The 64,343-nt window shown below is 51.5% G+C and overlaps 1 protein-coding gene across 1 annotated transcript; it reads right to left on the bottom strand.

Moving 5' to 3' along the window:
• Positions 1–4,827: 4,827 nt before the first annotated feature.
• LOC309411635 (N-alpha-acetyltransferase 20-like) lies at positions 4,828–36,167 on the bottom strand (the record flags this gene model as incomplete). The annotated part of the gene is given in 12 exon segments (XM_082008305.1): positions 4,828–4,878; positions 6,787–6,832; positions 7,047–7,105; positions 21,452–21,603; positions 31,696–31,711; positions 31,715–31,779; positions 33,192–33,337; positions 34,308–34,443; positions 35,739–35,805; positions 35,811–35,828; positions 35,948–35,972; positions 36,115–36,167. Coding segments are annotated over 12 exon segments (834 nt in total), but the record flags the coding sequence as incomplete, so codon positions are not given.
• Positions 36,168–64,343: the final 28,176 nt, after the last annotated feature.

The following is a 64,343-nucleotide window of genomic DNA, read 5'->3' as shown; positions in this document are numbered from 1 at the left end:
ACAGACGCTCGCTTAGCTTTGTACTGTTGTTTCCTTTTTCCGTTACCACACTGATTTTGATTGGGATACTTTACTGCCTAGAGTTGTTCTGTTAATATTTTTTTAATGTTTCCAATGACCCATGACTAACTCCAAGTAAGCCTTTAACAGCATTATTTACACCTCACCTCAAAAATTTACTTGGACTACCAAGATTAAAAATACTTTCTTCCTCACCATAAGGGGAGCAATTACTTGAACATTTACTCAGTTTCCACTCGTGCTTCTTATACACGCACACGCACCCCCCCTCTAAAAACTCATCCTTACATTAATAGCAGTTGCAACGCTTTAGTGCCTGTGATTCTTCATGTGGCGGCTTGCGTGATTCTCATTCCCATTAGGTACTCTGTCTGTCGCTTCACAGACATCTGTTTTCATCTGAGGCGACGTCACCGCGATCGGTATTCCCAGGCAGAGCGCGAGACCGTTCCGCTCGTCCCGATGGGCCCTGCTAAAACAATTGACAAACAACATTACATCACAAACCACAACACCCGTCAAAAGAATTTACAATGCTACTAATACAAGATACAGTTAGGCCTCCCTGCTTCACAATCCAGTCCTTTTCAATAACGGCTGATGACCCCCCCGCACCCTGCGACCGCAACCGGCAGTTTAACAACATACTGTCCTGCAATGATGGGCACCAACCACGTTCCAGAGGAACGTTCCCCAGGAACGGCATTCCCAGAGGGCCTTGAAAAAAGTCACCCTGCCTGCAAAAACCTCAGCCTGAACCCCCCAAGAATTACCTCAGCTGGGATTCTAGTTTGCTTATTCTCTACATGTCTAAAAATATCTCTCTTCCACTTACAAGCTGCAAGGACAAATTAAAAAACATATACAAACAGAAATCATACACTGTTAAAACACATGCAAAACACCGCCCATTTGGCTACCACACAAACCACCCCTGACTCTCGGCTCGTCTGTTCCACCACCTGCCTGCCACAATGAGCCGTGGCCCACGTCTACGGGGCTCCTCGGGAACGCCGCTCCCGGGAGCCTCAAAAACCCCGGCCCGAGCACGACCTGCATCCAAACATTGGCGATGAACGTCGCCTCGCAGAGCGGCCGGGACCGAGGAAAAAAAAACCCAGCCGGGGGAAAAAAAAAAAATCCCCCGGCTGGGGTTTTTTTTTTTTTAAATAAAAAATTGATCTCCTGTCTGTATTACATATAACCTAAAACAAAAAAGCCACGCATACCAGGTTAGACCCACCACCCACCCCCCCACCTCCAACGTATCCATTTCACCACCCACCAGCCACAATGGCAGATCACCCCATATCTAGGGGGTCCACCCCAATCGTGCCGGGAACTGCCTCACCACATGCCTCTAGACATCACCGCTCCATATGTTTCTATAGCATCAGCCTTTGTAACCGGAAGCCGAGAAAGACGCTTCCCTAGGTGGGCCCCTGCTGCTCTTCTTCCCTTTTAATTGTCCGCTCCGGCACAATCGGCTCGAGAATACGCTCCGGGGACTCGCGTCACCCCGTGCCTCCTGCAAAATGCTACGTGAAGGACTCTACGGCCCGCTTGCCGATAGCTTCCGGCTGCCCCCAGAGGCGGGCCATACAGCCTCCACCCAAACGGGCCATGCTAATTGACACATTAACCTCCTGTGCTTTGACTATTCCATCCTGACAAGAGTTACTACACAGAGGCAATGCAGCTCCACCTCAAATACACATATACATGCTCCACAAACGTTACCTAAAGATGCTAGAATACCACACGGGGGAGACTTAATGCCAAGCCGACAGACAGAGCCTGACGGTAAGCGCAACGGCGCCGAGGATGCTCGGCACAAACTCTGCCGTGGCTCTGCCGTGCGAGAATGCCGTACTCTGGAGACCCGAGACGACCCCACCGCTAGGAATAAACCCCTGGAAAACCTCTCAAAGTCAGACGTGAGAGCTGATGGCAAAGCCCGAGCAACAGCCACAAGACACTGACCAAAAGCACCTACTATGCTAAACTACACCGACACCATCATGATTCTACATCACACCACAAAAAGATGCGCTCAATTGGTGCTATACCGATGACTCGAGCCCGTGTAGGAGTGACTGATGGCTACCGCAATCGCATTAGGATGCGAGTATGCCTGAGGCACGTTGGATGCAAGTGCCAAAACAAACACCGAGATGTTTGATAAGGTACACTTATGAACACACGCTAGACATTTCACACAACCCTTCCCACTCATCCCAGAGCTGTTTTGCCAGCACATGCATCGTGATGCGTATTGCTGCCTCCGCCCACACGAGACCGATCGCCCGCAAGCTACCCTCCCGTTACGCCGACGTTTAGACGCGCTCGGTCTCCGCGACCTGCGGATTTTTGCTGCGCCGCGTTGCTTTCGCGGTGCCTCTGGTCACGGTCCATTGTCAATGGCCATCCTCGGTAGCGGACGTGTCACTAAATGCAAGATACCGTTAATCGCTTCGTGCCGCTCTGCCATTCGCAAACACAAAATACAAAGCTGTTGAACGCACGCTTTGTCTGTGAGAGAACGAAGCTCCGCAGCTCTGCTCATCTGCTCCTCTCCGATTCCAAAGATAACGCTTCACAGTCAGAGACCTCTGTGGCACCTGAAAATCCAGAGCTGCGCAATGCTAGATCTGCCCTAAAGCGACCGACCGCTCTGATGCCTGTCACACGCTGCTCCTCGGACCTCGATTCCTCAACCGTTTCCACAGGCTTGCTACAAGGCGCCTGCAAAACAACATCAGGAAAACCATTGCCAATTTAGAGACTTTGCCCATGCTACCTCACGAACTGACTGTTCTGCTCAACTCCCACGCACATGCACAGAGACCTCAACATCACTTAAACCCTCTATGCTGGCTCTGCAATGCCATACGATACCAACATAAAGTCAGCCGTACGATGCGCGTGCAAATACAATGCTGTACGATGCAACATGCTCATAGATCGCAGTCAAGGCAAAATACAATACAGAGCACTGCAATGGAAGACCAAACACAACACAGGGCCAAGAGTCTCTCAAAGGACAGTCAATATACATGTGGAACGATATAATACAAGTGCGACACGGAGCCGTATGACACGAGACGGTCTTGAGCGGCGCTCGATATGAGTGCGGAGGGATATGGTAAAACACCCGTACGGAGCCGAACGATGCCTTACAAAATTCAACTACATAGCAAGTTATGACGCGAGGCCATACAAGTTCAAGTGTGGCACGATACGATGCAGAACGTGATGCAGGGCCGTACGATGCGAGAGAGACTCGAGCGGTCGGTCGAAATTAGTGCGAAGCCATAGCGTACGAGCCAAACGATGCGTTACAAAATTCAAACGGGGAGCGACAGAATACAAATGGCGATGCGAGGCCATACGAATTCAAATACAGAGCGCGCAATACAAAAAAGTTACGCCGGGCCGGGCGACGCAACGGTGTCTCAAACGGCGGTTGATACGAGCACGGAGGGTTACGACACGATACCAAACACGCAGCGATATGACACAAAAAAAAGCACAAAGCGAGGCGGTCTCAGACGGTAGCCAAAACCTATGCAGAGTGCGGGAACACAACACAAAACTGGAATATTTGATGTATGCAATGCCAGGCTTTAAGTCCTACACCCGTAAGGGTGCAGGGATGAAATGCTGCAGGGGCTCTCTATGGAAACAGAACTCAGAGCAGAGCTGTCATCGCAACCCAGATCGCCTCCACAAAGGCAACCCTCCAGAAACTTCTGTGATGCAAAATGCGCTTTAAGCTCTGATCACAAGACGAGAAGTGCTCAATGGGCTCTATGCCAAAGCAGCGAGGCATTAGAGAACCCGCAGACACCTACTGAGGCGGGTGCCAAATGCCGAGAGCCCGTGGGGCGGTAGAGACCCCAGGAAAGCACCATACAGGAGACTGAACACAGACAACACAAGTGATGCTAGGACACAGACATAGGCCAGAAAGTTCATATCCTGCAGGTTGGAACCCAGGCCCTCTATCCAACCCCAGACATAACAGAGCCTAAATAGCCTTCTCCACAACAGTCGTTAAACCACCCTCCCGGCCCCACACCATCCACTGCTTTTGCCACTTACCCTTCAGAGGGCAGGGTCCAGAATCCATGCTCTGCAGCAGCGCTTCCTGTAACTAGTTCCTCTTAATCACCTGCAAGACAGAGCACCGCTAGTCACTGACAGGCCGGCTAGCATTGACTGCCACGATGACACACTCCTCAGGAGTGCCACACTGTTCTCCCCACCCCCAAAAATCAGATGTTGCAGCTGGCATATCCTACAGAAGCGAGAGAACCCAGGAGATAAAGCACTCATCCTGCTCTGGAGCCATAACCTGCTCTGCAGTTCCTGCCCTGATGCTCCTCTCTCCTCTGCTGACTCAACTTAAATCCTCGGCTGTTTGAGGAAAGCCCTCACGGTGCCCGTAAAGACCAAAGACAAACACTCAACCGAGTAGTCACGTGATCCCCAGCGATTCGAGCCCAACCAGACCGCATAATGAGCCACTTACCTTTTCTCAGACTACTGATTGCTGTGTGTCTTCACCGCTCCAAAACACAGAGAAAAAAGCACAATGCCAAGATACTACCCAAGTCCTCAGCCCGCTCGTGGCACTTCCTCTCTCCCGCTCCTTCACCTAGGCTGCTCAGAGCCAGACTCTTCAGTCTGCCGTGCTGAGGCCTGGCCGCCGCCTGCAAAACACCAACAGGGTAATGATTCTAGCTATGTGTGTATTATGACACATCAGTAAATTGCTGATTTAGCACACTGGTCATGTCTCACCTTGCCAAAGACCGCTCCGGTGCGGATATCCCACCTCACACTGATTCTGACCTACGAGACACCAAATAAGCTAGTCAAGATCCACTAACAGTCACGCCAGTTCTCAAACATCGGATGCCAGCCTGCCTTTATCTGGCACTCTGCTCACCTCTTCCATCGCCCTTTGGCACGTGGCTCATTGCTCCGCATCTAAAAAACCCAAACAAACCGCATAAAGCAATTCGCCTGGATGCTGACCGACAGCTTGACGAGACAAAAGGTCTGTCTTCTTTCTGTATATGCCTTCTAGATACATGTAAAAAACAAAACCAAAGCCCAGGTATTGAGCCCCACATATACAAGCTAAGGCACGTGCAAGCTTTGACCCGCTTGACCGCCACAGAAACTGCTGCTCCCAGAAGGCCAGAGTCCAAGCTCTGGCACCTGGAAAACATGATGAAAATAACTCTGTGCCAGCTATCTACAGCTACTTGTCCAGAGATGGACCATACGGTGCTTTCCAGAACTATCACGGCAGGTCAACATAATACCACACCGCTGTAAAGCCATGCTACCCACATCTTTAGCGTTTCTACACCCCTGGGCAGGGCAGCTCCAACCACACAGCAATGCCGTGCATGGACACCACAAACATGACGGAGACACAAGAAGATGGCAAGCGACAAGGATGACTCCCATACAGACGATGATGCCGGCAGAGAAACCCTGTGACCCCGCCAAGGTGCGGATGCTTTAGAGCAGCCCCAGGAAAGAGGGGCGATGGCTGTGGCCCGAGAGAGAAAGCTCACATCAAAACCAGAACAAAGGATGCATGAGAAGCTGGGCTTTAAGACCCAAGACTGTTAAGGACATGGGGATGAAAGCCCAAAAGACAACTCCGTACAGACAGAGCTCTCAACAGTGGAGCTGCAGGCACCACCTAGCCCAACGCTGCAAGAGATGACCATTCAAACATCTACGATGTGGTGCGTGCCAGACAAATGCAAGCTCTAAGCTATACTTGCAAGACAAGAGGGGATTGATGGGGGCTCTGCTCAAACCTTTCAAGAAGGATACCAACATGCCTGCTGATGACAAGAAGCTCTCGGCAAGAATCACAATTCCGGGACCAGAAGCAGTGTCGGGCAAGATGACCTACAGGCCTGCAGCAGCGATGCGAGGAGGCTCTACGGCAACCCCGGAAGGAGTGGAATGTAATGGCCTGTCACAAGAAGTTTCTGTCAGAACAGAGATGACCGATGCCCAAGAAGCCTGCCTTCAAGACCTAAGAGCATCAGGATGCGGGGAAGAAGTCCCAGTCTGTGCAAAGGGATGCCTAGAGAGCAGAGCTGCTCACCCGGCCCGGAAGGCTGCCGCAAAGGAGGACCCAGCGGAAACTTTGGAGATGAATGACCGACGCATGGTTTAAGCTTGTTATGCAAGAAAAGCGGCACCCGGTTGGCACGATGCTGATGAATATGGGCGTTCAAGATGCTAGCGACAGTGCCCGAGATGCATGCTGTGCCCCTTGAGCGCACACAAGTATGAGGACATCAAGACCTGAGGGTGGTCTAAGACACACAAGACAGACTACACAACACCACACTCAGGCTGGAACTGCCCTGCCTGGCACACGCTACTGGACTGCTGAAGAGTAACTCTGCTCCCTTTGCCTGTCCAAAAAGGGGACTGACTCTTCCTGGACAGCCCTCTCCACTACACTAGCTTTAAAACCCCTCCCTGCAGTTCCCAACCTTGTCCCCTCAACTTAGCTTTCAGAGGGCTGAATCCATCCTCAGTGGAAAAAAAAAAAATGCATCGGCTAACTACAGTGTTGCTACAGTCACCAGGTTCCTCTTCATTATCTGCAATTAAAAAAACAAACCCACCCCAAGTAGTGGAGGCAGTAAGCATCACATCAGCATATGGCGAGCTCTTCCACAAAACCCCTCTCGAGATGTGCCGTAATGTTCTGCGTACCTGCTTATTCCAGAGCCAGACGCTACGGCCATCATCGCTGTGGTACCTAAGATAACAATAAACAGTCACTGTTAATGATTGTGAGAAATCACCGGCCCCATGTTCCTCCTTGCTACTACTCCAGCTGACCTCAAATGCTCATCCAATACCAAAAGGCAGCCCGCATGGCGCCTGCAAAACCAAAAAAAGGTTAATGCTTAACCAGGTTGCCCATGTAATGTTGTGCTATAAGGCACCAAGCCCAACAACAACTGGCTCACGTTCTCAGACCACTGTCAGCTTCGCCCCTCACCGCCGCCGCCAAGGCTGCGTCCAGCACCTGCACAAAAACAAAGCGGAAAGCACATGCTGAAATACTGCCCCAAAGCCACAGCCCGCCTACAGCGGTTCCTGTCTCCTGCTGCTTTACCTTGACTGACCTGCCTCTGCCATTCACAGGTTACCACAGTGAGACTTCAGTACCACCTGTGGAACACAAAAAAAAAGGGGATGCTTATACCTTGACTAACACCACACCTGAAAAACAACTCCTACTTCAGCGCAACCGGTCACTGCTCACCTTGCCCAAGTCACCTCTGGTGCCAATATTCTGCTTTGCTCATTATATCATACCTTCAAAATGAAATAAAGACAAACCGTTATGCAGTCACATAGCCACCAGTCACATCTTCCCTCTGATACCACATGCTGACCCACCTTCACACGGCACTCCCCTCATCACCTCCGCTGCTCTCTGGTGCACATCTTGTCCCTCTGCCTCTGAAAACAAATTAAACAAGTCACTGGGATGCAGAGCTATAGCTTAACAATTCCAGACATCTTGCTTCCATTTAGGAATGCCATCTGGAGTTCAACTACAGTTGGCCATTTAAGAAAATTAGACCAAATATTAAGGCTTGTATGTGTGGGGTTTAACACTTTTGACATTCAGTTTGCTTCACCGCTATTGAACAGCCCCTCCCAGATGCCCGTGACCATCTTTGTAAAACACTATTGAAACAACTGTCCACTCAGCCTGCCAACGGCTACTCAATCCAGGATGACTGGACAACCTTTGCCTAAACAGTCGAGGCATAGTGACATACTAGCCATAGGCTCTTACTGCTATTGCACCTAGCCCTGACTCTACACCCCAGGCAGAGCAGCTCCTTGCCAAACACACACACACACACCACAGAACACCACACAGGGCGCAACTCAAAGACGAGACAACTCTCAGCAAGAATCACAATTCCTGGACCAGAGGCAGTGTCAGGCAAGACGACCTACAGGCCTGCAGCGGTGATGTGAGGAGGCTCTACGGCAACCCCAGAAAGAGTGGAATGTAATGGCCTGTCACAAGAAGTTTGTCAGAACTGAGATGACCTACAGGCCTGCAGCAGCGATGCGAGGAGGCTCTACGGCAACCCCGGAAGGAGTGGAATGTAATGGCCTGTCACAAGAAGTTTCTGTCAGAACCGAGATGACCGATGCCCAAGAAGCCTGCCTTCAAGACCTAAGAGCATCAGGATGCGGGGAAGAAGTCCCAGTCTGTGCAAAGGGATGCCTAGAGAGCAGAGCTGCTCACCCGGCCCAGAAGGCTGCCGCAAAGGAGGACCCAGCAGAAACTTTGGAGATGAAGGACCGACGCATGGTTTAAGCTTGTTATGCAAGAAAAGCGGCACCCGGTTGGCACGATGCTGATGAATATGGGCGTTCAAGACGCTAGCAACAGTGGCTAAGATGCATGCCAAGTACCTTGAGCGCAGAGAGATATGAGGACATCAAGACCTGAGGGTGGTCTAAGAAACACAAGACAGACTACACAACACCACACTCAGGCTGGAACTGCCCTGCCTGGCACACACTACTGAACTGCTGAAGAGTAACCAACTTGCTTTGCCTGCCCAAAGGGGACTGACTCTCCCTGGACAGCCCTCTTCCCTACACTAAACTTTAAAACCCCTCCCTGCAGTTCCCAACCTTGTCCCCTCCACCTAGCCACTCCCCAGCCCTGGCCCCTCAACTTAGCTTTCAGAGGGCTGAATCCATCCTCAGTGGAAAAAAACCCACACACATCACGTAACTGATGTTGCTGCAGTTACCTAGTTCCTCTTCATCATCTGCAATTAAAAAAAAAACCAAACACACCCCAAGTAGCGGAGGCAGTAAGCATCACATAAGCAAATGTGAAGCTCTTCCGCAAAACCCCTTTCTTGAGAAGTGTTGTAACGTCCTGCATACCTGCTTATTCCAGCTCCATCATCACTGTGGTACCTAAGAGAACAATAAACAAAGTCACTGTTACGGTTGTGAGAAGTTGCCAGCCACATGGATCCTCCTTGCTACTACCCCAGCTCACCTCAAATACTCATCCAATACTAAAGGTGGATCACACAGCACCTGCAAAACCAAAAGGTAAATCCTTAACCAGGTTACTATATAATACTGTGCTATTAGACACCAACCCCAACAACTGGCTCACCTTCTCAGACCACTGTCAGTAGGTGGCTTTGCCCCCGTGCTGAAGCTGCATGCAGCACATGCATAAAAACAAAGCAGAAGGCACATGCTGAAATACTGCCCCAAAACCACAGTCCGCCTGCAGTAGTTCCTTCCCCCGCTGCTTTACCTTGACCTACCTGCCACTGTGGTTTACGTGTTGCCACACTGAGGCTTCCGTACCACCCGTAAAACACAAAAAAAGGATGTTTACATCTGCACCAACAATAAGATACCTGAAAAATAACTGCTACTTCAGCCCATCTAGACATTACTTACCTTGCCCAAGTCACCTCCAGTGCAGATATCCCGCTTTGCTCATTGGTTTACACCTTCAAAATGAGAAAGCCGCAAACCATTGTGCATTCACGTAGCCGCTGGTCACATCTTCCCTCTGACATGTGCTGTCCCACTTTCACACGGTGCTCCGCTCACCTCCTCCGTTGCTCTTTGGTGTGCATCTTGTCCCTCTGCCTCTGAAAACAAATTATTAAACAAGTCAGCAGGATGCAGAGCTATAGCTTAACAATTCAAGACATCTTGCTTCCATTTAGGAATACCATCTGGTGTCCAAATACACACTGCCTTTAAAACAAGTTAGACCAACTATTAAGGCTCGTATGTGGGGCTTAACACCTTTGAGATTCAATCTGCTTCACCACCGTTGAACAGCTCCTCCAGAAGGCTCCAATCACCTCCATAAAACACTATTGAAACAACTGTCCACTCAGCCTGCCTATGGCTACTCCATCCAGGGTGACTGGACAACCTTTGCATAAACAGACAAGGCATATTGACATACTAACCATAGACTCTTATTGCTATTGCACCTAGCCCTGACCCGATGCCCCAGGCAGAGCAGCTCCTTGCCAAACACACACACACCCCACAGAACACCACACAGGGCGCAACTCAAAGACTAGAGACAACTCTCGGCAAGAATCAGAATTCCTGGACCAGCGGCACTGTTGGGCAAGATGACCTACAGGCCTGCAGCGGTGATGCGAGGAGGCTCCACGGCATCCCTAGAAAGAGTTGAACGTAATGGCCTGTCACAAGAAGTTCCTGTCAGAACCGAGATGACCGATGCCCAAGAAGCCTGCCTTCAAGACCTAAGAGCATCAGGATGCGGGGAAGAAGTCCCAGTCTGTGCAAAGGGATGCCTAGAGAGCAGAGCTGCTCACCTGGCCTAGAAGGCTGCCGCAAAAGAGGACCCATCGGAAACTTGGAGACACGGGACCGACACACACTTTAAGCTCGTTACGCAAGAAAAGCGGCACCCAGTTTGGCACGATGCTGATGAATATGAGAGACCTAATGATGGTGCTCGACATGCCTGCTGTGCCCCTCGAGCACAGAGAGATATGAGGACATCAAGACCTGAGGGTGGTTTAAGACACACAAGACAGACTACACAAAAACAGACACAGGCTGGAACTGCTCTGCCTGGCACATGCTACTGGACTGCTGAAGCGTAACCCGCTTGCTTTGCCTGCCCAAAGAGGACTGACTTTTCCTGGACAGCCCTTTCCCCTACCCTAGCTTTAACACCCCTCCCAGCAGTTCCCAACCTTGTCCCCCGCTCCCAGCCCCTCCCCAGCTCTGGTCCCTTAGCTTTCAGAGGGCCAGGCGTCTGAATCCATCCTCAACAACAAAATAACCCACATGAGCTATCCATGACGTTGCTGCAGTCATGAGGTTCCTCTTCATCTGCAATATAAAAGACACAAGTAATGGAGGCGGTAAGCATCACATCAGCAAATGCCAAGCTCTTACACAAAACCCCTCTTTTGGGAGGCACTGTGATATTCTGTGTACCTGCTCATTCCAGAGCCAGATGCTACGGTTATCATCTCCACAGTATCCAAGACGGCAAGAAAAAAAGTCAGTTACGCTCCTGAGAAGTCATCAGCCCCATGATCCTCCTTGCTGCTACCCCAGCTCACCTCAAATGCTCATCCGTTAGCAAAGGTGGCCCGCACGGTGCCTGCAAAACCAAAAAAAAGGTTAATGCTTAACCAGGTTGCCATGTAATGTTGTGCTATCAGACACCAACCCTAACAACTGGCTCACCTTCTCAGACCGCTATCAGCAGGTGGATTTGCCCCCCACCCTCACCGCCAAGGCTGCATCCAGCACCTGCACAAAAACAAAGCAGAAAGCACATGCTGAAATACTGCCCCAAAGCCACAGTCCGCCTACAGCGGCTCCTGTCTCCTGCTACTTTACCTTGACTGACCTGCCTCTGCCATTCACAGGTTACCACAGTGAGACTTCAGTACCACCTGTGAAACAAAAAAAAGGGGATGCTTATACCTTGACTAACACCACACCTGAAAAACAACTCCTACTTCAGCGCAACCGGTCACTGCTCACCTTGCCCAAGTCACCTCTGGTGCCAATATCCTGCTTTGCTCGTTATATCATACCTTCAAAATGAAATAAAGACAAACCGTTATGCAGTCACATAGCCACCAGTCACATCTTCCCTCTGACACCACATGTTGACCCACCTTCACACGGCACTCCCCTCATCACCTCCACTGCTCTCTAGTACACATCTTGTCCCTCTGCCTCTGAAATCAAATTATTAAACAGGTCACCTGGATGCAGAGATAAAGCTTAAGAGTTCCAGAAGTCTTGCTTCCATTTAGGAATGCCATCTACAGTCCAACTACAGATTGCCATTTAAGAAAACTTTTAGACCCAATATTAAGGCTTGTATGTGTGGAGTTTAACACCTTTGAGATTCAGTTTGATTCACTGCCATTGAACAGCCCCTCCCAGATGCCTGTGACCATCTTCCTAAAATAGTATTGAGGCAACTGTCCACTGAGCCTACCGACAGCTGTGCGATACAGGGTGACTGGACAACCTTTGCCTAAACAGTCGAGGCATATTGACATGTTGACCATAGACTCTTATTGCTATTGCACCTACCCCTGACTCTACACCCCAGGCAGAGCAGCTCCATGCCAAACACAAACACACACGGTACAGACCGACACAACACAGAACGCCACAAATGGCACGACTCAAAGACGAGAGACAACTCTCGGCAAGAATCACGATTCCTGGACCCGCGACGCTGCCGGGCAAGAAGGCTGAGGAAGCTCTACGGCAACCCCAGAGAGAGTCGAACGTAACGGGCCGCCACAAGAAGTTCCTCTCAAGACTGAGAGGACTGACATGCAAGAAGCCTGCCTTCGAGACCTAGCAGCATCAGGTTGCGGGGAAGAAGTCCCAACCTGTGAAAAGGGATGCCTAGAGAGCAGAGCTGTTCACCTGGCCTGGAAGGCTGCCGCAAAAGAGGTTCGAGCGGGAACTTCTGAGATGAAGGACCGACGCGTGCTTTACGCTCGTTACGCACAAAAAGCGGCAACCAGTTGGCACGATGCTGATGAGATGAGTACGGCCGTTCGAGACCCTAGCGATGGCGCCCGAGATGCATGCCGTGCCCCTTGAGCACACACAAGTATGAGGACATCGAGACCTGAGGAAGGTCTAAGACACACAAGACAGACTACACAACACCACACACGGCCTGCAACTGCTCTGCCTGGCGCACGCTACTGCGCTGCTGAAGGGTGACCCGATCCCTTTGCCCGCCCAAAGAGGACTGACTCTTCCTGGACAGCCCTTTCCCCTACGCTAAAACCCCTCCCGGCAGTTCCCGACCTTGTCTCTTCCTCCAACCGGCCTCTCCCCAGCCCTGATCCCTCAAACTTAGCTTTCAGAGCTTGTCTGCTTGCTCCACCTGCCCCTGTCGCTTACAGGTTTCCACACTGAAGCTTGGGTACCATCTGTAAAACAAAAACAAGGGCTGCTTATCCCTTCACCGCCAATATGATACCTGAAAAATAACTGCTACTTCAGGCCACTAGCCATCGCTCACCTTGCCCAAGTCCACTCCAGTGCTGACATCGTGCTTTGCTCATTGCTTCACACCTTCAAGAAAAAATAAACCAAAACTTGTAAGCTAGTCATACAGCTGACAGTCGCATCTTGCCTCTGACACCATATGCCAACTCACCTTATTACAGCTGGTCCTTCCACATCTGCAACAACAATATTCAGCAAGTCACCCAGATGCTGACGAATAGCTTACCAAATCCAGAGGTCTTGTTTCCATTTAGGGATACCATCTAGATTCCTATAATAGTCTGCCGTTAAAAACCCAACATTAAGCATATGCATACGCACCTTAACACTTTCAGATTTAACCTGTTCAAGTACCGCTCAATGAGCCTCTCGCAGATAGTTCCAGTCATCCCCTCAGCATCCTTGCCTGCTACTGCAGGCTACTTTCTCTGAGGTGGACTATACAGTCTCTAATTAAATGGTCTAGGCACATCAACATTAACTAGAGACTCTTCATGTTAGTCTTCCCCTCACTAACATTGTCTGCCCTCTGCAGACACATGTGCAGACTGACACCGCACACAAGACAAATGACGCTGACACAAAAGACAACTCTCGGCAAGAAGAATTACCCCCAGAGGGAGAGCGCTTTTAAGTGAGAAGACCTATGGGGCCACAAAGAACAATCTTCAGCTGCCCCAGAAGTCAAACTCCACAGCCCGTGACAAAAAGATATGGCCGCAACAATGACGATAGATGTGTGAGAAGCCTGGCTCCAAGACCTGAGACCAAAAGGGTGCAGAGAAGTAGTCCCAGAAAAGGGCTCCGTGAAAACTGACAGCTCAACAGCAGATATGCTGACGCATCCTGGATCGCTGCCACGAGAGAAAACCATCTGCAGACTTCTCAGAGATGAGACGCTCGAGACAGGTCTGTGTATTGAGCCTAATGCAAGAAAGGAAGCACTCACTTAGCATTCTGATGAGTCAAGGTGCACGAGACCATCGGTAGGCTACCCATGTGCCCACCTAGCACAAAAAAAAAGGAACATCAAGAACAATTAACATGTGATACTGAGCACAGAAAACGGATGACGCAAACTACCTCCTTACCTATGAAACCCCTGAGGGAATTACAGTGGTGGTCAGCCGATGGAAAAACCACAGTGGTGTGACACGGTGACCCAAAGATCTAAAATGGACCCCTATCGACTACACAGAAACCGGTGCTAAAAACGCAAAATACAGAAGAACAAGAGAACATAACTGCCATGGCCAATACTGGAGAAAACCTCACTGGATGCTTAAGGAAAAAGCCAAAACTGGAATAACAGAAAAAGCTCACGTGCCCAGGACTGTGGTAAAAGACAGACCCCTAGCTGGACATTGTTATGAGCACAAATAATAGACATCATCTTCTCCAAGAAATCCCACAGAAGGCGGTGACAAGCCTGCACTGGAAATAAGTGCCTAGATAATGGCTCTCGGTAACACTGACTGCGACATCCTGATGCATGGTGAATGGAGGGAAGCAAAAATTAAGTCAGGAAGCAAGGAAGTAAAAGGCACAAAGAAGCAAAGACCTCAGAGTCCCAGAGAGCATATTTTCATATACCTAAATGGTTTCTGAGATGAGACTCATCTGACATTCGGTCCCGCATATTGCAGCGTGGACGCCCGGATGGTTTACGCCGTGTCTCTCGTGACCGTCATACTTCCTGTCAGCTGTGGGGAGACTAAAACAGAACAGGCCTCACTGACACCCAAATCTAACTACAAAGCCAGTCTGAGAAAGGCTGATGAGCCCTCCCTCCCTTTCCCAACCGTCCCCCAGTCCTAAAACTTTAGGAACCCCTTCTCTTCTCCTGAACGGTCAGGGAAGGAACCCCGCTCCCTCCCAACAGCTCCTTTCATGTGTTCACATCCCCCAAACCCCCTTCATCAGACGCTCCGTGGAAACTGCTCTTCTGAGCTGTGCCCTACATTCTGCAGGCACCTCCTATCTCCCGTCTTCCCTCAGGCCCACAAAATAAGTGAAGTCTTGACACTGCTGCAAGCTGCCAAGGTTCTAGGGACAACACAGTCCTGCACAGGCAATCGGGAAAAGCAATGAACTGTCCCATATCCTGAAAAACTCTATACCATATATGCCCCTGCTGCTTTCTCGGGAAATGCTAAAACTATATGTAGTATAGTATATGTAGTATATAGTATATGTACAGATGCTTATGAGGTGCTCGTCTTAACCCCTGCTAGACAGCCTCTCCATCAGTCCTATTAAGAGAGACCATATGAGCAACTTCCACAGCATACATCAAAACTGGTGAAGATGACAAGGTTCCATCTTTGACACAGTCAGGCATTCCAGGAAAATGCAACGCACCTAAGTTCAAAAAAAAAAAAAAGCACAAAAACCAAACACACTATTAAAGCACCTTACTACACCTGAACACTCAATACAAAATTATTGACCTGAAGAAAACAAACATACAAAAAAAACTATATAGAAGTGCATTTTCCACTATGTATGTGGCTTTACCGCAGCTGGTCATGAAGCTCTTGCAACAGATACCTCTACTTCTCCAAGTATCAAAACACATCTACACTAAATAGCTGAGCCAGCTCAGAAGCTGCAATGGCCTGCAGAAACAGCAAAGCACTAACCTGAAAGAAGCCCAGAGGCTGAATGAGCTCCCCAAGGCGAGGCTGTGGCTCATATATCCCAGGCCCTGCCCACCACGCTTCCCACAGTCCCCTGGGAGAGAGGAGGGGTGAACCGCCAGAAGGCATAAAGGCGGCCAGAGAAGCGGCAGCAAGTTTTCTTATCTGCCTTAAATTTACAGCATGTGAAGCACTAAACAGAGAAAGTGACCTTTCCTGCATATGACTGTACCTGCTCTTAGGATGGGAACTACATCTATTGCATCAGCCATGTGACCGGGTAGGTAATTGAGCTTCATATTTCTGGAGCACAGATAGAAAAAGATATATGTTGTACTCGGCTACATAAGAAAGTAGTTGGCTAAATGCAATTACTATATTTTTATAAAAAGTCAGATGCTTTATTTTCCTATAAGAAACCCAAAAGGCTATGGGGTTACGCTTCATTTCTTGAAGACCACGCACGCTACCTAACTTCTACCGGAACTATGTTCTGCATAAGGCTGAATGACAAAGCACAACTAGATCCCATTCTAAGAATTCATTCCCAAACGTATCTCCGGTTACAAAGTAAATTATTTACTGTAAGTCACCGACAATTCAGAGTCGCCTTGACGGCCTCTCTGACTGACTCCCTTAACAGAAGTAGATGAGTCCCAAAGGACAGAAGTCACCAAAAAACCACAGAAATACAAGAAATGTCGCAGAAACTGTATAAAGCAGCCTAATTAACACTAAAGTAGCTAAGACAAAAATAAATTAGAAAATGCAACAAAAACACCTCAGGAGATGAGGCAATAACCTTCATCTATATCGACACATCCGAGAAACAGAAGAGGAGATCTGAGCTGACGATAGACGTCATCTGGATACCAGATACCATATAGAAACATACCATAAGACAGAAAACAAACCGCTCTGGAGCACCAAGATGGTGACGGAAAAGGTTCTGGTGGAACAAGAGGCATTGTCGCAGGGATCAGAGAGGTTTCGAAGGGGCCAGAGAGACCAAAAAAGTCTTGGGGATGCAATGAGCTCAAAAGGGAATTGAACAAAGTACAGATGTCCTCAAGGGACTGAATGGAGGCGCGTTGAGCGGATGAGAGGATGCAAAGACCGACCGGGATAACGGATGCGGATGTGGGAAGGGTTCAGAGAGGAACAGAGGGGTGCAAAGCGACCTGCTGAGCTGAAACGGGGCTCAAAGGCATAGCGGTTATCTCTCGAGAGCTCGGCAAGGGGAGCAGAGGAGTCCCGAGGGGGCCCAACACCCCAAAGAAGCCTCAGAGATAACAACGAGGAACTCTGAAGGGGATTTCGACAAAGTACGGATGTCATCGGGGGGCTGGAGGCCAAATGAAGGCATCCTAAACAGCAAAGATTAAGATAAGAGCACTCTGATGTGCAAAAAAAAAAAAAAAAAAACAACCAACAAAACCCAGGGAGATCAAGGGTGCTACGAGAGTGCCATAGTATGAGAAAGGACTCTGAAGACACGGTTACAGAGAGTAGAGGTATTATGAGGGGGCAGGGTAAGAAAAGAAGGCTTGGAGACACTTCGAGTGAGGGCCTCGGTGTCTCAGGAGGGCACCTAGGCAAATTGTAGGCAACTGAGAGAGGCACCCTCTATGGCAGAGGGAAGGATAAAGGAGCGCTGTGTAGCCAATAAAGGTCGAAGGCTCTGACGGAACAAAAGACATGGAAAGAGAGATAACGTGCTACAAGGTGCTGTGGAGGGCAAGGAAGGTCTCGGGAGGCATCATGACTGGGAGAAAAAGCATCCCGAGGGAGCCAGAGAGACAGAATAAGGATTTGGGATGCAACAATTAAATCCAGAGGGGATCAGAAGCGAGCAAACCTGTCATCGGAAGGCCGGGGAACAAAGCGAGGCACTGCTAGAGGGACTCAGGACACCTTCTGAGGGAACAAGAGGGCTGCGAGGGCTGCTCCAAAGCTAAAGGTAACCTCAAAGGCATCTATAGGTGCTGTGATGCCACAAGATGGGTCTCAAATGGACCAGAGAGGCCAAAGACGGCTCAGTGACATGAGGAGGAAGTCTGGAGGGGGTATGAATGGAGTGCGGGTGTCCTTGGGAGGCCAGGGAGCAAATAGAGGCGCCTCAGGTGGCAGAGAGGACGATAAGGCACAAACAAACCCAAGGATGGGTTTCTGAGGGAACGAGAGAGTACCAAAGTCCGCCCGAGAGCTCAAACGAAGCCGTGGCACACAAAGAAGGTCTCAGGAGGCCCAGTGACCGGGAGCGGGGGATGATGAAAGGCTTGGAGGGATAAGAGCGATCCAAAGGGAGGTAAAGCGCTACCCAAATTCTGTGAAGCACCAGAAAGATTTCAGGAGGCATCCTAGATGGCACAGAGAAGAAAAAGAATGTTTTTTGGGGGAACATCAAATAGATAGACAAAGACATAGAAAATTTTACAAGTGACAGGGTATGGGACACGCTAGAATGAATCAAAAAATGAAGCCGGTGACCAGATAAAAATAGACAAGGAAAGAAAATTTAAACGTGAGGGGGTATGGAACAGGCGGGAAACAATGAAAAAGAAGGGGAGACATCCTAATAAAAGCAGACATAGAACAAACATTTTAAAACTGATGGGTTACAGGAAACAGGAAAAAATAGGGACAGGAAGCGTGATAAAAGTACACCGAGAAACAAAATTTCAAAACTAAAATAATTAAGACTGTGAAATATGTTTATCTGATTCGTGTGATGAAGCGTAATCTTCTGTACTTTCATGGATTTCTCCTGCACCATAAAAAGGGGTATTTTACAGGAGAAAGTTAAACTACTTTGCTGGTATATCAGCTCAAACCAGTTTGACCACTGACCGCATAGTATTGTGTAAAGAAAGTGCATGCATAAGGTTTGGGGTCATCCTGGGGGCTCGCCGAGGAAGATTCGAGAAGGCTCTAGCAGGAGAAGAGGGCATGCGCTGAAGAAGACACGCCTGTTCATTAATATGTATTAGAAGACACGCCTATTCATGAATATGTATTGGCGAACAGGATCACGCTGAGGAAGAGTCAAGAAGATTCTAGAAGGAGAAGAGGGCATGCGCCGAAGAAGACACGCCTATTCATGAATATGTATTAACGGACAGGATATAAACCAGGAACAGGAACTGAACCGCGTGCGTCTTGGTGGAGCAGAGACTCCCGGCGCACCCAGCGCTGTTTGCTTGCCTCTATTCGCTTAATAAATTGTAAATTTGAATTGGAATCCTGTTTGGGACTAAATCATTTATAACAAGACTAAAAAATTTGAAAAGGAGGGACAGTGAACTGCATAAAAGTAGACCTAAAAGAAAATTTTAAAAGCGATGCCCTTAGGAAAAAATAAGGAAAAATAATTAATAAATAATGATGGCAAACGAGGTGAAAGTAGAACATTTTAAAGGCCAAAGGATCAAGAGAGGAAAGAACTAAAAAATAGCGGCAGCAACCTAAGTGCGGACAAAGGCAGAAATATGGAAAAACGATGGCGCTAAGGAAAAATACAAAAAATAATTAAAAAATAAAGACGGTGAACGCAAGAGAAGTAGAAACTTTTAAAAGCCAGAGGGACTAAGGGCATAAGAACAAAATTAGAAAACTGTGACTGTGAACTAAAATGGAGATGTAGAAAGAAAACTGAAAAATGGAGGATTCTAAGGAAAGACAAATACTTAAAAATACAGACATCAAGGCGGGGGTAAAGCAAGCATAGCAAGCACATATAAAAAGGCATTAGAGAAAAAAGAGATAAAATATAGAAGAGACAGCAAAGTACAAGAGCTGGAGAAAAAGGAGGTAAAAAGCAAAGGCACTAAGGAAATGCAAGAAATTGATTAAAAAAATAAAGGTAGGCAAATGATGACTGTGAACGGGATAAAAGTAGACAGAAAACTTGAAAAGCAACAGTGCTTATGGCAATAAGAATAAAAATGTAATGATGGCAAACTAAAACAGATATGTAGATAGAAAATCTAAAAAGTGTAGACACTAAAGGAATACAAAAAATAATTAAAAGTAAAGACAGCAAAGGAAAAAAGTAGGCGAGAAAACATTTTAAAAGCGAGAGGGATTAGGGAAATAAGGGGGAAAACTGAAAAAAAGTAGTGACAGCAAACTAAAGAAATGTACAAAGAAAACTTAAAAAGTAAAAGCGCTAAGGAAAGACAAGAAATTATTACAAACTCCTTTTTCAGGAGGCAAATAAAGACCACGAATAAGATCAAGGCAAGTGGAAAATTTTAAAAGCGATGGTGAATAAGGAAATAAAGACACGATAAAGAGAGTGATTAGATTGAAGTAGACTTAGAAAGCGAATGCAAGAAGCGACAGGGTACGCGATAGCCGGGAAAATTAAAAAACGGCGATACGCAGCCCGATAAAAGTAGACATAGCAGGAAAACTTAAGAAGTGATTGGCTACGGGACAGACAGGAAACATTTTAAAAATAGCAACGGTGAACTAAAACAGAAATAGAAAGGAAATGTAGACGTGACAGCGCCTGGGACAGAAGAAAAAATTAAAACATAGAGACAGTGAACAGGATAAGAGTAGCCACAGAAATAAAATTTAAAATGGACAGAGAATAGGAAATGAAATAAATGGAGACATAAAAAGAAAATTGTTAAAGCGACTGGGTACAGGACAGAAAGAGAGGAATTAAAAAATAAGGACAGGGAGTCACATAGAGAGAGACATATAAAGAAATATTATGAAGCGCGAGGCTACAAGAAACACAGGAAAGCATTAAAAAATAGGAAGAGGGACAACATTAAAAGGAAGGACTGAAAGAAAATTTTAAAAGCGACACGGTATACAGAAAAAATGGAGGAATTAAAATTTAGCGAAAGGGAACCAGATAAAGGGAATTGTTGAAAGATAAATTAAATAGCAATGAAGTACCAGAAATATAAAGAAGAATCAAAAAAATCGTGAAAGGGAGCCAGTTAGAGGGAGATGTAGAAGGAATTTGAAAAAGCAACCGAGTACAAGAAACATAGACAAGAATTAAAACATAGGGACAGGGAGATGCACAGAGAACATAGAAAGAAAATAAAAATACTGATAGGGTACAAGAAACATAGGAATATTAAAAAAAACAGAGACAGGGAGACAGATAGAAGGAACCATAATATGAAAATTTTAAAAGCAACATGGTACCAAAAGCATGGGAGATAATAAAAAAATAGGGACAGGGAGATGGATAGAAGGAAACACAGGAAGAAAGCTTTTTAAGGGATGGAGTACAGGACAAAAGGAGGAATTACAAAACAGAGACAGGGTGCCAGAGAGAAAGAAATGAGAAATTAAAATGCAGCCGAGTACAAGAAACACAGGAAAGAATTAAGAAAAATAGGGAGGGAGCCATGGAGAAGGAAACATAGAAAAAAAATCAATAGGTGAAATGGTACAGGGCAGACTCAGCAGAAGAGTAACAAGTTTTGGGGAGCTGGGTGGGTAGGTGGGCCAGCAGAGAGGGACCGGGATGCACAGGAGAGAACACGTGACTCACCGCAGCTCCTGGTGCCGACTGGAGACCTTCACCGCCCCGACGCTTCTCTCTCGGCCTCTGCTCCTTCCTCCTCTGCGGTGCCGCCTGCCTGACCCTCCCCTGCTCAGCAGTGCACAGCAAATGCCTCAATGCTCCTCACCTGCACGGCTTCCTCGATCCACGGCGGCTCATGCACGTAGCCGGTGGAGGCACCAAGCTCCCAGCACCATGTGCTGGTGGTCTGCTCTGTCAGGGATGGCTTGGAGAGATCCCTCCTCACTCCAGGGACTGTCTGTTCCTTGCTGAAGGCACCTGCCTGCAGCACCCCCCTGATTCCCTCGTCAGCCGGTTCCCCTTCATGGACTCCCTCAGGCAGGCATGCCCAGGCAGACCCCTTTAGAGGGAGACCCTCTTCACACAGCAGGGCCAGCCCCCCCTCTCAGCCTCACTGGCCACACCTGGGGCTGCCCCAGCCCCAGCTGGAGCCCGTCGGGAACAGGGACCATGTCCAAAGCCCCACAGCACATGGCTCCCTCCCCTGCACCCGTGAGCTCTGGCCCCAGGGGCTGCGACCACAGCCAGGGGGCACAGAGGAGGCAGGAAAAGGTTATTCATTAATGCACCTAAGGGATCCCGGATGCGAGTCGGCTGTGAGGCTCAGTGCCCAAAGGCAGCAGGACAGAGGGAGACAAAGGGAAGAGACAACGGGAGGAAGGACAGAGGGACATAGAGAAGAGGTGTGGGACAGGGAGCCAGAAAACAGGACACTGTGAACAAGAGAGGGACAGGGAGTGGGACAACGGTGCAGAGAGGAGAGAGGAAAAGCTGCGCTGAAAAACAGGGATGGAGAGATGGGGGAATAAATGAGGGAGACCAGGAGCAAGAGAGAAAGGTGGAAAGGACCAGCAGGACAACAAGATAGAGTCAAGACAAGGGCTGAGGAAAGCGATAGGGGAAAAAGAAACATAGGCAAGAAATTAAAAATAGAAACAGGAAGCGGGATAAAGGTAGGCATAGAAAGAAAATTTCAAAAAGCAACAGGGTATGAGAAACAGGCCAGAACTAACAAATAGGGACAGGGAGATAGAAAGAAGGAGACGTAGGAAAAAATGTAAAAAAGCGGTGCGGTACAGGACAGAGAGGGAAGAATTAAGAATTAGAGACAGGGAGATAGAAGGAGACGTAGAAAATTCTAAAAGCAACAGGATACAATAGTCATAGACCACAACTAAAAAATAGGCACATGGAGCTGCATAGAAGGAGACGTAAGGAGGAAAAACGACTGGGTGCAAAACACAGGAGGTCAGGAGGACAGAAACAGGGAAAGGTAGCAAGAAAACTTAGAAAGCAACTGGGTTCAAGAAATATATGCAAGAATTTAAAAAATAGGAACGGAGAGGTGGAAAGGAAGTTTCCAAAGCAGTGGAGTACAAGAAACGTGGGCATGAATTAAAAAGTAGGGACAGGGAGCCTGAAAGAAGCGGGGATGACCTTGGCTGGCCGCCAGGTGCCCCCCAAGCTGCTCTATTGCTCCCCCTCCTCAAAAGGACAGAGGGAGAACATACAATGAAAAAGGTTGTGGATCAAGATAAGGATAAAGAGATGGCTCATCAGTTACTGTCACAGGCAAAACAAACTCAACATGGGGAAAGTAATTTAATTCATTTAATTCATTGTCAATCGAATTCAGAGTAGGGTAATGAGAAGTAAGAACAAATCTTAAAACAAAACAAAACACAACTTCCCTCCCACCTCTCTCTTTTTTCTTGGGCTCATCTTCATTCCTGACTTCTTCACCTCCGCCACCCGAGCGGCGCAGGGGGACAGGAAGCGGGGGCTGTGGTCAGTTTGTCATGTGTTGCCTCTGCTTCCTCCTCACGCTCTTCTGCTCCACTGTGGGGTCCCTCTCGTGGGGCCTGCCAGAACACTGGCTCCTCTCCACAGGGCCACAGGTGCTGCCAGGAGCCTGCTCCAGCACAGGTTCTCCATGGGGTCACAGCCTGCTTCAGGCACATCCATCTACTCCAACATGGGGTCCTCCATGGGCTGCGGGTGGGTATCTGCTCCACTGTGGACCTTGGTGGGGTGCAGGGGGACGACCTGCGTCATCATGGTCTTCGCCATGGTCTGCAGGGGAACCTCTGCTCCGATGCTGAAGCAACTCCTCCTCCTTCGTCTTCACTGACCTTGGTGTCTGCAGGGCCGTTTCACACTCGCTCTATCGCACCTTCTACGCAGCATTTTTTAGCCCTTCTTAAATACAGCATCACAGAGGCACCACGGGTGTTGCTGATGTGCTCAGCTTTGACCAGCAGCAGATCTGCCTTGGAGCTGGCCTGAACTGGCTGTGCCCAATGTGGGTGCAACTCCCGGTGTCTTCTCGCAGAACCCGCCCCTGCAGCCCCTGCCTCCACCCCCAGCTGACAAAACCTTGCCACGTAAACCTGATATGAAAGTGATTGGCTGCAGGAGAAGTGGGGGATTGAAAAATAATGAAAGGGAGCCACAGGAGGGGAAAAAAAAATAGCAATGGGCTACAGGACACAGAGAAGGAAGGGTGAGGGAAGCAGACTGAGAGAGGTAGAGAAAAACAAAGAATAGTGCTGGGCCACAGGGCAGAGGTGGAGGAATTAAAAAAAGGAGATGGTGAGAGACTGAGAAATACCAAAAAGCCTCGATGAGCTGAAGGGGAAAAGAATTAAAGAATAGGGACAGGGAGACAAACAGAGAACAATAAAGAGGAAAAGGGGCTATGGTACAGAGAGGGAAGACATTACAACATAGAGACAGGGATGTGGAATGAGAGAATCTAAGAAAGATAAAAGTATATCTAGAACACAAGGCAGAGAAAGAGGAATTAAAAAATAGGGGCGTGGAGCCAGGCAGAGGGCAGGGGGACGACACAGGAATTGTGAAGGGCTAAAGGGCAAATGGGGAGGAACTACAAAAATTGGAATAGGAAAACAGACAGATGGAGAAAGACAAAAATAGCAATGGGCTGCAGGGCAGAGACACAGGATTGTCCTGATTTCAGCTGGGATAGAGTTAATATTCTTCCTGATAGCTGGTATAGTGCCACGGTTTGCTTTTAGGATGAAAATAATGTTGGTAACATTACTGATGTTTTCAGTTGCTAAGCAGTCAAGGACAGTTCAGCTTCTCATGCTGCCCGGCCAGTGAGAAGGCGGGGGGTGCATGGGGAGCTGGGAGGGGAGAGAGCCGGGACAGCTGACCCAAACTGTCCAAAGGGATATTCCATACCATACAATGTTAAGCTCACTATGTAAGTTGGGGGGAAGGAGGAGGTGGGACACGTTCGGAGCTTTGGCACCTTGTCTTCCCAATTAACCATCACACGAGACAGAGCCCCATTTTCTTGGAGATGACTTGAACAGCTGCCCGCCGATGGGAAGGGGTGAATGAATTCCTTGTTTTGCTTTGCTTGCATATGCGGCTTTTACTTTACCTATTAACCTGTCTTTACCTCAACCCACAAGGTTCCTCACTTTCACCCTTCTGATCCTCTCCCCCAGGCAGGAGCGAGTGAGTGGCTGCGTGGGGCTTAGTTGCTGGCTGGGGTTAAGCCATGACAAGTATGGGGAAAAAAACCCAACAGGGACAGGGAACAGGACAGAAGCACAGAGAGAACACAAAAACCGAGAGGCAGAATGACAGAGAGAGAAGGGGAGGGAAGCAAAAAATATTACAGCGATGAGAGAAGGGGGGGGGGGGCAGGGAAGGACTGGGATGCAGTAGAGGGGCACGATGGCCCCAAGGGTCCTAAACTCACCACAGTTCCTACTCTCGGAGCTGCTGGGAGAATTTCACAGTATGGATGCATCTTTGTCTGTCTCTCCCCCTCCCTTCCTCTTCTGTAGCTTGACTGTCATTCACCTAAAAGGATAGATTGGTGTCTTACAACTCGCACAGTACAAGGCTTCCCAAATATACAGCCTCACGCGCATGCACGCTTCGTGGCCGTACTGTGCTTTTCGTTACACGTACAGACCCTGCCGTGCACATTGACGATCGGATCTGCTGAGGACTGCACTAAGAAGGATCCTTCCTCACCCCTGTGACGCAGGCTGTCTCCTCTCTGCAGTTGGAGGCAACTTCCAGCTGGATCCCCTTTATTTGATTCTTCAACTGCTTCACCTTTTTCTGGCCTCTCCAGCTTCACCTGAGGCAGCTCCGAACCACAGCTGGCAAATGGTCTGGCCGTCCCTTTTTGCCCATGCTGCTAGGAGAATGAGGCCAAAGGCAACCTGCACAAACCTGAGCCAGATGCACAAAACAACATCCCCGCAGAGGAACAGACAGCTGAGTCCTCCATGCAGCCCCTGGGAGAGGGAAAGAACAAGCGATGGTTATCCAGAATGATGACTGTAGCTCTCTCCAGGCAGGAACTTCTCCTTCTGCAGGAGCTTCTGGAGACAGCGCTCTTTCCCCAAACCGGTGCTAACGGCACTTGCATTTATGGTGCGATAAAGCATATTCATGGGCCACCTTGCTTTTGGAAGGATGAGATTTGGGGGCAGCCTGTGGCTATGGGACAGGCTTCAGGGGAGGTGCCGCAGCTGGGGGCACCTGCACAGGGTGAGCAGGGCTGCAGGCATTCCGCTGAGTTTGGGAAGCAGATAGCGCCTTTTCCAGGGGGGTGGGAAGGCCTCCAGGTACCCAGAGGGTTGGGGGCAGCCATCTCCTACCCCTCTTTCTGCTTCCTCTCCACCAGCACTCGGAAAACCCCTGGGAGCTGCCCTGATGGGGCCGGGCTCCAACTGACCGCCAGCCTGTTGGTTGGAAACTGCGTTGCAGCTCATCAGCGCTGTCGGGCAGGCGTGCCGCAGCGGCAGCGTCCCCTGGGGCTGCGGCCCTGTGATGCAACTTTACACCTACTATGTAATCTGCTCCCTTGGACTCCCTGATAGCCACTCACCGAGTGGAAAGGAATGCAGACACTGCCATGAGCGCAAAGGAGACGGCAAGTGTTTATTTGTTAACGCATCTAAGTCCCGGGAATGATTCTGCTCTGGGCCTTGGTGCCCGTACACTCACCCTTCCCCTGAGACGGCTCGGCAGTCATTATCAGAGCAGGAAAATACAGCAATGGGGTGCAGGACAGAGAAACAGAAAAATAAGACGAGGGAGGAGGACTGAGGAGCAGAGAAAGAAAGATACAGCGAAAAGGATGCAGAGATGGAGAAATCAATAAGAAAGGGATGAGGAACCCTGCAGGGACACGGCAGAAGAAAAATAGGGTCAGGAAGCGGGACAGAGAGAGAGAGAATGCGATGAGTGCGGAGCAGAAAGGACGGATAGGAAGTAAAATTGAGAGCAATAAAGAAGGCGTGAGGGAGAGAAAAAGACAGGGAACAAGCTGGAAGGATTGAGGAAAAATAGAGAAGGACGGATCAGGACAAAGAGAGAGAGACAAAAAAAACAGTGATGGACTGCAGGATGAGAAAAAAGGCCAAGGAGCAGGACAGAGGGGGACAATAGCATGGCGAGCTGGGCATGGGGATAGAGTGAGAACTGATGAGACAGGCAGCAGTATGGAGATATAGAGACAAAAATTTAGGGGGAGGATTGAGGACAGAGAGTAAGATAAAAGGAACAGGGAGCAGGGCAGAGATGGAAAAAGAAAGATTAGAGACAGATTGAAGAGGACAGTGACAGGACCGAGGCAGAGAGATTGAGAAAGAAAAAAAAGACAACAATGGGTAGCAGGCCAGAAGGACAAGACAAGAGGAAAGACAGAGGGATGTAGAAACAGGTGAGGGACAGACAGACAGAAAGTGGGATACTGCAGAAGAGAGAGGGACAGGGAGCAGGACGCTGGCATGGAGAGCCGATGAGAGCAACAGAGAGAATGACATGAGAGAAAAAACAGGGACAGAAAGGTAAAGTCATAAATAATAGGGACAGGGAGCAGGAGAGAAGGTCAGAGTGAGTAAAAGATGAACAGGAGGGAGGACGGGACAGTGAGATACAGAATGAAAAAAAAACAGTGACGACAAAGGGGTAGACAGAGACAGAGAAGGAAGGCAGGGACATGGAGTGGCACGTAAAGGCACAGAGAAGAAAAGAACACCAGTGAACAGGCCAGAGAAATTGTGAGGAGAAAGAGAGGAAAAAGGATAGAACAGTGATGGGCTGCAGGACGAAGACAGAGGATGAAATAAAACAGGGAGAGGGAGCAGGAAAAATGTGTAAGAGAAAAAGGAGTGGTAGAAGAAGAGGAAGAAGGAGCAGGAGAGAAGAGTAGAGAGAAGATGGGTAAAGCAAAGCAAATCACAGCAGTGCGGGAAAGAGAGAGGGCCAAGGGAGGGGAGGGGAGGGCCCAGGATGCAAAAGAGGGGTGACAGGGCCCCGAGGACCTGGGACTCACTACAGTTCTCGCTCTCGGTGCTGCCAGAATTTGCCAGTTCAGATTCTTTTTCCTTCTTCTCTCCTCCCTTCCTCTTCTGTAAGTCCAGAGGCTTGGCTGTCCTCCACCTAAGAGAATACCTATCTTACACCTTTTACGAGATGAGCCTTCCTAGACATGTAGCCTCACTCATGTGCTACATGGCCGTACCATGCTGCTGGTGATGCGTACAAACCCTGCGGTGCATGTTGGTGGTCTGACCTGCTGTGGACTACAAAGAGGGATCTTTCCTCACCTAGAGAGTCAGGCTCTCTTCCCTGCAGCGGGAGGCAGCTGCCAGCCAGATGGCCTTCGATTTCTTCTTCTTTACTTTCTCTGGCCTCTCCAGCTTCAGCCGCAGCAGCTGCTGTCCACAGCCAGTAAGCGCTCCGCCTGTCCCTTTTTGTCCTCACGCCACGAGGAGAGTGAGGCTGGGGGGAGACAACCCACATAAGCCTGAGATGGGTCCAGTCAACAGCATCCTCATGCAGCCTGTGGGAGAGGTACCTTTCCTTACTAGGAGGCAGCAACGACCGTGGCAGCATCACTTTGCAGATACCGCAGCGTCACGGTGCTGTTACCAGCAGACGGCGACGTGGAGCGTGCGCAGCGCCTACCCGCGGTACCGCCGTTTTGTCACCGTGCAGCAACAGCGAGCACTGCAGGGGCACACGCCACTGCGCGTTCGTGGCCCCCGTGTTGCAGTACAGACTTTTGGTCACCAGGCGGCAACGGCAAGGGCGGTGTGTTGTCACTGCACCGCACCTGCAGTGCGGCACCAGAGCTCCACTACCGACCTTGGGGCGCCGGGCGGCAGTAGCGAGGGCAGTGGCATGTGCTCTGGAGTGTGCAGGTGCACCCCTTTTCGGGGTGCAGCAGAAAGCCCACGGAAGACCAGACGAATCGAGCAATGAAGCTATACCTCGTGCTTGTGACATGGGTCCGGTAGCAAGGACTATGCCACGCTGCACACACTCGAGAGTGCTGCGGCTGCCCGCCAGCCAAACCCGCAAAGACTATACTTCCCCGTGTGCCCTGGGGAACCAACATGGCTGGCCAGAAGTGCGTGCCACAGGAGGCAGCCTTCCCCGCTTTCTGGCCCTGCGGGAGTGCCATTTCTCCCCCCTGTGCTGACATGGCCGGTAGCCCCGCCGAGCCCCGAGCACAGGCCTGCTCTCACCTGGGCAGTCCCTGCTGCACGGCCTCACATTCTGGTCAGCCTCGCTACCTTACTCGCTTGGCCTCCGCTCTTCCCTTGGCTCACCCTGGCCCCTCCACGGCCACCCAGTGCACTAGCCCCTCCCCTGGCAGCCATCCCTGTTAGAGGAAGGGGCTGTTGCCATCAGCCTCACTGCCTGCACCTGGGGCTCCTCCAGCCACTGCCCACAGCTGGAGCCCAGCTGGAACAAGGGGTCATCACCTGACCCCCACCCCAGGGCATCACCTCCTGCCCTGGGCTCTGACACAGCTCCTTGCCTGGTGCAAAGGGAGTGGAAATGCAGCTGGGAAGGCAAAGGAGACAGTGGCAAGCATTTATTGGGTCACGCACGTAACAAGTGCCTGGAGCAAGTCTGCCCTGAGGCTCGAGGCCCGCACCTGGGACACCTCGGCAATCATTCCCGGAGCTGCGCTCGTCGCTCCGGCAGGGAACAGGCAGGTGGGTGGCTCCTGGAGCAACGGGCTGCTGGGCAGAGGCCGCCAAAAATGAGGAGTGGGGCACAGGACGGAAGAAGAGAGGAGAAAAGTGGCAGCTGGCTGAACAGCGGGGGTGTAGTGAGAAAGCATGAGGCGGGGAAGGGAATGGAGAAAGACAGAAAGAAGAGACACGGACAAGAAAAAGGACAGAAGCACAGGGAGAGAGGGGAAAAAAGGGAGCAGGACAGAGCTAGAGAAAGAAGCAGCAGGGACAGAGGAACAGAGAGGAGCAGAGGAGGCAGAAAGAGGGAGTGGAAGGAGTACAGAGAAAGAAAAATAATTACAAGGCAGCAGGGTAGAGATGAAGAAAAAACTTGAAGAGGCAGCACAACAGAGCGTGATTAAAAAAGAACAGGGGCAGGACAGAACAACAGAGATTAAAAAAAAAAGGAGGAGCATGAGAGAAATGGGGGGATGGGAGGACAGATAAAAGGGCAGAGCAAGAGAAGGCAAGAGGAGCGATACCCTGGGACAGAATGAGAAAAGAGGGGCAGCGAGCAGGTAGAGACACAAGAAGGACAGAGGGATAGAGAGACAAAGAGGGAGACAAGGACTGCCAGAGAGATAATGACCGGGGGGGTCGGGCACAGAAAGACAAGGGTAAGGAGCAGCAGAGTGGGATGGAGAAAGAGAAGGATGAGGAGCAGCACAGAGACTTATAAAAAGAAAAGTAACATGTGGGAAAAGGACTGAGGAGCAGAGACAGAAAGGTACAGGGAAAAGGACATTGAGAAGGAGAACAGAATAGGGTCAAGGAGCAGGACAAAAGGACAAAGAAAAAGGAGAGGAAGAAGGAAGCAGAGATAAAGGTAGGGACAGGGAGTGTGACATACAGAGAGAAAAAAAGTAGGACAGAGAACAGGGGAGAGGGATTGAGAGATACAGAGAGAAATGCAGATTAGGACAGAGGGATGAAGAAGGTAAAAACAGCAACGGGCTGGAGGACCTGCTTCTCATACCCTTCTCACTCCTGATGTCAGTTCTGTGGCCTCAAAAACGGGACATGGCACAAGACTGAGGAACTGGGGAGTGAAAGAAAAGGCACAGGGAACTTTAAAAAAAAAAAAACAAGACAGAGCAAAATAGCAACAGGGAATGGGATAGGGATGGAGAGCAGACAGAACAAGAGCAGAACGAGGGAGATGGGACACTGGACAGAAAGCGAGAGGAAAAAAGGGATGGAAAGCTGGATATAAGGATGGAAGAAAAACAGGAACAAAACCTGGTATTTATTATACAGTGTGTATAATGAAAATGAAAATATTCTACCAGCTTGAACAGAACTGCTTACAATAGTGGTTTACCCTGCATCTTGTCTAAGTTAGCATCCGTTTATTGGCAGTGTACGCAGAACTAGAAAACCCACTATAAAACACGGAGGGAGAAACATGCTTATAGGAGTAAGCTAAATGGATTATGGGCACAAGAGCTAATATTACTCTGTCTCAATCCTAGCTCATACAGTCAATAAATACTCAGATCTCCAAATATCATTTCTGATATTTCAATGTAAATTCCACATTTATTCATGTTCCTCAAATAAAAAAGATAAATGGCATTCTCTCAGTGTTAGATATAGGATTGTTTGAAGATGCTGTGAATGTAAGGAGAGACTTCTCTTTTGCAGGTTATTTGGAAAACCTACATTGACCCTGAAGTTGAGCAAGAAGAGTATGAGAAAATGAGCAATGCTTACTGCAGATTACTTCGGTGGACATGGCGTGTTAAGGTATGTACAGTCACCCAGAACACAGACTCGGTCTCGAATCTGGTCCACAGTGGAGAGAAAGCCTCGACTGCTTCGGTTGTCTGACTTTTTCAAATCAATGGTCACCCTAAGTTCAGTCCCATGCCTGTGCCATGAAGGGGGAAAGATGTTTCTATGTTACGTAGAATGAGTTGATCTTCTATGCAAGTATTAATACATTGCTTTCCCCTGCTGTGTTTCTTGGGTATTGCACGGTATTTTCATTGGTCGTGAATAAATACGGTTGAAGAGTTTTTACTATTACTGACTTCAGGTATTTTTTGTTTGAAAAAAAAAAAAACAGGAAAACACCATACAGGAATTAATTTCATTTTATTAGTCTCTGAATTTCCAGTATTTGAAAGGAAAAAATACTAGGGTAAGTGCAGGAGTATGCAGCCATTAGCAACAGAAGCAGCATTAGCAAGCTTCTCAATATTGTTTTGTGGTATTTCATGGGGAAAAACATTGAGCCTAAGATTTCTCATCTGTAACTTCTCGGGGGCTGGAGGCAGAAGGAACGCTCTTAGTAAGGTGCCTGAGAATCACAGCTTACGGCTAATGTCTTCTGGTCACACAGGATGAGGTAGAGGTATAATTGCTTTCTTCTCCATATATCTGGAAAGAGCTTTTCTCATATCTGTGCAAAAGAGAAAAAATGCTATTATAATAAGACAGTCATGGCACAAAGCCATGTTACATGAATGGTCTGTTACAATAAGATAATTTTTAATCAAGAAGATTTCTGGAATTCTAGAATACCTCAAGTTGGAAGGGACCCATAAGGATCATTGAGTCCAACTCCCCGCTCCTCACAGGACTACCTAAAACTAAACTGTGTGACAAAGAGCATCATCCGGATGCTCCCCAAACTCTGACAGGGCTTGGCGCCGTGACCGCTGCACTGGGGACCCCGTTCCAGTGACCGACCACCCTCTCAGTGGACCTCTTCCTAATGTCCGACGTGAACTTCCCCTGATGTAGCTTCATTCTGTTCCCTCGTGTCCTATCGTCGGTCACCACAGAGAGGAGATCAGCACCTCCCCTGCCGCTGCCTCGCCTTGAGCAAGTTGTAGACTGTGATGAGGTCGCCCTTGCCCTTCTCTTCTCCAAGCTGAGCAAACTGAGTGACCTCATCCACACCCTGTACGTCTCGTGTTCAAGACCTTTCACCATCTCGGTCACCCTCCTCTGGACACGCTCTAATAGTTCGATGTCCTTAGTGTTGTTCAGCAGCAATGTTATCAATTGCGCTATAACACTGTGTGAAACTCAACTGATGGAAATGGCAGGCTAAAGGGACGAACGTATGATTTAAGGCATCCACAGCACTGATAGATGTCTGTCCGTAGCCCCTGTATTTCGTATTACTCCTGCATATCAAATGAACTGCATATAAAAGATACGCAGCATGGCCACATAACCCTTTAGGGATGATATTTGAAGGAAAGAAGATCTAGAAAGAGGAAGTGGCTGGTATTTCAGTTTTGTTAACAGAATTAACATACTTCAATCTCCATGTTCCTTCCTCCTTAAATTGAAAATGCCACCCAATTCTCTGCCACTGTTGACTGCTCACGCTGGTAAATTTGTAGCTAGACATCTGAGCAAAACAAAGGTTTGAGTCCCTGTTAGGGGAAGAAAGGAGGAAAGCACTGCTGTCTCTTCCCCTGATAACATTTGCAAAAGGCTCAGCCACTGGGTGTGAGTGTTCCTTGGAAAGAAAAATTAGAAAGAAACTGCATTTTTATTTTCATCTTACCTACAGGATAAATGTCTTACTACTTAGTAATTTATTCTTGGTTTGTAGTTTATTTTGCCACGGACACTACAAAATGTGTAAACTACAAGATCATATTTTGTAACCAATGTAATCTTCTGTAGGAAAAGCTATCTAAAAGAGTATAAAAAATCCCATTCATCAACAACTATCTGAACTTGTTTCATTTAAAAACAAACAAACAAACAAACAAAAAACGAACAAACCAACCCAGCAACCCTCAACATGAGGTCCCAAGGTCCATTCCACTTGGGGCAGAATGAAGTACTTACCGTAAGCATCTTCATCCGGCTCTCTGCCGCTAGCAGACTGGTACTCTAATATTGTCTGGTACACACTGTAGCCTAGTTGCTGATATGTATTTACCGCAACCTGATTTGATACTCTCACAAAGAAATTGACAAAAAACCCACCCTTTCTTTGAAAAAATACACAGTGAGGAATAGCAGCTGAATGTATTTCTAAATAATAACCCATAGCTTGTAATCACACTAAGAGCAGGTCTGACAATGTGGTACACTAATCAAATGCCTTTCACACCATAGTAATGGATGCGCTCCTTTCCCAAGCAGCAAATCCAGTATAAGCACAAATAGAATTTTATTTTTGTGACATGACCGCTCTTCTACACCAGCTAGTGGGTTCAGAATTATAAACAGAAAGAACAGGACAAGCTAAATGGACATGCAAGCCTCATCTCCATAAGAAATTATTTGAAAAAAAAAAAAAAATCCACATTTTAGGCTGTGTTGGCTTAGAGACTGCCTCTTTCAAAGTGCATGGCAGGGGAAGTGGTGGAATCGGTCGCAAAATTCAGTTGTCTAATGGGAGACAACCCTTTACCTCCCAAGGCAAATTTTTCAGAACGTTGTACTATTGTCCAATTTTACCAACTATGGTGGGGTTGCCCTGCGAACACGAGTTGAGGACATTTCCCTGTGGGTTCATTTGACACTAAATTAAAGTTTCGGAAGGTACAAGCAACCAAGCATGAGGTGGAAAGTAAGCTAAGATACTGTTTGCCATACAAAATTTGTTCAAGATTGTGCCTGCCGGAATCACACAAACCCTGTGATTACCCAACAACCCCGACGTTTTGCGAAGCTCTTTTTCTGTCAAGAAAATGACCTTTTACACAGTGTCTCTATTGGAATGCACGTTCCTTCCTACTCATTCTGGCAAGTTAGCTTTCATGGAAATGCTAAGATCTTAAACCACCAAGCAACATTCATAATTCTTCTTCTCTCACTACGAGGAATTTCAGCAAATCAGAACACTGCCTAAAGCAAAATTCTGGGTCTGTTTCAAATCAAATATCTAAGCCAGGGACAGGTGTCTGTAGAAAGATTAATTTGAAAGAGGAATTTAAAGATAAGGATAGTACTCACTTTTCTGAAATTTCTTTCAGTAGTTCCATCCATTTCGCAGCCAAACCCAGCCCTCGAAATTCTGGTGCGACAGAGCGAGCGGTAACGTGTCTATGCAGTTCTTCCCTAGCTGCAGAGCCTGCCATTTTACCAGTTACTGTGAACGTACAGACCATCAATGCAGTAGCAAGCTTGGAGTAATGCACCACCCAGAGCTATACATCTTTACAAAAGAACCAAGCAGCGTATAAATGAACATTGCAATGTTTGCAAATGAACACTGCAATGATTGCGGTGAAGGCTCAAACATGGATGTCTACGTTATCACTCAGCGATTCAGCAACCGCCAGAAGTGTCATTTTGCTCAAGTATTACAGTAGTTTCTTGACTAGTGAAAAAAAAAAAAAATTTTTTTGCAAATCCATCCTTTGAGGCGTGACTTCCAAATGCAAATTTTAAGCAATCCTTATGAGTCTTTAACTGAATGGAATTCAGGATCTGACAAAAATAATGGAGAAACAAAGGGCTAGAAGCCAAAAACTAACTCACTGTCCTGGCAACTATTGGAGACTTTTGGTGACTATGGGGGAATAGAGCTTGGGAAGCTTTGCCAGTTGGGCAATAGAAACCTAAGGCCCTGCAAACACGGTATTTTTAAGAAAAAAAAAAGGGGGGGAGGGGAGAACTTGTTTTGGGGAGCTTCTTTGCAGTTCCTCTCCTTTCTACACAGAATGAAACCAGTGTTACTTCACTAACGAATATTCACGCTTCTGCACGGTACTCTTATAAACATCGCAGTCACTGCTACTATGCAACTGATGTGGTGAGCAACTGTAGAGAAACCTTCTGTACAGTAAATACTTTAAGCTTTCTGATGTTAAATACTTTATTTCCCAGTTCCCTGCAAAGACCCTTATTCTGCCCACCCGCCCATGCCCAAAAAGAGGGTAAAAAAAACACGGAAAGAATAAACAAACCGCGTTCTACTTGGAATGATTTCTGAGAAACACAGATATTCCACAGCACATAAGCAACTGACATCCAGACCCAGAGCTTTCCCTTACAGGACAATGCAAAAACCAAGCCCGGTATTTTTACTTACTGACGACTGACTTTGTGTGAGATCAGAGCTGAGCACAAGGATTTAATTCCAGGATTGCAGAAATGCTTTTACATGTCCATTCACCTATATGAAACCTGGGTGGACGTTACCGCAGTCAAGAGTCCTTGCTGCACTAGGAACATCAAACTGAAAACTAATGCTATGAGTCCTACATATACTCGTAGACTTTTATGGAATGGGAAGACGCTATGTAACATTCCTCTTCCCTGTTTGGTATATGGAAAATGCAAAGAGTAAGAAAAGCTCCTGCATTATAATCCCCCAAATATGCAACACAGTAAGACAGTAATGCTGGAAAACCTGGCACCATGGAGTCACACCACAGTCACCGTAACCCACTGGCTCCCTGCCGGGCGCCTCAGCAACAATGAAATGCTTGGGCCAGCGAGCTGGGTACTACAGTAGAAGAGTATCCCATACTGCTGCGCTGGGTTAAGGAGCAAGCTGTCGCCGCCAGGACTGTTGCCTCCAGGACTGTCAGAACCTGCACTAGGCCCCACACCTCCTTTGCAGTGACCAGCAGCAGCGGGAAGGATACGGTCTCCACCAGCGGGTCCAGGTTGCTGTGGAGGAGAGCGATGCTCATCATGGGCCCAGGGTGAGGGGGAGCCCCTTGCATGCACCTGTGGGCCAGGCATTGCAGAGAGCGAGTACGGGGTTTGGGGGCACGGAGAAGAGCAGAGAGAAAGGTGGATGGGTGCTCACATGTTGTTGAAGCAAAATATGTCGTCGCAGGTGAAGGCGTGGAGTGTTGTCATGCTGCTCCTGGTGCTGCCACCGCCCTGGAATCACTCCCACCGCCCAAGGATTCCTTCTGCCATGCAGAGGTGGCAGCAGAGTGCCCTGGTCCCACCCTTGCTAGGCCACCTGCCCTCGTGGGCCATACCAGGCAGAAGTGGCAGAGGGGCTGTGGCTGGCTGCAGGTGCTGAGAGTGGCAGAGGGGTGGCTGGAAAGACTGAGCCTGCCTGTGGTGGAGGAGCAGTGGGGATGGGCCAGCGGGGATGCGGTGCCAGGATGTGCTGGGAGCCTGGCTCCGGGAGGCGGGGAGAGCTTGTGCAGTGCCCAAGGAGAGCCCCATGGTGACCCTCAGGCCAGGACCCCCAGCTCCACCCCAAGCAAACACACACAGGCTGACACTGTGCACAACATGACTGTAGCATGCAAGAACACCACAGGCAAAACAAACAACTCCCAGAGGAGGGAAGAGGCCACTGGACATGAAGTCCTACGGTGCCACAACAGCATGGTACAGATGCTCCATGGCAGACCTGGGAAAACAGCCAAATGCCAGGCTCCATGACAAAACTGTGGGACGGCGGATGCCCAAGAAGCCAGGCACTAAGAATTAAGACTGTAAGAATGCAGGGAAGAAACAGCAGAAGAGGATCCTGTAGAAACTGAGCACTCAAGACAAGAAAAGAGCTGCTGCCACAGCCTGGATCACCACTGCAAAGATGACTGTCCAAAATCAACCGTGATGCAAAATATGCGAGACATATCCAGACTTCTGCATATGACTGCTAGACTGCACAACTAGCACTATGACAATGAGGAGATGCAATCAAGACCCTACAGATGCCTACTAAGGTGCACACCAAACTTAGTGAGCACCTTAAAGCAAGGAGTGAGCATTAAAACCCAAGTATGGTATAGGACACAGAACACAGACTACACAAATGACACCACAACATAGACGTAGGCTGGAAGTGCCTACCCAGCACATGCTCACCTCAAGTACAATAAACCCTACACCCTCCTCCTGCAACAAAATGTCGTGGTTTAGCCCCAGCCAGCAACTACGCACCATGCAGCCACTCGCTCACTCCCCCACGGTGGCACGGGGGAGAGAATTGGAAGAGTAAAAGTGAGGAAACTCATGGTTTGAGATAAAGACAGTTTAATAAGTAAAGCAAAAGCCACGCATGAAAGCAAAGCAAAACAAGGAATTTGTTCACCACTCCCCATGGGCAGGCAGGTGTTCAGCCATCTCCAGGGAAGCAGGGCTCCATCACGCGTAATGGTTTCTTGGGAAGACAGACGCCATAACTCCGAACGTCCCTCCACCCCTTCCTTCTTCTTTGTCCCAGCTTTATATACTGAGCATGATGTGATATGGTATGGAATATCTCTTTGGCCAGCCTAGGTCAGCTGTCCCAGCTGTGTCCCCTCCCAGCTTCCTGTGCACCCCCAGCCTGCTCACTGCAGGCCAGCATGAGAAGCTGGACTGTCCTTGACTACTTAGCAACAACTCAAAACATCAGCACCTTATCAACATTTTCTCATCCCAAATCCAAAACATAGCCTCATGCTAGCTTCTATGAAGAAAATTAACTCTACCCTGGCTGAAACCAGGACACAAAACATGAATGATCTTGAACATACCTCTCCGCTGCTCTGACTTTAACACCTTGTGCGTCACACACCGCAATCTCTCTCCACCCAAGCATACCACTTGCCCTTCAACTTTGCTTTCAGAGCTTTAGGGATCAGAATCCATCCTTGAGAAAAAACACGTCATGTAAGCACGATGTTGTAGCAATCAGCAGGTGTCTCTTCACCATCTGCAAACACAGAGTGCTGGAGGCCACTCCCGGATCACAGAGAAGTAACTCCAGGCTGGCTAGAGTGGCATTCCAGTCATGAAGACGGTGTTCTGGAGGCTAGAGAATCCTCTCCAATCCCAGAAATCATCATGGATACGTCCAGGACAGCTAGAGTGGCATTCCAGTCATAGAGACTGTTTTCCCGTGGCTAGAACATCCCCTCCAGTCTCCAAAGTCCTCTCGGATCATGGAGACATACCTCCAGGACTGCTACAGCAGACTTCCAGACATGGAGTTGCAGTTCGGGCACCTATAGAGTCCCCTCCAATCACAGTAGTGCTCCAGGATCATGGAGACATATCTCCAGGATGGCTAGACTGGCATTCCAGTCAGAGATGGTCTTCTGGCACCTAACAGTCACCTCTGATCCCAAAAGTCCTCCTGGATCATCGGAACACATCTCCATGAAGGCTTCAGTGAACTTATTTTCATAGAGACCGTATTCCAGCAGATAATCAGTCACCTTGGATCCCAGCCATCCTCCAGATCTTTTAGACATACCTACAGGACAACTACAGTAGCATTCAGGTCATGGTGTTGCAGTGTGAGAGACAGTGATAGTGATGGAAGTTAGTGTTGCAGCAGTTGGTCACCTCCAACCCCAGAAGTCATCCCAGATTAGAGAGACATACCTCTCGGAAGGTCTGATTGCCCTTCGTGTCACGGAAATGCCATTGCCATGGCAAGAGAGTCCCCTCTGATAACACAAGTCCTCGCAGATCACAGAGAAGTAGCTCTGGGACAGCTACAATGCTATTCAGGTCATAGAAATGGTGTTCCAGTGCCAAGAAAATCACTGCTGATCACAGAATGCCTCCCAGAACATGGACACAGACATCACAAATGGCCAGAGAGGCATTACAGTCATAGAGACTGTTTCTCCTTGACTAGAGAGTACCCTCTGATCCCAGAACTCCTCCCAAATCCTTGAGACATATTTCTGGGACATCTAGAGCGGCATTCCGGTCCTAGAAATGTTATTCCCACAGTTAGAGAGTCACCTCCAACCAGGAAGTTCTCCCAGATCATGGAGACATACCTGGGGAACGGCTAGAGTGGCGTTCCAATAAGAGAAACGGTGTTGCAGAACTCATAGAGTCCACTCCTAACCCAGATGTCCTCCTTGATCACAGAGACATACCTCTGGGATGGGGACAGGGGTGTCCAGGACAAAGAGACGTTCGTCCAGTGACTACAGAGTCAACAGAGGCCAAAACAGCGTGGGAGGCCGCAAAATGGTGGGACGCTACAGGACAGGTAGAGACCAGAAAAAAGTGGAGGTGGGAAAGGGGTGGGAGGCCGAAAAAAGGTGAGAGGCTGGACGGGTGGTACAGGCCAGAAAAAAGGGGAGGCTGAAAAGGAGTGGGAGGCCGGAGGGGAGGTAGAGGCCACAAAGGAGTGGGAGGCCACAAAGGGGTGGGAGGGTGGAGGGGAGGTAGAGGCCAGAAAATGTGGAGACCAAAAAGGGGTGGCAGGCCACAAAGTTGTGGGAGGCTGGAGGGGAGGTAGAGGCCAGAAATATTTGGAGGCCAAAAAGTGGTGTGAGGCCGAATATGGCGGGAGGCCACATAAGGCAGGGGGAGACCACATACAGCGAGGGAGGCCTTAATCTAAGTAGAAGCCACAGATGAGTGGAGGCCACAAGAGGATGGGAGGTCGAAGGGGAGGTAGAAGCCAGAAATAAGGGGAGGCTGAACATGTGCTGTATGCCAGAAAGATGTGGGAGGCCAGAGAGCAAGGAGAGGCTAGAAAAACGTGGAGGCTGAAAATTGGTGAGAGGTTGGAGGGCAATTTAGGCTAGGAAAAAGTGGGCGCTGAAAAGCAGTGGGAGACTGGAGTGTCTCCCGCATCATAGAGAAGTTACATCTGGGACGGCTAGAGTGGCATTCCGGTCGCGGAAATGCTGTTCTGGAACCTACAGAGTGCCCTCTGCTCCCACAAGTCCTCCGGGATTAGAGAGACATTCCTCCCACATGGCTACAGTGGCATCCCAGGCACGGAGATGGTGTTCCGGCACCCGGAGAGACCCCTCTGATCCCAGCTGGCCTCCAGATCATGGAGATATACCTCCGGGATGGCTAGACTAGCATTCTGATCACAGAGATGCTGTTCCGGCAGATAGAGATGCCACTCCGATCCCGAAGTCCTCCCAGGTCATAGAGACATTAAGTCCAGGATGGCCAGACAGGCCTTCTTAGCATTGTAACGGTCTTCCCACAGCTAGAGAGTCACCTCCAATCCCAGAAGTCCAAGCAGATCGTACAGACATACCTCCCAGACAGCCAGAGTGTCATTCCAGTTGTATGGGATGTGTCCCCGCACCTAGAAACTCCGTTCCAAACCCGGAAGTTCTCCCGGATCACGGAGACATACGTCCGGGAGGACTACAGTGGCATTCCGGTCACAGGGCTGGTATTCCTGTGGCCGGAGAGTCGCCCCTGATCCCGGAAGTCCTCCTGCATCATGGAGACATACCTGCTGAACGGCTTGAGTGGCATTCGGGTCGTAGAGCTGGAGGTCCCGCAACTAGACCGTCACCTCTGATCCCAGAAACCCTCCTGGGTCGCGGAGACGTACCTCTGGGGCAGCTAGGCTCGTATTCTGGACCTTAGGGACGATTTTCCCACGGTTAGAGAGTCGAAAATGATCCCAGAAGTCCTCCCGGATCCTGAAGGCATACCACCAGGACAGCTGGGGTGGCATTCCCGTCATAGAGGTGGTTTTCCCACAGTTAGATAGTAGCTGCCGACCCCAGAAGCCCTCCCGCATCATGGGGATATACATCCAGGACGGCCAGAGTGCAACTCCGGCCATGGAGACGGTGTTCCAGCAGCTACACAATCCCTTCCAGTCCTGGAAGTCCTCCCATGTCATGGAGACATACCTCCAGAACGGCTAGACTGGCGTTGCTGTCATACGGGCTGTGCTCGGGCAGATAGAGACTGCCCTCCGAAGACAGCTTTCCTCCCGCACGATAGAGAGTGGATAGGAGGCTTCAGGGAAGGTAGAGGCCAGCAAAAAAGAGGAGACCGAAAAGGGGTGGGAGGCCGAAAAGGCGTGGGAGGCTGGAGGGGAGGTAGAGGCCACAAAAAAAGAGGAGACCGAAAAGGGTTGGGAGGCCGCAAATGTGTGGGAGGCTAGAGGGAGGTAGCTGCTAGAAAAAAGTGGAGGCCAAAAAGGAGTGGGAGACAGCAAAGGTCTGGGAGGCTGAGGGGACGTAGACACCAGAAAAAAATAGAGACCGAAATGGAGTGGGAGGCCGCAAATGGGTGGAAGGCTGGAGGGGAGGTAGAGGCCAGGAAAAGGTGGAGGCCGAAAAAGGGGTGGGAGGCCAAAGAGGATGTAGAGGCCAGAGAAAAGTCGAGACCGAAAAGGGGTGGGAGGCCGCAAAAGGGAAGTAGAGGCCAGAAAAAAGTGAAGGCCAAAAAGGGGTGGCTGGCCACAAACGGGAGTTAGAGACCAGAGAACAATAGAGGCCAAAGAGGCGTGGGAGGCCACAAAGGGGTGGGAGGGTGGAGGGGAGGTAGAGGCCAAAAAATTTGAGGCCGAAAAGGGGTGGGAGGCCACAAATGGGGGGAAGGCTAGAGGGGAGGTAGAGGCCAGAAAAAAGTGGAGGCCGAAAAAGGGTGGGAGGCCGCAAATGGGTGGGAGGCTGGAGGGGAGGTAGAGGCCAGAAAAAAGTGGAGGCCGAAAAGGGGTGGGAGGCCGCAAATGGGTGGGAGGCTAGAGGGGAGGTATAGGGCAGAAAAAAGTGGAGGCCGAAAAGGGGTGGGAGGCCGCAAATGGGTGGGAAGCTAGAGGGGAGGTAGAGGTCAGAAAATAGTGGAGGCCGAAAAGGGGTGGGAGGCCACAAAGGGGTGGGAGGGTCAAGGGGAGGTAGAGGCCAGAAATATTTGGAGGCCAAAAAGTGGTGTAAGACCACATAAGGCAGGGGGAGACCACATACAGCGAGGGAGGCCTTAATCTAAGCAGAAGCCACAGATGAGTGGAGGCCAGAAATGAGTGGAGGCCACAAGAGGATGGGAGGTCGAAGGGGAGGTAGAAGCCAGAAATAAGGGGAGGCTGAACATGTACTGTGTGCCAGAAAGATGTGGGAGGCCAGAGGGCAAGGAGAGGCTAGAAAAACGTGGAGGCTGAAAATTGGTGAGAGGTTGGAGGGCAATTTAGGCTAGGAAAAAGTGGGCGCTGAAAAGCAGTGGGAGACTGGAGTGTCTCCCGCATCATAGAGAAGTTACATCTGGGACGGCTAGAGTGGCATTCCGGTCGCGGAAATGCTGTTCTGGAACCTACAGAGTGCCCTCTGCTCCCACAAGTCCTCCGGGATTAGAGAGACATTCCTCCCACATGGCTACAGTGGCATCCCAGGCACGGAGATGGTGTTCCGGCACCCGGAGAGACCCCTCTGATCCCAGCTGGCCTCCAGATCATGGAGATATACCTCCGGGATGGCTAGACTAGCATTCTGATCACAGAGATGCTGTTCCGGCAGATAGAGATGCCACTCCGATCCCGAAGTCCTCCCAGGTCATAGAGACATTAAGTCCAGGATGGCCAGACAGGCCTTCTTAGCATTGTAACGGTCTTCCCACAGCTAGAGAGTCACCTCCAATCCCAGAAGTCCAAGCAGATCGTACAGACATACCTCCCAGACAGCCAGAGTGTCATTCCAGTTGTATGGGATGTGTCCCCGCACCTAGAAACTCCGTTCCAAACCCGGAAGTTCTCCCGGATCACGGAGACATACGTCCAGGAGGACTACAGTGGCATTCCGGTCACAGGGCTGGTATTCCTGTGGCCGGAGAGTCGCCCCTGATCCCGGAAGTCCTCCTGCATCATGGAGACATACCTGCTGAACGGCTTGAGTGGCATTCGGGTCGTAGAGCTGGAGGTCCCGCAACTAGACCGTCACCTCTGATCCCAGAAACCCTCCTGGGTCGCGGAGACGTACCTCTGGGGCAGCTAGGCTCGTATTCTGGACCTTAGGGACGATTTTCCCACGGTTAGAGAGTCGAAAATGATCCCAGAAGTCCTCCCGGATCCTGAAGGCATACCACCAGGACAGCTGGGGTGGCATTCCCGTCATAGAGGTGGTTTTCCCCCAGTTAGATAGTAGCTGCCGACCCCAGAAGTCCTCCCGCATCATGGGGATATACATCCAGGACGGCCAGAGTGCAACTCCGGCCATGGAGACGGTGTTCCAGCAGCTACACAATCCCTTCCAGTCCTGGAAGTCCTCCCATGTCATGGAGACATACCTCCAGAACGGCTAGACTGGCGTTGCGGTCATACAGGCTGTGCTCGGGCAGATAGAGACTGCCCTCCGAAGACAGCTTTCCTCCCGCACGATAGAGAGTGGATAGGAGGCTTCAGGGAAGGTAGAGGCCAGCAAAAAAGAGGAGACCGAAAAGGGGTGGGAGGCCGAAAAGGCGTGGGAGGCTGGAGGGGAGGTAGAGGCCACAAAAAAAGAGGAGACCGAAAAGGGTTGGGAGGCCGCAAATGTGTGGGAGGCTAGAGGGAGGTAGCTGCTAGAAAAAAGTGGAGACCAAAAAGGAGTGGGAGACAGCAAAGGTCTGGGAGGCTGAGGGGACGTAGACACCAGAAAAAAATAGAGACCGAAATGGAGTGGGAGGCCGCAAATGGGTGGAAGGCTGGAGGGGAGGTAGAGGCCAGAAAAATTGGAGGCTGAAAAGGGCTGGGAGGCCGCAAATGGGGGGGAGGCTAGAGGGCAGGTAGAGGCCAGAAAAAAGTGGAGGCAGAAAAAGGGTGGGAGGCCGCAAAGGGGTGGGAGGCTAGAGGGGAGGTAGAGGCCAGAAAAAAGTGGAGGCCGAAAAAGGGTGGGAGGCCACAAATGGGTGTAGGAGGCTGGAGGGGAGGTAGAGGCCAGGAAAAGGTGGAGACCGAAAAGGGGTGGGAGGCCGCAGAGGATGTAGAGGCCAGAGAAAAGTAGAGGCCAAAGAGGCATGGGACGCCACAAAGGGGTGGGAGGGTCAAGGGGAGGTAGAGGCCAGAAATATTTGGAGGCCAAAAAGTGGTGTAAGACCACATAAGGCAGGGGGAGACCACATACAGCGAGGGAGGCCTTAATCTAAGTAGAAGCCACAGATGAGTGGAGGCCAGAAATGAGTGGAGGCCACAAGAGGATGGGAGGTCGAAGGGGAGGTAGAAGCCAGAAATAAGGGGAGGCTGAACATGTACTGTATGCCAGAAAGATGTGGGAGGCCAGAGGGCAAGGAGAGGCTAGAAAAACGTGGAGGCTGAAAATTGGTGAGAGGTTGGAGGGCAATTTAGGCTAGGAAAAAGTGGGCGCTGAAAAGCAGTGGGAGACTGGAGTGTCTCCCGCATCATAGAGAAGTTACATCTGGGACGGCTAGAGTGGCATTCCGGTCGCGGAAATGCTGTTCTGGAACCTACAGAGTGCCCTCTGCTCCCACAAGTCCTCCGGGATTAGAGAGACATTCCTCCCACATGGCTACAGTGGCATCCCAGGCACGGAGATGGTGTTCCGGCACCCGGAGAGACCCCTCTGATCCCAGCTGGCCTCCAGATCATGGAGATATACCTCCGGGATGGCTAGACTAGCATTCTGATCACAGAGATGCTGTTCCGGCAGATAGAGATGCCACTCCGATCCCGAAGTCCTCCCAGGTCATAGAGACATTAAGTCCAGGATGGCCAGACAGGCCTTCTTAGCATTGTAACGGTCTTCCCACAGCTAGAGAGTCACCTCCAATCCCAGAAGTCCAAGCAGATCGTACAGACATACCTCCCAGACAGCCAGAGTGTCATTCCAGTTGTATGGGATGTGTCCCCGCACCTAGAAACTCCGTTCCAAACCCGGAAGTTCTCCCGGATCACGGAGACATACGTCCGGGAGGACTACAGTGGCATTCCGGTCACAGGGCTGGTATTCCTGTGGCCGGAGAGTCGCCCCTGATCCCGGAAGTCCTCCTGCATCATGGAGACATACCTGCTGAACGGCTTGAGTGGCATTCGGGTCGTAGAGCTGGAGGTCCCGCAACTAGACCGTCACCTCTGATCCCAGAAACCCTCCTGGGTCGCGGAGACGTACCTCTGGGGCAGCTAGGCTCGTATTCTGGACCTTAGGGACGATTTTCCCACGGTTAGAGAGTCGAAAATGATCCCAGAAGTCCTCCCGGATCCTGAAGGCATACCACCAGGACAGCTGGGGTGGCATTCCCGTCATAGAGGTGGTTTTCCCCCAGTTAGATAGTAGCTGCCGACCCCAGAAGTCCTCCCGCATCATGGGGATATACATCCAGGACGGCCAGAGTGCAACTCCGGCCATGGAGACGGTGTTCCAGCAGCTACACAATCCCTTCCAGTCCTGGAAGTCCTCCCATGTCATGGAGACATACCTCCAGAACGGCTAGACTGGCGTTGCGGTCATACAGGCTGTGCTCGGGCAGATAGAGACTGCCCTCCGAAGACAGCTTTCCTCCCGCACGATGGAGAGTGGATAGGAGGCTTCAGGGAAGGTAGAGGCCAGCAAAAAAGAGGAGACCGAAAAGGGGTGGGAGGCCGAAAAGGCGTGGGAGGCTGGAGGGGAGGTAGAGGCCACAAAAAAAGAGGAGACCGAAAAGGGTTGGGAGGCCGCAAATGTGTGGGAGGCTAGAGGGAGGTAGCTGCTAGAAAAAAGTGGAGACCAAAAAGGAGTGGGAGACAGCAAAGGTCTGGGAGGCTGAGGGGACGTAGACACCAGAAAAAAATAGAGACCGAAATGGAGTGGGAGGCCGCAAATGGGTGGAAGGCTGGAGGGGAGGTAGAGGCCAGAAAAATTGGAGGCTGAAAAGGGCTGGGAGGCCGCAAATGGGGGGGAGGCTAGAGGGCAGGTAGAGGCCAGAAAAAAGTGGAGGCAGAAAAAGGGTGGGAGGCCGCAAAGGGGTGGGAGGCTAGAGGGGAGGTAGAGGCCAGAAAAAAGTGGAGGCCGAAAAAGGGTGGGAGGCCACAAATGGGTGTAGGAGGCTGGAGGGGAGGTAGAGGCCAGGAAAAGGTGGAGACCGAAAAGGGGTGGGAGGCCGCAGAGGATGTAGAGGCCAGAGAAAAGTAGAGGCCAAAGAGGCATGGGACGCCACAAAGGGGTGGGAGGGTCAAGGGGAGGTAGAGGCCAGAAAAATTTGGAGGCCAAAAAGTGGTGTAAGACCACATAAGGCAGGGGGAGACCACATACAGCGAGGGAGGCCTTAATCTAAGTAGAAGCCACAGATGAGTGGAGGCCAGAAATGAGTGGAGGCCACAAGAGGATGGGAGGTCGAAGGGGAGGTAGAAGCCAGAAATAAGGGGAGGCTGAACATGTACTGTATGCCAGAAAGATGTGGGAGGCCAGAGGGCAAGGAGAGGCTAGAAAAACGTGGAGGCTGAAAATTGGTGAGAGGTTGGAGGGCAATTTAGGCTAGGAAAAAGTGGGCGCTGAAAAGCAGTGGGAGACTGGAGTGTCTCCCGCATCATAGAGAAGTTACATCTGGGACGGCTAGAGTGGCATTCCGGTCGCGGAAATGCTGTTCTGGAACCTACAGAGTGCCCTCTGCTCCCACAAGTCCTCCGGGATTAGAGAGACATTCCTCCCACATGGCTACAGTGGCATCCCAGGCACGGAGATGGTGTTCCGGCACCCGGAGAGACCCCTCTGATCCCAGCTGGCCTCCAGATCATGGAGATATACCTCCGGGATGGCTAGACTAGCATTCTGATCACAGAGATGCTGTTCCGGCAGATAGAGATGCCACTCCGATCCCGAAGTCCTCCCAGGTCATAGAGACATTAAGTCCAGGATGGCCAGACAGGCCTTCTTAGCATTGTAACGGTCTTCCCACAGCTAGAGAGTCACCTCCAATCCCAGAAGTCCAAGCAGATCGTACAGACATACCTCCCAGACAGCCAGAGTGTCATTCCAGTTGTATGGGATGTGTCCCCGCACCTAGAAACTCCGTTCCAAACCCGGAAGTTCTCCCGGATCACGGAGACATACGTCCGGGAGGACTACAGTGGCATTCCGGTCACAGGGCTGGTATTCCTGTGGCCGGAGAGTCGCCCCTGATCCCGGAAGTCCTCCTGCATCATGGAGACATACCTGCTGAACGGCTTGAGTGGCATTCGGGTCGTAGAGCTGGAGGTCCCGCAACTAGACCGTCACCTCTGATCCCAGAAACCCTCCTGGGTCGCGGAGACGTACCTCTGGGGCAGCTAGGCTCGTATTCTGGACCTTAGGGACGATTTTCCCACGGTTAGAGAGTCGAAAATGATCCCAGAAGTCCTCCCGGATCCTGAAGGCATACCACCAGGACAGCTGGGGTGGCATTCCCGTCATAGAGGTGGTTTTCCCCCAGTTAGATAGTAGCTGCCGACCCCAGAAGTCCTCCCGCATCATGGGGATATACATCCAGGACGGCCAGAGTGCAACTCCGGCCATGGAGACGGTGTTCCAGCAGCTACACAATCCCTTCCAGTCCTGGAAGTCCTCCCATGTCATGGAGACATACCTCCAGAACGGCTAGACTGGCGTTGCGGTCATACAGGCTGTGCTCGGGCAGATAGAGACTGCCCTCCGAAGACAGCTTTCCTCCCGCACGATGGAGAGTGGATAGGAGGCTTCAGGGAAGGTAGAGGCCAGCAAAAAAGAGGAGACCGAAAAGGGGTGGGAGGCCGAAAAGGCGTGGGAGGCTGGAGGGGAGGTAGAGGCCACAAAAAAAGAGGAGACCGAAAAGGGTTGGGAGGCCGCAAATGTGTGGGAGGCTAGAGGGAGGTAGCTGCTAGAAAAAAGTGGAGACCAAAAAGGAGTGGGAGACAGCAAAGGTCTGGGAGGCTGAGGGGACGTAGACACCAGAAAAAAATAGAGACCGAAATGGAGTGGGAGGCCGCAAATGGGTGGAAGGCTGGAGGGGAGGTAGAGGCCAGAAAAATTGGAGGCTGAAAAGGGCTGGGAGGCCGCAAATGGGGGGGAGGCTAGAGGGCAGGTAGAGGCCAGAAAAAAGTGGAGGCAGAAAAAGGGTGGGAGGCCGCAAAGGGGTGGGAGGCTAGAGGGGAGGTAGAGGCCAGAAAAAAGTGGAGGCCGAAAAAGGGTGGGAGGCCACAAATGGGTGTAGGAGGCTGGAGGGGAGGTAGAGGCCAGGAAAAGGTGGAGACCGAAAAGGGGTGGGAGGCCGCAGAGGATGTAGAGGCCAGAGAAAAGTAGAGGCCAAAGAGGCATGGGACGCCACAAAGGGGTGGGAGGGTCAAGGGGAGGTAGAGGCCAGAAATATTTGGAGGCCAAAAAGTGGTGTAAGACCACATAAGGCAGGGGGAGACCACATACAGCGAGGGAGGCCTTAATCTAAGTAGAAGCCACAGATGAGTGGAGGCCAGAAATGAGTGGAGGCCACAAGAGGATGGGAGGTCGAAGGGGAGGTAGAAGCCAGAAATAAGGGGAGGCTGAACATGTACTGTATGCCAGAAAGATGTGGGAGGCCAGAGGGCAAGGAGAGGCTAGAAAAACGTGGAGGCTGAAAATTGGTGAGAGGTTGGAGGGCAATTTAGGCTAGGAAAAAGTGGGCGCTGAAAAGCAGTGGGAGACTGGAGTGTCTCCCGCATCATAGAGAAGTTACATCTGGGACGGCTAGAGTGGCATTCCGGTCGCGGAAATGCTGTTCTGGAACCTACAGAGTGCCCTCTGCTCCCACAAGTCCTCCGGGATTAGAGAGACATTCCTCCCACATGGCTACAGTGGCATCCCAGGCACGGAGATGGTGTTCCGGCACCCGGAGAGACCCCTCTGATCCCAGCTGGCCTCCAGATCATGGAGATATACCTCCGGGATGGCTAGACTAGCATTCTGATCACAGAGATGCTGTTCCGGCAGATAGAGATGCCACTCCGATCCCGAAGTCCTCCCAGGTCATAGAGACATTAAGTCCAGGATGGCCAGACAGGCCTTCTTAGCATTGTAACGGTCTTCCCACAGCTAGAGAGTCACCTCCAATCCCAGAAGTCCAAGCAGATCGTACAGACATACCTCCCAGACAGCCAGAGTGTCATTCCAGTTGTATGGGATGTGTCCCCGCACCTAGAAACTCCGTTCCAAACCCGGAAGTTCTCCCGGATCACGGAGACATACGTCCGGGAGGACTACAGTGGCATTCCGGTCACAGGGCTGGTATTCCTGTGGCCGGAGAGTCGCCCCTGATCCCGGAAGTCCTCCTGCATCATGGAGACATACCTGCTGAACGGCTTGAGTGGCATTCGGGTCGTAGAGCTGGAGGTCCCGCAACTAGACCGTCACCTCTGATCCCAGAAACCCTCCTGGGTCGCGGAGACGTACCTCTGGGGCAGCTAGGCTCGTATTCTGGACCTTAGGGACGATTTTCCCACGGTTAGAGAGTCGAAAATGATCCCAGAAGTCCTCCCGGATCCTGAAGGCATACCACCAGGACAGCTGGGGTGGCATTCCCGTCATAGAGGTGGTTTTCCCCCAGTTAGATAGTAGCTGCCGACCCCAGAAGTCCTCCCGCATCATGGGGATATACATCCAGGACGGCCAGAGTGCAACTCCGGCCATGGAGACGGTGTTCCAGCAGCTACACAATCCCTTCCAGTCCTGGAAGTCCTCCCATGTCATGGAGACATACCTCCAGAACGGCTAGACTGGCGTTGCGGTCATACAGGCTGTGCTCGGGCAGATAGAGACTGCCCTCCGAAGACAGCTTTCCTCCCGCACGATAGAGAGTGGATAGGAGGCTTCAGGGAAGGTAGAGGCCAGCAAAAAAGAGGAGACCGAAAAGGGGTGGGAGGCCGAAAAGGCGTGGGAGGCTGGAGGGGAGGTAGAGGCCACAAAAAAAGAGGAGACCGAAAAGGGTTGGGAGGCCGCAAATGTGTGGGAGGCTAGAGGGAGGTAGCTGCTAGAAAAAAGTGGAGACCAAAAAGGAGTGGGAGACAGCAAAGGTCTGGGAGGCTGAGGGGACCTAGACACCAGAAAAAAATAGAGACCGAAATGGAGTGGGAGGCCGCAAATGGGTGGAAGGCTGGAGGGGAGGTAGAGGCCAGAAAAATTGGAGGCTGAAAAGGGCTGGGAGGCCGCAAATGGGGGGGAGGCTAGAGGGCAGGTAGAGGCCAGAAAAAAGTGGAGGCAGAAAAAGGGTGGGAGGCCGCAAAGGGGTGGGAGGCTAGAGGGGAGGTAGAGGCCAGAAAAAAGTGGAGGCCGAAAAAGGGTGGGAGGCCACAAATGGGTGTAGGAGGCTGGAGGGGAGGTAGAGGCCAGGAAAAGGTGGAGACCGAAAAGGGGTGGGAGGCCGCAGAGGATGTAGAGGCCAGAGAAAAGTAGAGGCCAAAGAGGCATGGGACGCCACAAAGGGGTGGGAGGGTCAAGGGGAGGTAGAGGCCAGAAATATTTGGAGGCCAAAAAGTGGTGTAAGACCACATAAGGCAGGGGGAGACCACATACAGCGAGGGAGGCCTTAATCTAAGTAGAAGCCACAGATGAGTGGAGGCCAGAAATGAGTGGAGGCCACAAGAGGATGGGAGGTCGAAGGGGAGGTAGAAGCCAGAAATAAGGGGAGGCTGAACATGTGCTGTATGCCAGAAAGATGTGGGAGGCCAGAGGGCAAGGAGAGGCTAGAAAAACGTGGAGGCTGAAAATTGGTGAGAGGTTGGAGGGCAATTTAGGCTAGGAAAAAGTGGGCGCTGAAAAGCAGTGGGAGACTGGAGTGTCTCCCGCATCATAGAGAAGTTACATCTGGGACGGCTAGAGTGGCATTCCGGTCGCGGAAATGCTGTTCTGGAACCTACAGAGTGCCCTCTGCTCCCACAAGTCCTCCGGGATTAGAGAGACATTCCTCCCACATGGCTACAGTGGCATCCCAGGCACGGAGATGGTGTTCCGGCACCCGGAGAGACCCCTCTGATCCCAGCTGGCCTCCAGATCATGGAGATATACCTCCGGGATGGCTAGACTAGCATTCTGATCACAGAGATGCTGTTCCGGCAGATAGAGATGCCACTCCGATCCCGAAGTCCTCCCAGGTCATAGAGACATTAAGTCCAGGATGGCCAGACAGGCCTTCTTAGCATTGTAACGGTCTTCCCACAGCTAGAGAGTCACCTCCAATCCCAGAAGTCCAAGCAGATCGTACAGACATACCTCCCAGACAGCCAGAGTGTCATTCCAGTTGTATGGGATGTGTCCCCGCACCTAGAAACTCCGTTCCAAACCCGGAAGTTCTCCCGGATCACGGAGACATACGTCCGGGAGGACTACAGTGGCATTCTGGTCACAGGGCTGGTATTCCTGTGGCCGGAGAGTCGCCCCTGATCCCGGAAGTCCTCCTGCATCATGGAGACATACCTGCTGAACGGCTTGAGTGGCATTCGGGTCGTAGAGCTGGAGGTCCCGCAACTAGACCGTCACCTCTGATCCCAGAAACCCTCCTGGGTCGCGGAGACGTACCTCTGGGGCAGCTAGGCTCGTATTCTGGACCTTAGGGACGATTTTCCCACGGTTAGAGAGTCGAAAATGATCCCAGAAGTCCTCCCGGATCCTGAAGGCATACCACCAGGACAGCTGGGGTGGCATTCCCGTCATAGAGGTGGTTTTCCCACAGTTAGATAGTAGCTGCCGACCCCAGAAGTCCTCCCGCATCATGGGGATATACATCCAGGACGGCCAGAGTGCAACTCCGGCCATGGAGACGGTGTTCCAGCAGCTACACAATCCCTTCCAGTCCTGGAAGTCCTCCCATGTCATGGAGACATACCTCCAGAACGGCTAGACTGGCGTTGCGGTCATACAGGCTGTGCTCGGGCAGATAGAGACTGCCCTCCGAAGACAGCTTTCCTCCCGCACGATGGAGAGTGGATAGGAGGCTTCAGGGAAGGTAGAGGCCAGCAAAAAAGAGGAGACCGAAAAGGGGTGGGAGGCCGAAAAGGCGTGGGAGGCTGGAGGGGAGGTAGAGGCCACAAAAAAAGAGGAGACCGAAAAGGGTTGGGAGGCCGCAAATGTGTGGGAGGCTAGAGGGAGGTAGCTGCTAGAAAAAAGTGGAGACCAAAAAGGAGTGGGAGACAGCAAAGGTCTGGGAGGCTGAGGGGACGTAGACACCAGAAAAAAATAGAGACCGAAATGGAGTGGGAGGCCGCAAATGGGTGGAAGGCTGGAGGGGAGGTAGAGGCCAGAAAAATTGGAGGCTGAAAAGGGCTGGGAGGCCGCAAATGGGGGGGAGGCTAGAGGGCAGGTAGAGGGCAGAAAAAAGTGGAGGCCGACAAGGGGTGGGAGGCCGCAAAGGGGTGGGAGGCTAGAGGGGAGGTAGAGGCCAGAAAAAAGTGGAGGCCGAAAAAGGGTGGGAGGCCGCAAAGGGGTGGGAGGCTAGAGGGGAGGTAGAGGCCAGAAAAAAGTGGAGGCCGAAAAGGGGTGGGAGGCCGCAAATGGGTGGGAGGCTAGAGGGGATGTAGAGGCCAGAAAAAAGTGGAGGCCGAAAAAGGGGTGGGAGGCCGCAGAGGATGTAGAGGCCAGAGAAAAGTCGAGACCGAAAAGGGGTGGGAGGCCGCAAAAGGGAAGTAGAGGCCAGAAAAAAGTGAAGGCCAAAAAGGGGTGGCTGGCCACAAACGGGAGTTAGAGACCAGAGAACAGTAGAGGCCAAAGAGGCGTGGGAGGCCACAAACGGGTGGGAGGGTGGAGGGGAGGTAGAGGCCAGAAAAATGTGAGGCCGAAAAGGGGTGGGAGGCCACAAATGGGGGGAAGGCTAGAGGGGAGTTAGAGGCCAGAAAAAAGTGGAGGCCGAAAAAGGGTGGGAGGCCGCAAAGGGGTGGGAGGCTAGAGGGGAGGTAGAGGCCAGAAAAAAGTGGAGGCCGAAAAGGGGTGGGAGGCCGCAAATGGGTGGGAGGCTAGAGGGGATGTAGAGGCCAGAAAAAAGTGGAGGCCGAAAAAGGGGTGGGAGGCCGCAGAGGATGTAGAGGCCAGAGAAAAGTCGAGACCGAAAAGGGGTGGGAGGCCGCAAAAGGGAAGTAGAGGCCAGAAAAAAGTGAAGGCCAAAAAGGGGTGGCTGGCCACAAACGGGAGTTAGAGACCAGAGAACAGTAGAGGCCAAAGAGGCGTGGGAGGCCACAAACGGGTGGGAGGGTGGAGGGGAGGTAGAGGCCAGAAAAATGTGAGGCCGAAAAGGGGTGGGAGGCCACAAATGGGGGGAAGGCTAGAGGGGAGGTAGAGGCCAGAAAAAAGTGGAGGCCGAAAAAGGGTGGGAGGCCGCAAATGGGTGGGAGGCTGGAGGGGAGGTAGAGGCCAGAAAAAAGTGGAGGCCGAAAAGGGGTAGGAGGCCGCAAATGGGTGAGAGGCTAGAGGGGAGGTATAGGGCAGAAAAAAGTGGAGGCTGAAAAGGGGTGGGAGGCCGCAAATGGGTGGGAGGCTAGAGGGGAGGTAGAGGTCAGAAAATAGTGGAGGCCGAAAAGGGGTGGGAGGCCACAAAGGGGAGTTAGAGGCCAGAGAAAAGTAGAGGCCAAAGAGGCATGGGACGCCACAAAGGGGTGGGAGGGTCAAGGGGAGGTAGAGGCCAGAAATATTTGGAGGCCAAAAAGTGGTGTAAGACCACATAAGGCAGGGGGAGACCACATACAGCGAGGGAGGCCTTAATCTAAGTAGAAGCCACAGATGAGTGGAGGCCAGAAATGAGTGGAGGCCACAAGAGGATGGGAGGTCGAAGGGGAGGTAGAAGCCAGAAATAAGGGGAGGCTGAACATGTGCTGTATGCCAGAAAGATGTGGGAGGCCAGAGGGCAAGGAGAGGCTAGAAAAACGTGGAGGCTGAAAATTGGTGAGAGGTTGGAGGGCAATTTAGGCTAGGAAAAAGTGGGCGCTGAAAAGCAGTGGGAGACTGGAGTGTCTCCCGCATCATAGAGAAGTTACATCTGGGACGGCTAGAGTGGCATTCCGGTCGCGGAAATGCTGTTCTGGAACCTACAGAGTGCCCTCTGCTCCCACAAGTCCTCCGGGATTAGAGAGACATTCCTCCCACATGGCTACAGTGGCATCCCAGGCACGGAGATGGTGTTCCGGCACCCGGAGAGACCCCTCTGATCCCAGCTGGCCTCCAGATCATGGAGATATACCTCCGGGATGGCTAGACTAGCATTCTGATCACAGAGATGCTGTTCCGGCAGATAGAGATGCCACTCCGATCCCGAAGTCCTCCCAGGTCATAGAGACATTAAGTCCAGGATGGCCAGACAGGCCTTCTTAGCATTGTAACGGTCTTCCCACAGCTAGAGAGTCACCTCCAATCCCAGAAGTCCAAGCAGATCGTACAGACATACCTCCCAGACAGCCAGAGTGTCATTCCAGTTGTATGGGATGTGTCCCCGCACCTAGAAACTCCGTTCCAAACCCGGAAGTTCTCCCGGATCACGGAGACATACGTCCGGGAGGACTACAGTGGCATTCCGGTCACAGGGCTGGTATTCCTGTGGCCGGAGAGTCGCCCCTGATCCCGGAAGTCCTCCTGCATCATGGAGACATACCTGCTGAACGGCTTGAGTGGCATTCGGGTCGTAGAGCTGGAGGTCCCGCAACTAGACCGTCACCTCTGATCCCAGAAACCCTCCTGGGTCGCGGAGACGTACCTCTGGGGCAGCTAGGCTCGTATTCTGGACCTTAGGGACGATTTTCCCACGGTTAGAGAGTCGAAAATGATCCCAGAAGTCCTCCCGGATCCTGAAGGCATACCACCAGGACAGCTGGGGTGGCATTCCCGTCATAGAGGTGGTTTTCCCACAGTTAGATAGTAGCTGCCGACCCCAGAAGTCCTCCCGCATCATGGGGATATACATCCAGGACGGCCAGAGTGCAACTCCGGCCATGGAGACGGTGTTCCAGCAGCTACACAATCCCTTCCAGTCCTGGAAGTCCTCCCATGTCATGGAGACATACCTCCAGAACGGCTAGACTGGCGTTGCGGTCATACAGGCTGTGCTCGGGCAGATAGAGACTGCCCTCCGAAGACAGCTTTCCTCCCGCACGATAGAGAGTGGATAGGAGGCTTCAGGGAAGGTAGAGGCCAGCAAAAAAGAGGAGACCGAAAAGGGGTGGGAGGCCGAAAAGGCGTGGGAGGCTGGAGGGGAGGTAGAGGCCACAAAAAAAGAGGAGACCGAAAAGGGTTGGGAGGCCGCAAATGTGTGGGAGGCTAGAGGGAGGTAGCTGCTAGAAAAAAGTGGAGACCAAAAAGGAGTGGGAGACAGCAAAGGTCTGGGAGGCTGAGGGGACGTAGACACCAGAAAAAAATAGAGACCGAAATGGAGTGGGAGGCCGCAAATGGGTGGAAGGCTGGAGGGGAGGTAGAGGCCAGAAAAATTGGAGGCTGAAAAGGGGTGGGAGGCCGCAAATGGGGAGGAGGCTAGAGGGCAGGTAGAGGCCAGAAAAAAGTGGAGGCCGAAAAAGGGTGGGAGGCCACAAAGGGGTGGGAGGCTAGAGGGGAGGTAGAGGCCAGAAAAAAGTGGAGGCCGAAAAAGGGTGGGAGGCCGCAAATGGGTGTAGGAGGCTGGAGGGGAGGTAGAGGCCAGGAAAAGGTGGAGACCGAAAAGGGGTGGGAGGCCGCAGAGGATGTAGAGGCCAGAGAAAAGTAGAGGCCAAAGAGGCATGGGACGCCACAAAGGGGTGGGAGGGTCAAGGGGAGGTAGAGGCCAGAAATATTTGGAGGCCAAAAAGTGGTGTAAGACCACATAAGGCAGGGGGAGACCACATACAGCGAGGGAGGCCTTAATCTAAGTAGAAGCCACAGATGAGTGGAGGCCAGAAATGAGTGGAGGCCACAAGAGGATGGGAGGTCGAAGGGGAGGTAGAAGCCAGAAATAAGGGGAGGCTGAACATGTGCTGTATGCCAGAAAGATGTGGGAGGCCAGAGGGCAAGGAGAGGCTAGAAAAACGTGGAGGCTGAAAATTGGTGAGAGGTTGGAGGGCAATTTAGGCTAGGAAAAAGTGGGCGCTGAAAAGCAGTGGGAGACTGGAGTGTCTCCCGCATCATAGAGAAGTTACATCTGGGACGGCTAGAGTGGCATTCCGGTCGCGGAAATGCTGTTCTGGAACCTACAGAGTGCCCTCTGCTCCCACAAGTCCTCCGGGATTAGAGAGACATTCCTCCCACATGGCTACAGTGGCATCCCAGGCACGGAGATGGTGTTCCGGCACCCGGAGAGACCCCTCTGATCCCAGCTGGCCTCCAGATCATGGAGATATACCTCCGGGATGGCTAGACTAGCATTCTGATCACAGAGATGCTGTTCCGGCAGATAGAGATGCCACTCCGATCCCGAAGTCCTCCCAGGTCATAGAGACATTAAGTCCAGGATGGCCAGACAGGCCTTCTTAGCATTGTAACGGTCTTCCCACAGCTAGAGAGTCACCTCCAATCCCAGAAGTCCAAGCAGATCGTACAGACATACCTCCCAGACAGCCAGAGTGTCATTCCAGTTGTATGGGATGTGTCCCCGCACCTAGAAACTCCGTTCCAAACCCAGAAGTTCTCCCGGATCACGGAGACATACGTCCGGGAGGACTACAGTGGCATTCCGGTCACAGGGCTGGTATTCCTGTGGCCGGAGAGTCGCCCCTGATCCCGGAAGTCCTCCTGCATCATGGAGACATACCTGCTGAATGGCTTGAGTGGCATTCGGGTCGTAGAGCTGGAGGTCCCGCAACTAGACCGTCACCTCTGATCCCAGAAACCCTCCTGGGTCGCGGAGACGTACCTCTGGGGCAGCTAGGCTCGTATTCTGGACCTTAGGGACGATTTTCCCACGGTTAGAGAGTCGAAAATGATCCCAGAAGTCCTCCCGGATCCTGAAGGCATACCACCAGGACAGCTGGGGTGGCATTCCCGTCATAGAGGTGGTTTTCCCACAGTTAGATAATAGCTGCCGACCCCAGAAGTCCTCCCGCATCATGGGGATATACATCCAGGACGGCCAGAGTGCAACTCCGGCCATGGAGACGGTGTTCCAGCAGCTACACAATCCCTTCCAGTCCTGGAAGTCCTCCCATGTCATGGAGACATACCTCCAGAACGGCTAGACTGGCGTTGCGGTCATACAGGCTGTGCTCGGGCAGATAGAGACTGCCCTCCGAAGACAGCTTTCCTCCCGCACGATAGAGAGTGGATAGGAGGCTTCAGGGAAGGTAGAGGCCAGCAAAAAAGAGGAGACCGAAAAGGGGTGGGAGGCCGAAAAGGCGTGGGAGGCTGGAGGGGAGGTAGAGGCCACAAAAAAAGAGGAGACCGAAAAGGGTTGGGAGGCCGCAAATGTGTGGGAGGCTAGAGGGAGGTAGCTGCTAGAAAAAAGTGGAGACCAAAAAGGAGTGGGAGACAGCAAAGGTCTGGGAGGCTGAGGGGACGTAGACACCAGAAAAAAATAGAGACCGAAATGGAGTGGGAGGCCGCAAATGGGTGGAAGGCTGGAGGGGAGGTAGAGGCCAGAAAAATTGGAGGCTGAAAAGGGGTGGGAGGCCGCAAATGGGGAGGAGGCTAGAGGGCAGGTAGAGGCCAGAAAAAAGTGGAGGCCGAAAAAGGGTGGGAGGCCGCAAAGGGGTGGGAGGCTAGAGGGGAGGTATAGGGCAGAAAAAAGTGGAGGCCGAAAAGGGGTGGGAGGCCACAAAGGGGTGTAGGAGGCTGGAGGGGAGGTAGAGGCCAGGAAAAGGTGGAGACCGAAAAGGGGTGGGAGGCCGCAGAGGATGTAGAGGCCAGAGAAAAGTAGAGGCCAAAGAGGCATGGGACGCCACAAAGGGGTGGGAGGGTCAAGGGGAGGTAGAGGCCAGAAATATTTGGAGGCCAAAAAGTGGTGTAAGACCACATAAGGCAGGGGGAGACCACATACAGCGAGGGAGGCCTTAATCTAAGTAGAAGCCACAGATGAGTGGAGGCCAGAAATGAGTGGAGGCCACAAGAGGATGGGAGGTCGAAGGGGAGGTAGAAGCCAGAAATAAGGGGAGGCTGAACATGTACTGTATGCCAGAAAGATGTGGGAGGCCAGAGGGCAAGGAGAGGCTAGAAAAACGTGGAGGCTGAAAATTGGTGAGAGGTTGGAGGGCAATTTAGGCTAGGAAAAAGTGGGCGCTGAAAAGCAGTGGGAGACTGGAGTGTCTCCCGCATCATAGAGAAGTTACATCTGGGACGGCTAGAGTGGCATTCCGGTCACGGAAATGCTGTTCTGGAACCTACAGAGTGCCCTCTGCTCCCACAAGTCCTCCGGGATTAGAGAGACATTCCTCCCACATGGCTACAGTGGCATCCCAGGCACGGAGATGGTGTTCCGGCACCCGGAGAGACCCCTCTGATCCCAGCTGGCCTCCAGATCATGGAGATATACCTCCGGGATGGCTAGACTAGCATTCTGATCACAGAGATGCTGTTCCGGCAGATAGAGATGCCACTCCGATCCCGAAGTCCTCCCAGGTCATAGAGACATTAAGTCCAGGATGGCCAGACAGGCCTTCTTAGCATTGTAACGGTCTTCCCACAGCTAGAGAGTCACCTCCAATCCCAGAAGTCCAAGCAGATCGTACAGACATACCTCCCAGACAGCCAGAGTGTCATTCCAGTTGTATGGGATGTGTCCCCGCACCTAGAAACTCCGTTCCAAACCCGGAAGTTCTCCCGGATCACGGAGACATATGTCCGGGAGGACGACAGTGGCATTCCGGTCACAGGGCTGGTATTCCTGTGGCCGGAGAGTCGCCCCTGATCCCGGAAGTCCTCCTGCATCATGGAGACATACCTGCTGAACGGCTTGAGTGGCATTCGGGTCGTAGAGCTGGAGGTCCCGCAACTAGACCGTCACCTCTGATCCCAGAAACCCTCCTGGGTCGCGGAGACGTACCTCTGGGGCAGCTAGGCTCGTATTCTGGACCTTAGGGACGATTTTCCCACGGTTAGAGAGTCAAAAATGATCCCAGAAGTCCTCCCGGATCCTGAAGGCATACCACCAGGACAGCTGGGGTGGCATTCCCGTCATAGAGGTGGTTTTCCCACAGTTAGATAGTAGCTGCCGACCCCAGAAGTCCTCCCGCATCATGGGGATATACATCCAGGACGGCCAGAGTGCAACTCCGGCCATGGAGACGGTGTTCCAGCAGCTACACAATCCCTTCCAGTCCTGGAAGTCCTCCCATGTCATGGAGACATACCTCCAGAACGGCTAGACTGGCGTTGCGGTCATACAGGCTGTGCTCGGGCAGATAGAGACTGCCCTCCGAAGACAGCTTTCCTCCCGCACGATAGAGAGTGGATAGGAGGCTTCAGGGAAGGTAGAGGCCAGCAAAAAAGAGGAGACCGAAAAGGGGTGGGAGGCCGAAAAGGCGTGGGAGGCTGGAGGGGAGGTAGAGGCCACAAAAAAAGAGGAGACCGAAAAGGGTTGGGAGGCCGCAAATGTGTGGGAGGCTAGAGGGAGGTAGCTGCTAGAAAAAAGTGGAGACCAAAAAGGAGTGGGAGACAGCAAAGGTCTGGGAGGCTGAGGGGACGTAGACACCAGAAAAAAATAGAGACCGAAATGGAGTGGGAGGCCGCAAATGGGTGGAAGGCTGGAGGGGAGGTAGAGGCCAGAAAAATTGGAGGCTGAAAAGGGGTGGGAGGCCGCAAAGGGGTGGGAGGCTAGAGGGGAGCTAGAGGCCAGAAAAAAGTGGAGGCCGAAAAAGGGTGGGAGGCCGCAAATGGGTGTAGGAGGCTGGAGGGGAGGTAGAGGCCAGGAAAAGGTGGAGACCGAAAAGGGGTGGGAGGCCGCAGAGGATGTAGAGGCCAGAGAAAAGTAGAGGCCAAAGAGGCATGGGACGCCACATAGGGGTGGGAGGGTCAAGGGGAGGTAGAGGCCAGAAATATTTGGAGGCCAAAAAGTGGTGTAAGACCACATAAGGCAGGGGGAGACCACATACAGCGAGGGAGGCCTTAATCTAAGTAGAAGCCACAGATGAGTGGAGGCCAGAAATGAGTGGAGGCCACAAGAGGATGGGAGGTCGAAGGGGAGGTAGAAGCCAGAAATAAGGGGAGGCTGAACATGTACTGTATGCCAGAAAGATGTGGGAGGCCAGAGGGCAAGGAGAGGCTAGAAAAACGTGGAGGCTGAAAATTGGTGAGAGGTTGGAGGGCAATTTAGGCTAGGAAAAAGTGGGCGCTGAAAAGCAGTGGGAGACTGGAGTGTCTCCCGCATCATAGAGAAGTTACATCTGGGACGGCTAGAGTGGCATTCCGGTCACGGAAATGCTGTTCTGGAACCTACAGAGTGCCCTCTGCTCCCACAAGTCCTCCGGGATTAGAGAGACATTCCTCCCACATGGCTACAGTGGCATCCCAGGCACGGAGATGGTGTTCCGGCACCCGGAGAGACCCCTCTGATCCCAGCTGGCCTCCAGATCATGGAGATATACCTCCGGGATGGCTAGACTAGCATTCTGATCACAGAGATGCTGTTCCGGCAGATAGAGATGCCACTCCGATCCCGAAGTCCTCCCAGGTCATAGAGACATTAAGTCCAGGATGGCCAGACAGGCCTTCTTAGCATTGTAACGGTCTTCCCACAGCTAGAGAGTCACCTCCAATCCCAGAAGTCCAAGCAGATCGTACAGACATACCTCCCAGACAGCCAGAGTGTCATTCCAGTTGTATGGGATGTGTCCCCGCACCTAGAAACTCCGTTCCAAACCCGGAAGTTCTCCCGGATCACGGAGACATACGTCCGGGAGGACTACAGTGGCATTCCGGTCACAGGGCTGGTATTCCTGTGGCCGGAGAGTCGCCCCTGATCCCGGAAGTCCTCCTGCATCATGGAGACATACCTGCTGAACGGCTTGAGTGGCATTCGGGTCGTAGAGCTGGAGGTCCCGCAACTAGACCGTCACCTCTGATCCCAGAAACCCTCCTGGGTCGCGGAGACGTACCTCTGGGGCAGCTAGGCTCGTATTCTGGACCTTAGGGACGATTTTCCCACGGTTAGAGAGTCGAAAATGATCCCAGAAGTCCTCCCGGATCCTGAAGGCATACCACCAGGACAGCTGGGGTGGCATTCCCGTCATAGAGGTGGTTTTCCCCCAGTTAGATAGTAGCTGCCGACCCCAGAAGTCCTCCCGCATCATGGGGATATACATCCAGGACGGCCAGAGTGCAACTCCGGCCATGGAGACGGTGTTCCAGCAGCTACACAATCCCTTCCAGTCCTGGAAGTCCTCCCATGTCATGGAGACATACCTCCAGAACGGCTAGACTGGCGTTGCGGTCATACAGGCTGTGCTCGGGCAGATAGAGACTGCCCTCCGAAGACAGCTTTCCTCCCGCACGATAGAGAGTGGATAGGAGGCTTCAGGGAAGGTAGAGGCCAGCAAAAAAGAGGAGACCGAAAAGGGGTGGGAGGCCGAAAAGGCGTGGGAGGCTGGAGGGGAGGTAGAGGCCACAAAAAAAGAGGAGACCGAAAAGGGTTGGGAGGCCGCAAATGTGTGGGAGGCTAGAGGGAGGTAGCTGCTAGAAAAAAGTGGAGACCAAAAAGGAGTGGGAGACAGCAAAGGTCTGGGAGGCTGAGGGGACGTAGACACCAGAAAAAAATAGAGACCGAAATGGAGTGGGAGGCCGCAAATGGGTGGAAGGCTGGAGGGGAGGTAGAGGCCAGAAAAATTGGAGGCTGAAAAGGGGTGGGAGGCCGCAAAGGGGTGGGAGGCTAGAGGGGAGCTAGAGGCCAGAAAAAAGTGGAGGCCGAAAAAGGGTGGGAGGCCGCAAATGGGTGTAGGAGGCTGGAGGGGAGGTAGAGGCCAGGAAAAGGTGGAGACCGAAAAGGGGTGGGAGGCCGCAGAGGATGTAGAGGCCAGAGAAAAGTAGAGGCCAAAGAGGCATGGGACGCCACATAGGGGTGGGAGGGTCAAGGGGAGGTAGAGGCCAGAAATATTTGGAGGCCAAAAAGTGGTGTAAGACCACATAAGGCAGGGGGAGACCACATACAGCGAGGGAGGCCTTAATCTAAGTAGAAGCCACAGATGAGTGGAGGCCAGAAATGAGTGGAGGCCACAAGAGTATGGGAGGTCGAAGGGGAGGTAGAAGCCAGAAATAAGGGGAGGCTGAACATGTACTGTATGCCAGAAAGATGTGGGAGGCCAGAGGGCAAGGAGAGGCTAGAAAAACGTGGAGGCTGAAAATTGGTGAGAGGTTGGAGGGCAATTTAGGCTAGGAAAAAGTGGGCGCTGAAAAGCAGTGGGAGACTGGAGTGTCTCCCGCATCATAGAGAAGTTACATCTGGGACGGCTAGAGTGGCATTCCGGTCACGGAAATGCTGTTCTGGAACCTACAGAGTGCCCTCTGCTCCCACAAGTCCTCCGGGATTAGAGAGACATTCCTCCCACATGGCTACAGTGGCATCCCAGGCACGGAGATGGTGTTCCGGCACCCGGAGAGACCCCTCTGATCCCAGCTGGCCTCCAGATCATGGAGATATACCTCCGGGATGGCTAGACTAGCATTCTGATCACAGAGATGCTGTTCCGGCAGATAGAGATGCCACTCCGATCCCGAAGTCCTCCCAGGTCATAGAGACATTAAGTCCAGGATGGCCAGACAGGCCTTCTTAGCATTGTAACGGTCTTCCCACAGCTAGAGAGTCACCTCCAATCCCAGAAGTCCAAGCAGATCGTACAGACATACCTCCCAGACAGCCAGAGTGTCATTCCAGTTGTATGGGATGTGTCCCCGCACCTAGAAACTCCGTTCCAAACCCAGAAGTTCTCCCGGATCACGGAGACATACGTCCGGGAGGACTACAGTGGCATTCCGGTCACAGGGCTGGTATTCCTGTGGCCGGAGAGTCGCCCCTGATCCCGGAAGTCCTCCTGCATCATGGAGACATACCTGCTGAATGGCTTGAGTGGCATTCGGGTCGTAGAGCTGGAGGTCCCGCAACTAGACCGTCACCTCTGATCCCAGAAACCCTCCTGGGTCGCGGAGACGTACCTCTGGGGCAGCTAGGCTCGTATTCTGGACCTTAGGGACGATTTTCCCACGGTTAGAGAGTCGAAAATGATCCCAGAAGTCCTCCCGGATCCTGAAGGCATACCACCAGGACAGCTGGGGTGGCATTCCCGTCATAGAGGTGGTTTTCCCACAGTTAGATAGTAGCTGCCGACCCCAGAAGTCCTCCCGCATCATGGGGATATACATCCAGGACGGCCAGAGTGCAACTCCGGCCATGGAGACGGTGTTCCAGCAGCTACACAATCCCTTCCAGTCCTGGAAGTCCTCCCATGTCATGGAGACATACCTCCAGAACGGCTAGACTGGCGTTGCGGTCATACAGGCTGTGCTCGGGCAGATAGAGACTGCCCTCCGAAGACAGCTTTCCTCCCGCACGATAGAGAGTGGATAGGAGGCTTCAGGGAAGGTAGAGGCCAGCAAAAAAGAGGAGACCGAAAAGGGGTGGGAGGCCGCAAATGTGTGGGAGGTTAGAGGGAGGTAGCTGCTAGAAAAAAGTGGAGACCGAAAAGGAGTGGGAGACGGCAAAGGGCTGGGAGGCTGAGGGGAGGTAGACGCCATAAAAAGTAGAGACCGAAATGGAGTGGGAGGCCGCAAAGGGGTGGAAGGCTGGAGGGGAGGTAGAGGCCACAAAAATTGGAGGCTGCAAAGGGGTGGGAGGCCGTAAATGGGTGGGAGGCTAGAGGGGAGGTAGAGGCCAGAAAAATTGGAGGTTGCAAAGGGGTGGGATGCTAGAGGGGAGGTAGATGCTAGAATAAAGTGGAGACCGAAATGGAGTGGGAGGCCGCAAAGGTGTGGGAGGCTGGAGGGGAGGTAGAGGCCGGAAAAAAGTGGAGGCCGAAAAGGTCTGGGAGGCTAGAGGGGAGGTAGAGGCCAGAAAAAAGTGTAGGCCGAAAAGGGGTGCGTGTCTGAAAAGGTGTGGAAGGCTGAGGGGACGTAGACACCAGAAAAAAATAGAGACCGGAATGGAGTGGGAGGCCGCAAAGGGGTGGAAGGCTGGAGGGGAGGTAGAGGCCACAAAAATTGGAGGCTGCAAAGGGGTGGGAGGCCGTAAATGGGTGGGAGGCTAGAGGGGAGGTAGAGGCCAGAAAAATTGGAGGTTGCAAAGGGGTGGGATGCTAGAGGGGAGGTAGATGCTAGAATAAAGTGGAGACCGAAATGGAGTGGGAGGCCGCAAAGGTGTGGGAGGCTGGAGGGGAGGTAGAGGCCGGAAAAAAGTGGAGGCCGAAAAGGGCTGGGAGGCTAGAGGGGAGGTAGAGGCCAGAAGAAAGTGTAGGCCGAAAAGGGGTGCGTGTCTGAAAAGGTGTGGAAGGCTGAGGGGACGTAGACACCAGAAAAAAATAGAGACCGGAATGGAGTGGGAAGCCGCAAAGGGGTGGAA

The sequence above is a fragment of the Phaethon aethereus genome (genome assembly GCF_964289735.1).
Source record: "Phaethon aethereus genome assembly, chromosome: 18".
Lineage (NCBI taxonomy): Eukaryota > Metazoa > Chordata > Aves > Phaethontiformes > Phaethontidae > Phaethon > Phaethon aethereus.
This window is presented reverse-complemented; position numbering and strand designations above follow the sequence as displayed.